The following is a 72,089-nucleotide window of genomic DNA, read 5'->3' as shown; positions in this document are numbered from 1 at the left end:
GGCTTCCAGCTCCTCCTGTTTTTTACCCATGCTGCGTGCATTAGTGCAGATGTATTTCAGCTGGGCCACTGCCTTCTCTCCCATACTTGCCATTGTTATCCCTGACACAGCTCTAACAAGCCTTATTTCAGCCTTGTCCCCCTTTTCACCTAGTTTAAAGCCCTCTCGATGAGCCATTCGTTTCTTCATGTCAGAAGATAGATCGTACTATGTGAATGCTTCAAAATCATTACTTAGCATATTTAGATAGTCTGTGAGCTGAGGAGATAGGTATCTCCATTTCATGCGTGGGAAACAGAAACAAAGAAACTACTTTTTATGAACTCAGAGCTCTCAAGTTTTTGAGGTTGTAAGTTTGCACTGTCCTAACTGGAACTAGCAGCTGTATTAGAAAATATCATGCAAATAACTTCACGTAACTTCCCTAAGGAAACAAGCAAAACCTGAAGCCTGTTAGAGCCCTTTAGTGAGTAACCTAAGAATACAGGTATTCAGAGAAAAGTTCATTACCAGTGCTGGAGAAAAGCTTGCAAAACCAATACAAATTTGCAGTAAAATATCTCTGGGGCATAGCTGCAGTTCACATCTACACAAGCAACGATTTTCAAATAAATTTCTAATTTATGGGCATACATGTATACAGCTAATGTTTTCTATTGAAAAAAAAATGTACTAAGTTACTGCAGGTTACTCCTCCTAAACATACCAGTAATATTTACAGAACAGTGTGTTCTGAAGCAGTAGCACTAGTTCATTAGCCAAGTTAATTATACCAAGCATGTGTGAATCTGTTGTAGCATTGCATTGATACATTTTCAATTCTGGCATTTGACCTGACAAGACTTGACAATACATACTGCCTAAGCAGTAGGTAAGGTGTAGACATGAGTATGCCAGAAATACATAACTGAACAGGGAAGCATTTGCTGACCAGGTTAGTGTTGATTCATTCACAGATTGCCATTGGTTTTATAGTCTCCTACAGAGATAGGTGAGAAGCAGTGGGAAATAATGCTGAGTCTTGGGATGAAGGAAAGACATGATAAAACAAGCCCGCATTTTTATCTGTCTTAGGCAATAGAACAGCAACACCATGTTCCCAGGCTTATTCATACATCTATGCAAAAAACATTTTTCTTGTAAACATGCAGTTCCCTTTGTAGGTACAAGAGAGGAAAGACAACACAAAGGAAGAGCGACACACTGAAGACTAGGCCTGTATGATGAAAACTGGAAATAAAAGGCAATTTTATTTCAGAAAAGTGCCCAGAATACAGCAAGACACCTAGGGTTGGAGTGGTAAGAGTAATAGAATAAGTTTTAGAGAAGATACAGAATGATTGTGGTGATCTTCTTTACTGGTTGAACTGCTGAGTAGTCAAGTCTGCCAGAAAGTAGTAAATATAAATTCATTTCTCTCTTCTGCCAGAGGCAATTTAATCTCCCTCAGAACATCTCCAAGAACAACTGTAATTGCTGGCCTACATTTGATGACTGACAATTTTACATATTTCTCATTGTAGGTTCCACTACAATACATTCCACTTTGTCTGGGTTGCTTATATTTTCATTCACTGAGAGGGTATGAAAGAAATACACTTTGTGGTTGGGTGCATAGGACACTTGAAGGAGGTGAACACTTATCTGGGTCACCATGATCTGAACAGTTATACTTAGTCCTTGGATCCAGAGAAACAACAACAAAAAATAAAAATATTACACACCTCCAGCTAATGGATTCTGTCCACCCACGTGGACTTTAAAGCTGGCTGCTGGATGGTTTGGATCATAACCTTAATGATCTAATGCTTGAAGTGTTGTCACTCCCTGCTGTGCAGCACAGAGAAGAGTTTGACCATTTCTATTCTGCAACCTCCTCATGCATTTTGGAAGCCTTCTGTTAGGGACCTTGAAATCTTATCTTCACCAGTTTATTTGTGAATCTATCTTTTAGATTTTTTTTTCACGGTAAATCTTTTAGGCAAATTCACACCAACTTGACTAACTGGAACACAGAAATCTGTTGATGATAAGTCCAGCAGTCACTGGGGGAAAACAAAACAAAGTAAAACAAAACAAAAACACACACACAATTGCCAAACTTCAGTAAACCTCCACTTTGCACAGGAAACATTGCTCCTTCATGAGAAATGCACCTATAGAAAAGCGAGCAAAGAGGTCTATGAGAATATCTACTATAATCATTTTTATTTTTACCATCTATTTTTATGCAAAGCAATCCTTGTGTAGACAGACACCAAATTTTTAAGCTTCTGGGGAGAAAAATCATATGGTCAAGTATATATAAAAATCTCTGAAGATGAATCATTAGTAAAATTATCCGACCTACTTCATTCAGATTTTGAGTATTTATTTATTTATTTTATTTCCACCTCCACTGTTTTTAAGGAGTTGGTGCTATGTACCGTGAATACACATTTTTTCTGCAGAAGCATATTCCTATATGTTGTTGTGCTCTTGTCCATGGCAGGTACACACTCAGGTAATCAGGCCTTACTTCAGCAAGGCAAGGAGTACCCTACGTGTCATACTCTGTAGTAGTGAGGTCTTCAGCTTCAGCATGGTGAGAAATTAAAGAATGAAGCAGTAGCTCTGGGAGAGATTTGACAGCAGTTTTGATTTCATTCAGGCCACTGTATCCCATCATTTCTCAGAATATGCAGACTGCATTGTCATTTTCAAGATTATGTGAAGAGCATGAGTCCCATTTTTCCAAAAGACTTTGGGCAATATTCATCTTACATGTATTTATCACTTCATTCAAGCATTAAGTTAATTGTTATAAACATATGGGCCCCAGGGAATCAGCTAGCAGGTGAATGAAGGTTCCCAGTGTCTAGGTTTTTTAATTTAGTGTTTGCTTACTGCTGCAGTTAGACACTGTAGGCACCAAACTTAACTTGTAAAAAAAAAGTGGCTCAGTCTGTAGAAAAGTGTTTTTCTATCTGAATATGCTACATATTCTCTTTCATATAGACTTCCTTTGGTCAAAAAAAAGTCTGAAAGACAGGAAAATATTGAATTATTTAATAACATACTTCTATTAGGATTAATCTGACACTTAGATTTAATGCAATATCAGGTTTTTCATGCACTTAAAATTACTTCAGAAATACCTTATTGCAGTATTTTGTTTGTTTGTTTGTTTGTTTTCCAGATGCTTCAGATGAGAGAAGCAGGGGAGTTTACCTCCTGTGTTTAGAGGATACAGATTGTCTTTGTACAGAGTATGTCCCCACAGCCGTGAAGCGACATTTTGTTCTCAGAGGAATCTGAAAATCTTGACAGAACCAGTGTTAATTGGATGATGTAGCTGTCTGAGAGGAGGATTAGGTAACAAGAGATCTTGAAATCCCTATGGTTTTAAATCCCTCCTTATGCATATTTAGACAATACAGTAATCCCAGTCACTGCTTAGGAGCAAATTAAACAGGATGGCATATTATAAACACCTGAATAAACCTTCCCCCCTTTTTTCTTGTTGCATTTTTTTAAGGAAATATACTGAAAGACAAAAACCTACTGGGAAAACAGGAGAGGAAATCTATTTCTGTAAGAGTTAATCCTAATCAACTAGTTTATGATTGTTTATTACTTAACTTCTGTCATTATAGTTTCATGAGAGCTGCCTGAAGATGAGAAAGCTGTGTCTTCTACTGTATGGCAGGGAACAGATTGTCGGCACTTGATAGCTAGTCAATAATAGTGATAGACAATTAAGTCTTCAGCAAAGCACACCTGCTAGCCAGTAAACATTTAACTGCCAGGTTAATGACCTTGCATATAGGATGTTAAGATACTTGTTTTCTGGGTCTTTTTTAATCCATTTGTGTGCTAGCTGGTGTCACTGCTCATGGATTTTGTTGGGAAGAATCAGACTTCACGGTGCAGGGTATGGGCTTGCCATTCACATCAGCAAACAATGAATACCAACAGGAAGCTCAGGGACACTGAGAACCTGTTGCAGCTGAAATCAATACCAGTATGAGATTAAAGATGCCTGGAAAAATAATGTTATCCTTTAACAAAATATTTTTCTTGTTTGAAGCCAATGCAAAAGAGCAGACCAGTACATTCAATGAATAATTCACAAAGAGATGGTGAGAGAGAAGCTTACAACTCTCAGTGTGATCTTTTAAGCAATGTGATGTTTCCTAATAATAGAGAAAAAATCTTTTACAAAGCTGCTTGCTGTATTTCAGTCACAGAGCTTTATCCTTCCTTGCTGGCTATAACATACACAGCTGACTTGGGAACAGACAGGTCTGATGTTCAGAAAGCAGCAACAGAGTCACCAATCTGACATGTTAAAAACTATGCTTCCCATAAGCTGTGTAAAAATAGACTTCAATACTTCAATAGCAAATTAAGTATTAACTGCTCTTTTTTTTTTTTTTTTTTTTTATTTTTTTTTATTTACTTATCTGCATGATTTTCAATGCTTATTTGCACTTGTGTGGCCTACTTTGTTGGCTGGATGCATAATATGTCAAGGCTGGGTGTCCTGTGTGTACACCATGGTGCTCACCTGAAGCACCAGAGCCATGTATCTTAACTATTTCCCTTCATGGGATGTAGTGTATGTGGACGTATTTCCTATCCACTTGCCCCCATCTACAGCCAAGAATTACTTGGGAAAGTAATTGAAGAACTGGCTACTCTATCTGTCAAAACAATTTCTTTATGATAAGACCACCTGTTTTCAACAGTGATGCTGCCAAGGGGTCTCATCAAAGACCAAGATCTCCTTAGACTAAGCACCATACAAGCTGGTGACAGCAGCCCTGGTATTCAAGTGTTATAAATTTAATTAAAAATAATAAAAGTGGTTAGAGGAAGTTAAAAAGAAAAAAATTGAGACTTGATTTTCTGCAGGTCATTTGGATAAGCTGCTCCTCATAACATATTGCTGTATTGCATCAAACTTCATTTTAGATTTGCAGGAAGCTCTACAGTATATCCCACTCTGCAGCTCTGTTGTGCCCCACAGAACAAGGCTTTGGTCTAGAGTACAAATTAATTTTGCAGTGAACTGCAGGCCCTAAATACAGCACAAAACGTATGAGTGGCTAATCATGAATCTGATTCACAAAAATGAGGTAGACTCAAAATTCTTGAGTTAAAAGTCATGAAAGTCTCTGGCTTACTCAAATTATATCACTCATTTCCTTCTTCAGATAAGCATAAAGAGTCATTATGCTCTCTTTTGTTCTAAGGTAAATCCTAAGTGTCTTCACTGAGATCATCGCTGTTGCCAAGTTGCCCTCCTAATAAACAAGAACAGAATAACAGGAACAGAATAATCTTTTATTTGTTTATTTATTTTAATTTGTTTATTTATTTTAATTTCAAGGATATTTTCACTCACCCTAGAACATGGTGACAATTATGACAAAACTCACTGAGCTACTTCAAAAAGTTGTATATGCAGAGAATGGAAGATCCTCTAAAGAGCATCTCATAAAGAAAGAATCAGCTCCTGCTTTTGTCAGACCTTCTCTTCTACAAATGCATATGAAGCATGCATAACAGGAGGAGGGAGAGGCTGCATGTTCAAGAAATGTGCAGATGGCCTGTGAATACGTTTCTTTAAAAAGTCACCTTGTGATTCTGTTTTACCAATGCTTTCTCTTCCCCCCTCTCTCCACCCCCCCCCCCCCCCCGAAAAAAAAGCCAATCAAAAACAAAGCATGTATTAGAAGCATTTAAACATCACAAGCTTCTCAGTAATAACATCACGTTAAAAATGACACTCGTTCCAGGGTCTCCTATTGCGTGTTGCTGAGCCTATCTGGTATGTCTGTACTGTGGAACACTGTCCGGGAGAAATGATTTCCAGAGAGCCTTAATCTCTAAATCTAAACTAGGATTTCCTCCCTGAGCAGAGCCAGCTCCATCCGTAACGCCACCCCCGCCAGTATGCCTTTCGGCAGTGATGCAACCACCAGATGGTGGCATTTCCACTACATAAGGTGCTATTACGGCACTCTGAATCGGCATGTAGTTAACGTGATTCACACCGCTGGTAGTGGGTGTGCAATCTTCACTATAAATGGCAGTGGGGTTTCGAAGGACCTATGCTATAAAACAAGGGACAACAGCTTCGAAGGACAGACTCAAACTGTTCACCCACAGTTTTCACAATACCAAGCAATACCAGGAAGGCAGCAATGGCGTATTAAAGAAAACTGGCTTGGAGAATTAGCAATGAGAAGCAGAGAGGAGTATTTTTTCTTCTGGGTTACCTGTTGATATCTCAGTCGTGTTCCCTTTGCAGATGTCTCACTCTTCCTTAGTAACCGGAGTTTATATCCAGCTCAGGAGTACTGCTGCTTAGGATGTGAAAACTACGGTTTTGGGGACAGGCAGGGGCAAAGAACAATATCTATGTCTATATATCTACAGTCTCTGTATGTGTCTCTATATAGTCTACATGTCTATATATACGGTCTCTTTTCTATATATCTATGTTCTCTTTCATTTCTTCTCCCTAAGAAGTCCATCAGTGGATATAGCCCATGAATGGGTTTGATGCATACAGGTTTCCACTTAAAAAATAACATTTAATCTGCTTTATTTCAAGGTAATCTCCTGCACTGGCCTTGTACATCACGAAGGTCTCAACCACTGTAGCCAGGAGTAACAACATGGAGTGGCATTGTTCACTCTGTTGTTCTCTGGAGGTGAAGCTGCTTGCCATTTGGCACCCAGGAGATGGTACTATTGACTTTCTAAATTTGTACAATCTCCTGTTGAAACTCCTAAAATATTAGGATGCCAGAAGGGTCTTCCTGGGTCATCAAGTACATTGGTATCCAGTCTTCTACCGTCAATCCCTGAATACTTTAGGAACATTTCTTGTCCCTACTAGTTCTCTACTGAGAAGCCATTAAAAAAAAAGTTCCTCTAATGGTTAGGAATTTTATTGTTTCCCAGACTAAACTTGTTCCTATCTGGTGCCCATTTGTTCCCATTATTATGTTAATATTTCTGATATCTATGTTTCACTTCTTTTCCCATGTCTTTCCCTCCTAAATTACTCCATAGAATGATCCAATTCCACCTCAGTACAAAAGATTTATTGGCAGTTGTCTACATGAAGCAAACCTCAGATCTGTAAGGACTCTTAAAGGAAAATTTTCATCGCTCTATCATTGCTTCCACTCTTCCAGACCTTTTTCTCACACATGCATTTCCTCATAAACATACATGCTGCACATAGTAATATGGAATATGTATTTTGCATCTTTCAACTCCTTACACCTCTGCCCTAACAGAGCTGCAATATCAGAATTCCCTTATGCCAAAAAGCACTGTTAGAAAATACTCCTACCCTCGCCTCACTTGTAAAGGGTAGCTTTCTACAGTTCTGCTATTGTGGCCTGGAATTGCATGAGAAGTTTTTGCCAGTGGAGTACACCAGTATTCTCATATCAGCAAAGAACTCCTTGTGCAAATACAACCTTGTTCAACATCCTGGCAACCCTGGCACAGAATGAATAGAGCAAACAACCTGCTTCCTCACCCCTGAAAAAGGATCTGAGCACATTAGCTGGTGCTGTTGGGCAGCTGGAACAGATATTTCTTGCCTGATACTTCCTGTATCATTAATAGGTGATTTCAAACTCCAGGGCTATAAACTGGAACAGTGAAAGAATACACAATTAACAATTTAATGCACTTTAACTGAGAACCCACCAACATTACTTCTTCTAATTAATTATCTACATTTGTTGTGCTGTTCCTCCAGTGTCCACTTCCCTTTGTTATGTTTCCACACTAGGAGACTGTGTGAGCAAGGGCCGGGAGCTGCACCTGAAGTTTACCTGCCTGGACATGGAATGGTGTGGGCAGGCAGAGAGACAAACAAAACTTTCCAGAACAACTCTAGTGAATAAGAAAGGCTGTGGAAATTTCAGGACAATAGGGGCAAACAGTATCCAGTGTCTGTTGTTAGGTTAACATGGAAATGTGGTTAGAGAAAACTGCCTCCCATAAGGCTGGAAATCATAAAAACAGGCATTACTTATCCAAGTTTGCAAAACTATTCCTCTCTTTGAGAGCTTTTTCTGACTCACAGGAAATGACTCTGCAAAGTGCAGCTGCTGAACTGTGCAGTAGCTTTTGTGTGGAACAACTACAAGACTGGTCTCCGCTTCTCCATCTCAAGTGAACTTGAGATACAAGAAGAAAATACACCCGGGGGAGTAACCAGCTAACAGTAGATGTTCTCCTGCAGAATTTGTTTTATTGTTTATTTTGTATTGGAACAAAGCACATCCCTCAGAATCTGAAGAATGCTGTTGTATTTTCACACATAAGATCAGAACTTTGGTAAAAGCAAAAAGACCACTCCAGACGAGTTACAGTGCACTGTGACAACAGTGACACTTAGAACAAGGTAAAACTTCCTTCTCCTCCTTCAGCTAATGTAGAATAGAAAAGTGATCTTAGAATACCTTAAAAAAAAAAAAAAGTAAAACTTAACCCTTCTGGAATTAAGATTAAAATGAAATTTTATTGCAGTGCAGCCTTATTTTATTTTACAGTTTATAAAATGTCACTACAGTGTGTCATTACTGTCGAGTACTATTCCAGTTACACCAGGCTTATGTCTGCACTTCAGATTATTTCTGAACCTTCCTCTTTCTGGTCTCACAGACACATGATATACCTTTCCTACCTCAAATGATAATGATTTCCAATCTTTCTATCACTCATGGAAGCCAACTGTCTTTATCTTTTATATTTCACCCCTTGACCCAGCAAACCAGTTTATATATGAAAAAGGTCTTGTTTTGCATTACTTACCCCACCAAACCAGTGGAATGATACATTTGCACCATTCAAAGCACTAGAAATTGTGTCTTTGTCATCAATGGGACAGAATTTCTCTCTAAAATGCTTGGCTTTGGCAGTTATCTAGTCTCCATTTTATTGTAATGAAGTTAGAAATAAGCTGTCCATTAATTCCCTTTGTTTGGGCAGATTATAATAGCAGCTGTCTTATTCCATTTGCTGAAGCCTAAGATGTAAAGTACTCAGGAAAAATGTTTTCTAAAGCAGTCATTGGATTCAGGTTCTGGATCAGATTTCATATCTTTCTGAAATATCATAATCTTCCAGTTATTTACAACTTTCAGAAAAACATAACCTATACCTAACTACAAACAATTATCTCTTAGCTCTTTAAGCAATAAAAATATGTTCAGGACTTAACAAGTCAAACAGCCTGTGACTGCATAGATAAAATTCATGAAAAACATGGAAATCATTAAATCATTAACAGAAGTACCAGGATTATAGAATCTCATTTACATGGACATGTTTACTGACAATATCTGAGTAGTAACTCTGAAAAATGTAGAATTGCAATTTTTTGTCACACCTAAAAGACCAACTTGTTGGTGAAAATGCACTGCAGAATGGGTTAGCTAAAGCTGCAACAACAAAAAAAAGGGGGGGGGAGATGTCACAGAGATACTCAATAAGCATCTCAAGGTGATAGAGGAACATGTTTTTATAGCATAGAAGGTTCAGTTTGGCTATCAGAAATGTACAAACAGGACAGTAGGCAGCAGAAAGAGTGATGCTCCATGGTGTGGTAGAAAGATAAGGAACTTGGACAAAGAAACTGAAGAGCCAAAATTCTGTGGAAAAAAAAAAAAAAAAAAAGATGCAAAAAAACATCTGGGATTTAGCATGTTATTTTTTCCCTCTACATCTGCATGCCTTCCATGCTGGCAAAATTAAAATTAATAATAATTTTAAAAAATAATGTTTAATCTAACATAAAATGTGTGCGTTTGTGCACCTTACATATGGGCATGCTTCTGAGAAGCGATACCCATGCTCTTAAGCCCCCGTGGGGTAGGCTTGTGGGGTGCAAAGCAGTGGGGGTGTCCTCCCTCAGAAGTGAATCCCCACCTCCAGGTTACAGGAAAGAAAGCTGCTTCTCCCTACCTAAGCATGGTGAAGATCATGCAGGTAGGGTGAGGTGACACCTACGTGGCAGGCTGGCAACAGTCCCACTGGGGAGAGCATAAAGGAGATGAAATCCTTACCTAAGGTGATTAGTTCTATTTACTTCAGCAGAGCTATGACATTTCAACGAAGGGAGAATGTGGCCCCGTTTTCGTCTTTGTTCCATGTTCTTATTCACGGTCCACGTGAAGGCTGAGATTGTGATCACATTATGCTTTGTTCAAGACAAGCAGACCCATACACCTGCTATTACTCACTGTACACCTTCCTTTCTAGTTCACTGGGTTTTTAATTGTGTTCTTTTCATTTTATGCTTATGCAGGGACAAACATGTCTCTTTAATTCTACCTATTAACATTGTCCTCTCTAATCCTACCCTGAAAATAGCAGAACAAAGGCAGTAAGTAAAATCTGTTTTGTTTGAATGAATTCAAAATGTATTTTTGTTAAGGAAAAACGCCAGGCTTTCATTAGCAGAGCAGTGAGTCATCCTATCAACTGTACCAAGAATAAATAAGAACAGCATCCATTGAAACTGAAACTGTGCTTTCCCTTAATGGGCAAGTGTCTCTGAGGAGAGCCTGGTGGGATAAAATGATCCAGCTTTTGGGGATGTCATTCCTTCCTGCTCAACCACATTACTCTGAAACTTTCCAAAATCATTTTTGTGCTCCTAGAAACAAGGCACACAAGGTGTAAATCTATACTCTCTGTTCTTAATTCCAACCATAAGAGGTCTCCATCACAAAAATGATCACAAAAATGATCATATAAAGAATATTCCTAAAGTCATTCTTCATATCACTTATTAGCCTTCTTTTTATTGCCAGTATTTGTGTGTTTGTGTGTAGTCCCACTGGACTCATATCTGAGGACTTAAATCTTAAAAGCATATCAGAATTTGGTCTAAATTGATCTCCAGATTAAAATAAGATAAAGATAAAATAGTGGAAGACTGCTCTGTATTGACTGGTCCTTGTTGTTTATCAAGGATGAAGCAACCAACAATCGTGTTATAAAGAGTGTTATTTTATGTAATTACTTTATAACTCTGAGCTTGACAGTTTTTGTACTTGCAAATATCAGGGCCTTATCTTTTTGCTGGCCAGTTAGAATGATTTACCTAAACTCTTGTAAGGTAATTTAAAATTTCCTTCTAGGAAGTCCAGCTGCTTCTGATTTCTACTATTTGTGTATGCTCTTGCTGTCACAAGAAACCTTGCGGGCTGCCAGCTGCTGTATCAATTCCTTGCAGCAGCAGACAGGCAAGACAAGATTGAGCAGTCAGAGGATTGCTCTAATTGAAGATGGGACACTGATTTGGCAAATTAATCTCTTAGCACTCTCTGAGTTTGCCACTGCAAAGGAATGACACCACAGCTGTTAGCAATGGAGGGTCACATAAAAGTCTTTTATTTTAACACAGACTTAATCCTACTTGTATATTTCTAGTGTTTTAGTCAGTGTTATAAGCATTCTGTAATTAAGTTATGGCACCTGTATATATTCTGTAGGAAGGTATCCTACCACCTGATGGGTTTTCATTATTAGAGAAGTCACCTTTATTCATCACTGTGTACAATTTAATCCCCCTCTCTATCTAACAAGACTGCTTAGGAGACTCCAACATTTTGGGATTCCCTTTGTGGTCTGAATGACATAGCTAACATGGACACTTCCGTGGTTTTTATTAAAAAAAAATAAAAAATCCTTAACATTGAAATTTACTTCATTTATAGATAGATAGCACTCCTTTGCTAACAATTATGCACAAATCCAGCTCAGGTATGCTAAAGCCATCCATCCAACTATTTTTAATGCAACCCTAAATAGATGCCTGTAATAGAAAACATGGTTTTGATTTTTGGAATTACACATTATCGAAACCACAACTGAAAAGGTTGGAAGTTCACAAAGTGAGGCAGGGAATATGCATGGATACACTTGAAAATGCAGACTTGCTTCTGTTGTGCTAGCAACAAAATTGCTCTGGCAACCATTTCTTCCTCCATCATTTCCGATTTATTTTATTATTTTTTTTTTTTGCAAATTTAGTGCAATAGTTAAGTCTCAATAGCAACCAAGAATCCCTTCAGGCCACAGGTATGTATGTTCAAACCCCTCTAATAGCCCTATAGGCCTAAAGGGAGTACTTCAAGTGACAGAAGGAGGGAAGCATTCCTGTTTTGTTCCTTGGAGGATGATTACAGTTGTTGTTTGAGGCCTGGAAATTGCAGAGTATACTTTCCCATTTCAAAATAATTATTTCAGATGTTTCATCATAATATAAATTTTGTCAGAAGTGTACTATGGCAGAAGAATTTGATGATGAGATTCATTTTGGGAACTCCATGTGTTGTTTCTAGTTCACAGTCACTTAAGATATTTTTTTAGTGACATTTTGCAACATCTTACCTCACTTGTGACTGCAAGCCAAGACGTGATGTGACTAACAGAGAAGGGAAATCACGCATAATGAGATACAGATAAGTAAGTATAAATACCCACCTTACTTTGAACAAAAAGAGTAGAGAGGAGGGAAAAGAGATTCTCTGTGACATATTTTTAGACAGATTCATGAAAAAGCCATTTTTGGAATGATTTGGATTACTCATCTTAGTCTTTCAGAGCTTCAAGTACATTGTTACAAGCTGTCTCCATCTGTCAAACCAGCTATGGGCTTTCTTAAGTGATACAGAAATCTATGCAGAGAGAAGAAACAAATACCAGATTTAAAAAAAAAATAAAAAATCCCTCTAGGTTGAAAGCTATTAAAAAAAAATAAAGACCTTTCCTTTCCTTTCCTTTCCTTTCCTTTCCTTTCCTTTCCTTTCCTTTCCTTTCCTTTCCTTTCCTTTCCTTTCCTTTCCTTTCCTTTCCTTTCCTTTCCTTTCCTTTCCTTTCCTTTTTCCTTTCCTTTCCTTTCCTTTTTCCTTTCCTCTCCTCTCCTCTCCTCTCCTCTCCTCTCCTCTCCTCTCCTCTCCTCTCCTCTCCTCTCCTCTCCTTTTTATTTTTATTTTATTTTAGTTTATTTTTCTGCTAACCACTGTTAGCACAGTTACATTTTCCTGAATATGTAATACAGAAAGAAAAAAAGTCCTAGAAAACCTTTATATTATAAACAAACCACCCGTGTTTGCTTGCCTTGCCTAACTACCTTATGTTTTCAAAAAATCAGCAGTTCTTTGTTGCTATAAAAAAAAAAATAAAAATGACGGCAGAGGTGATTACTGGGGTCATTCCAGGTTGGAGATGATAAATGTTTTCCATACATAATTTTTTTGTTTCTTTGTTTGTTTTGTTTTGTTTTGTTTGTGTGTGCGTTTGTGTGTGTGTGTGTTTTAAGATCAATAAATCAAAAATTCAGAACTAGGCATATTTTTTCTAAGCATTATTAAATTTTCTCCTTATATCTGCTTTTAAGCATTCTGCTCTGATGTTGATTTCTGACAGTATGCATATGTAAGAGATATATGCACATATCTGAAAAGAGTTAATTGACCAGATAAAGGATTGCCAGAAATGGTGGGATCCCCAACTCCCACCCCCATTCCTATGCAATAGCTGATGAATGCATTTGCAGATTTCTGTTGGATCTCATAACATAACATGATAAGCTAAAAAAAAAAAAACAAAACAAACAAACAAAAAAAAAAAAAAAACATCCTCAACAAGCCACTGCTAAGATTATTTTTTTGCATTCTTTGATTAGCATCAAAAATATTAGTAGAAAAACAGCCTCTAAAAATAGGTGGATGAGGTCATGCTACCGAAATATTTAATTTGAATCTGAAAACATGAAACATACAGTACCATGCGTTGATATTCTTCCCTTACCAAAAGCCCAAGGCTATTACTGCTGCCTGCTGCTGGGTAACTGCTTCCTTCTCCTTTCCTTTTCTGCTTCAAAGTCACAGAAAAATCTCATATTTTTCCCTCCCTGAACTACAACTGCAAGAAATATAAACAGTTGATCCTGATCCATTCAATATCTTCAGTCCTCCAGCACTAACAATGTAAACAATATTTTCCAACCACATAAAACTCAATGGATTTGTTAATGAGATCATCTATTCATTCAAAGAAAATAGTATGAGTATCAATGGAGAAAGCAGAATGAATCTCAGTGGATGAAGTCTATGTAATTCTAACAAGAAGGAAAGTCAAATCCTTTCTACTGGTCCTCTAAGCAGTTTTGTGCCCTTAAATGTCCACTGAAATTTGATACTCAGCAAATGGCAAGAAAAAGTTTTTAAATGATAAATTAGAGAAATATTTTTATATGTATGACAAATATAAAAATATTTTTGTATTCAAAAATATGAAAAATAACAGGCAGGATGTCAAATCATGAAAGACAAATTATTTCTACATATTAGTTATCAAGGTTTTTTACATGAAAGTCTCTTTCATATACCAAGATTAATATCAATTGCATGTCTCTTTCATATACCAAGATTAATATCAATTGCATGTGACTTCCTCTGTCTCAATAAATGGCTTTGAAACTGCTGCTATTCCTCAACTGCATTTAAACCACTTGATAAGAAGCCTTTTGTTATATACCAATATACAATTTATGCAGCTGAAATGTGCCTTAATACAAGTCAGAAGTGAAGAGATCAAACAGATCTCTACTATAATTACAGGGCTTCCAAGTGAGCTACAATAAGATGGATTTGACTCAAGGCTGTATATTTAGCCTGAAAACAGCCAGCTCAGATAGTCTGAATCCGACAGACCCGACACATGTGCGAGCGCTACAGCTGCCACCGGGATGCAGATGCTAATAATTCTGCAGCTTTATACCCTGTGATTATGCATGCGCTGTGTAGTGGTTTGGATTAAAGAGTTAAACAAAGTGCTTCTCCCTCCCCTCTTGGCGGAAAGATAATTCAAACACATCTGATATTCGTAGACAGTTGGACAGCAGCTGAGGTTTCATTAGGAATCCCACGTATGGCCAGAAGCAACATACACCTCGGTGTTTCCGGGAGCTGCAGGCAGCCAGAACAGATGGTAGAAATCATCATCCCCAGACAGTCATCAGGGGAACCTCAGGCCACATGCTTGGATTTTTCTCAATGAACCACACACAAGGCAGGCATTCGATCCATGTGACTGCAGCTGCTGGCTCCTGGGGGAGCGGGAGGCGGTGGATTGGAGGAAGTCTCTCTCAGGTTATTAACAGGTCATGCTGTGACATTAGCAGTCCGGAAACATTGCCTCTCCCAGGGGGCTAAAACAAAAGCAAGAGAGAGGTTCCTCATCATTCGAACACAGTTCAGTGCGGCATGTAATCTGCTTGGCAACAGCACAGCACACAGAGACACTCTGCTATCTGATTCCCTCCTTTCTTCTAGCTGTTTCCATTAGAAATGTCAGAAGGAATCCTTGAAGCAGTAAATGTCCTATGCAAATCTCAGGGGAAGAGGATGACAGCTTCCCTGCAATTTTCAGAATGAGACCTGGCGGCAGGAGTGACTGTGACAGCTGAGCTCCCTCATTCAGACGTCCCCAACCTTTTTGTTCTGTTCGTGACATGTTGGGCGCTGCTTTGCTCATATCCGTCTGTCTGAATCACTCAGCCCCTTCTGTGAGCACAGACGCTGACTGCAACTGTCTGCCTCATTAGATTAAACTTTCATTGGTGATATTCTGCAGGTAGCAAGGTATCTGCAGGAACTGAGTCTGAAAATATTACATCTGACAACATGGATGGTTTTAAAAATCACCACAATGCCCCTACAACTGTCCACCACTTCACTCTCAGTTTTTCAGCTGTTCCAACACTATCCAGGGCTTGCCAGATCCTTGGTTAGCACATCAGAGCTCACTCCACTGTCCTAAGGATCCTTCCCAGTATATCCGTTCTGAGGATTGTACTGGAAAACCACAAGTGCAAACTGTGCAGTGTCTGATCCACCAGGGTTTTCCAGGACCCATTGCATATGAACTTCCAAAATTGCCTTGCCAAGCAGCAAAAACCTGGATTTGTTGTGCAAATGCTGACTTGCAGGAAGGAGCCAGGAAGGCTGGCTAGAGAAGGAGGGAAGAAGTGAAGCTGTGCTTGGTACTGTGAGTTGGTTACAGCAATCAGCAGTCATATTTGCCTGTTAATCTCCTTTGGAAACATTTACTCATGCCTGCAATATGGGATGAAAACCTGGAGCCTGAAATTTACTGTGTGTGTACAGCCTGTCCATCCCCTCTGTGCATTCAGCAGACATCCCAGCAGGTCCCCTCTGGATTCTTCACATCTTCTAGAAATAGGCAGTGTTCCACAATACTCTCTAAATGTGACCAAGAGGCAATTCAAAAAGGGGTATGTGACATCAGGTTTGGTATACTGGACACTTACAGTGAGCTGGTGCCTAAAGGCCAACATCTGTGCTGGTCTAAAGGGAGAAGCAACGTCTTTCATAGGGCAGCTGTCATAACCAGAAAAATGAACTGGCTTTCATGCTTGTAGGACCCTCTTCAGGCCTGAAGCCACAGCAGGAACTTCATGTGTGGAGCAATTAGCTGTTAATAACAGTTCTTAATTTTCACAACAGCTAAGATTTGTGAAATTGGAAATAATGATGCAATGCATCCGCATGCCAAAGTCTCACACCTGACATCCTTTCAAATCCTCTTATTGTCTGTTTGCCTGTAAAACATCGCAGCTCTTATATACTGGAGCTCACGTTTACTTGTCATAGTTCTAAAAACTGCTCTTCCATTAACATTTTTGTAGAATATGTGATAGAAACAATAAGGAGTCTTGTCAGGACAGCAAATTAACAGGAATGAAAGTGAGAAGTACTTTTTTTTTTTTCTTTTTTCCCCTGGGGATGCAAGAAGTGTGCAAAGTTCAACCATCACAAAACATTACTGAAGAAAATGTTCCTTTTTTTGTTAAAGACAGTTCTATTAAAAATACTTTTTTTTTCCTTTTAACACAAAAATTACTTTTATCCTAGCAAGAATTATCTACAGTACTAAGCCTATACACGTTCTTCTTTATTAGAGAATATTTTCATATGAGCCACTTTCAAAAAAAGCCTTTTATGTTCTCCCAGCTGATGAGTACTAATGTCAGTACAAAGAACAAGATTTAAAAAGAAAAAGTTAATGATCTGGGATGAAACTTGCATTTGTGAAAGAAGTCAAGTTGACAGTTCCCCATGAACCTTATGTTCACCTACTGGGATTAAGCCCTAATGGGATGTTACATCCCATCCTTCTCCCAGTCCTAAATGCCATTTGGTGCAGCATGTGTTTTCCAGCCCAAAGTCCCCAGTGACTACCTCAAACAACATTTACCCTTGTCCAGCCACATTCACATTGCAGCTGCAGCTGCTCTGGCCTGGGTAAGCCCAGAGCTTTTACCCACTGACCCATGGACACATCAATTACCCAGTTACTTCAGCTGTGGTACATCAAGTCTGATAGACCATCCAACAGTAATCAATAGTAAAAGTCTCAGAGATGAGTGCAAAATCAACAAATATACAACAGCAAGCATTTAGACATGTCTAAGGTAATTCTAACACAAGGAGGATGTTCTTAATTTATCTTTAAATTTGTATAGACCATGTTGCCTGAAAGGTGTTTTTGTTTGTTTGTTTGTTTGTTTGTTTGTTTTAAGCAAGGGTTATACTAGCCATGCTCAATTTATTCTTGATAAAAATCTCCAGTGCAGTGAAGTTTCACAGTTGGTTTTTGTTTGTTTGTTTTCACACTGTATCTCTATACCAACTTTAAACTTGTTACCTTTAATGTTACAGTTCTTATACTGCTGTGAGTAGGAATGCTATCTGACTTGAGGTCATTCCATCAATGACCTTCAGTTTTTGTTCCACCACCGTGTATCCATTGCCTTCCTAAAATAGTTCTGTGGGTGTGTTTGTGTTGTTCTTCTTCTTATTTATATATATAGAAAGCCTTTAAATGGAATCATCATTTTAGAAAGCATTTCCAGAATCATAAATATTTTGTATTGCTCATTTTCAGACTTTAAGTTTTGCTTTTGTAATGGGGAAAACAGAAATTAACACTCTTTTCAAGGGGAGACCACACCACTTATTTTTTCAAGGTGCGAAGCACTTATAACGCTTTTATTTTTCTATTTCCATTCTCTGATTCAAGCTGACAGCTCAGCTACATGCCCATTCACTTCCTGCAGGCAACCAAGGCACTATTTGTGAAAAACATATCAATCGGAAATGGGCAAGGGTGTTCAGTTCATTTTACCATATGCCACTCAGCCTCCCAGACACAGCATCACAACATCACATCTTTCCTACTAATATCAGATGAATGTCCAAGTTTTATCCTGAGAAAGGCTAATACAAAGTCAATAAATGCATGGGAGAAAACACTCAGCTTTTTAAACAATACCTGCATGAGGAACTGAGCCTCACAGGATGGTATGGAAAACCATAATAATAGGGCTGAGATGCTGGATCACAACAAAAGTTTATGGTTGCCTTTCAAATTTATGTCAGTCCTGTGGAATAAGCACAACATCCTGAGGCAGAGCCACGATTAGCATATTCCCTTGGGTTCATTCTGTTGAAGTAAGAGGACAGTGCTTCACCCAAAATGTATAGGCTCATTTGCAGATAAAGCAGAGAGGATATTAGGGTTTCTGGCAAAGCAATGAACTATGCAAGGCCAAGAAGGAGCAAATGAGATCTCAGGGAATGAACTTATCTCAGAGCAAGCTTAAGCTGTTTTCCTACCCTGACACAGTAGTTCAACAAATCTTCAGAGTGTCAGAAAGAAGCAGGCTGAGAAAGGTGACAGGAGGATACCAGGGATGCATTAATTCAGTGCGATCAGTGACTCAGTCACTGAATTACTGATTGCTAAACATAACCCTGCACCTTCAGAGAATATGAACACAGAGAAAGCTTTAAGAAAAGCAAAGGTACATTAAAAACATGCATGAGAAAGGCAAACATTGAGAAAATAGGAAGGACAGAAAATGGCAAACACAGAAAAGGAAGCAACAGATAAAGGCAAACAGGCACAGAATGAGCAATGGGCAGAAAGAAAGGCAAATACATAAGCAAAAATTAGTGACTAAAAGAAAGGTTATCCTATAAATCTTTGTGGAGATTTTTTTTTTTTAACTTCTGAAGAAAGAAATTGTAACAATAATTTCACAACTCAAAGACAGAATGGAAATTAAAACCTGCTTTAATTAATAGCTTTGCAAAATCTATAATTATAAAATCATAGACTTTTCTTTTTACATTGTTTGTCTTTCACAGTTGCAGGAAAAATAATTCCAAAGATGCAAATGACAAAGGGTCAAAATCTCTGTAGTAAATTAAAAATAAAAAAATAAAAATAAAATAAAAAAGCAGGAAAAGATAAGGTGATTTTTTATGAACTTTGGATATTTGGAAGGGCGAAAATACTATAACATCGCTTAGTTATCACTGTATTAACTAGATCAGCTTTTCAAACATACAAATACTTGTATGTTAGTGACTGACTAAGAAAAGCAAGAAAACTCACTCCTTTAAAGTATACTTCCGGCTCAGAAAGGCTGGACTAAGGTCAAGATGTAGTACAGCATGATTTCTTTTTAGAAAATTTTGAAGTTTTCACCAATCCAATGCTTCTAGTAGCCTTTGGAATACATTTCAGATAGTATAACCTAACAGACAAGAAAAATATGTTTCTGTATTTTTCTACTACAGTGTCAATCTGAAATATTAACAGTGCTGAATGAAAAATCATACTGAATTTCTTCAGAAACCACCAGATGTAGGAATTGTATGTTATAAAAAATCCTGACACCTGCACTGTCCCAAAAAGCTTCTAAGTCATAACCCAAATTAATACTTTAAAAATTATTCTTGACAATAACAAATATATCCAGGTATTTTGTTGCCTCTTTGAGAAGCATAACAAATCATCAGGTGATTAGCTGTCCCATTGAGCAGCTAGCCTGGACAGATTATTTTTCAGGGTCACTGTTAAGTAATTAAAGCTCTCTTTCAAAATTCCTCTGGGATTATTTCTATTGATTTAGAAGGCTGTACGTGGGACCTCTGATTCTTCACCTCCTTGCTCAGTGTTTCATGGGAGGCTAGAATGCCAGTAGAAACGGAGAGGACTTCTCTGGGAAAAAAAAAAAAAAAAAAAAGAGGACTTGTGCTATCTATCAAAAGACTATGTTAGGTAAATGTCTATAATCACACTCTGAGAGACTTCATGAGGTTTAACAACAAAGTATCAAAGAGAACTGTGTGTCTTTTTTAAATAACTAAGCTAGGAACCTACCAGAATGTATAGAACTGACTCAAAATGAAAGCAGGCAAACTGCCCATTTGCTTTGCAACATTAAAGTCTTTGAGAGAATGAACTAAAATCAAATCCAGCTTATGCGCTATATTGAAGTCCTTGATGAACTTAAAATTCAGTTGCTTCCTACTACACACAGACTTGTGTCCCTAGTTCTCCTGTCAAAAACAAACAAACAAACAAACAAACAAAAACAATCTATGATACCACCAAGGTCATCACAGTTGTTCTGAGTCTGTTCTGGTGAAAAGTGCAATGTCTCCGAAAAAATTATGGACTTAAAAAAATTTGCTGTGAACTTGGAAGAACTCCACTGCAGCAACAAAAATCGTGCTCGGTTGGAACCAGAATATACTTTTAGACAAAAACAGCAATTTTCCACCAGCCTGAGCAACACATAGCAAGGTAAGGAACATAATTTCAATAAGGTAGACGTGAAACAAAGGTGAAGCTAAGCTCCGGTAGTGGTGGCTAAGACATACTCTAGCACTTGCAAACAACAGCAGTACTCCACTGCCATTGGCAGTCTGCTAATGGTAAAATGTCCTTCCTTCTTTATTTCCTGCCCTATAAATGGGCAATGTTGACCATTTTCATTCAAAAATTCTAATTGGCATATGCTGTACAGCAGGTGCTCTAGTGAAATCATAAGCATCTGAATAAAAGCTTAAAGGTCTTGGATTATATTTTAACACCAGAACAGGAGACTTTAATCAGGTCTGCTATGTCTGGCACATACTGAGAGTTAATTAGGTTTAGCAGTAGTAAGCATAATGAGAATGCTTGGTTTTGTGGGTTTTGTTTTTCTCTTTTTACGTCATTATCAAGACCTGAGGAGAACTCAGCTTGCTCTTTCAAGGTGATTTTCTCCCTGTGCTAGCTTGGTGCTCTGAGGATTTATCCTTTTCTGGTCTCTCCTGGTGGCCAATTTCCACACTGTAAATATTACCACAGTCCATGGCTCTGCCTTTCAGATAATTACTTAAGTGCATGGGTATGTCATAGCTGGAGAATATCACCAGTTTAAAACTGAAGCACAACACATGCACTGCTGTAAATTAGCATGTAAAACATCCACTTTACTTCAGGGAAAATGAATATAAAAGAAACAGGACATGTCTGAATCAGGCCCTCAGTCATGAACTCTTAATCAACCCAAATAAACTCAGCCCTGAGATGTAAGTTTTATGCTTTCTCATTTATTGCCAGATATGTGGCCTAGTCACAGAGACCTAAATTCCCTTGGTTTAGGAGTGCAGAATTGTTCCCTTGGGTTGCATGCTGTTGACGTAACAAATCATAACAGCTGTTTATGACAGAGGTGCTAATGCAGCTTTTTCACATTTCCAGTGAACCTTTTTGCAAAGTATTAATACAGTAAGCATTTGACCTCAAGTCAAATAACTTCATTTGTCTTCTTAGCTAAAACAACTGTTATTGTCCTTCTGCACTGAAGAGTCACAACTCACAGACTTCCTTATTACAAACAAATGTGTGCTTCCACACAGTAACAACAAAAACAAACAAACAAATAAAAGAGGAAAGAGAAGAGAAAAATCATAGAGGCCAGAAAATATGAATGCAGGGGGAATGAGCAAAAGGGGTTAAGCTACTTCCACACTAAGAGTCTGGCCTCCCAGAAGAGACATTGAGTACTTGCATGATTAGGCCAATGAAAGTGATTTCACTTTGGAATGAATTTATGACCCACTTTCAAATCCCTGAAGAAAACAGGGATTTAAAATGGGAAAGCTGAAAAGCCACAACAGTGGCAATGAAAACGTCTGCTCTTTTTCTCAGTCTTATAATAGTGTCATGGCCCTGATGTTGGAAAAAAAAACAAAAACAAAAAAAAAAAAAAAAAAAAAAACAGCATGTCAGCAATGTGCTAGAAGCAATGGAAGTTATCAATCAGTAATGTGAAGTGGATTTAAGCAGCTTAATAGAGGGCAAAATTCAATTGATTAATGGCTAGGGAAGTACTCACTGAGGTGGAGATTTCAAGGAATTACAATCTGATTAAAATTCCATTTTAGAAATGAAGAATGAAGGGATATAGGATGCTAATCAGTCTAAACCACAGATTATTAGTGCTAGCTATTTGTAACAGCTGGGGCCATTGTGATAAAAACAAAACATGACTCAGTTTTGATGAAAGGAGGGGGTCATTTATTTATTTTGAGACCTAGAGCATATCAAAGAAAACTGCACCTACTCAACAAGCTTCCTGATTACTGTCTGCCATTTGACGCTTGAAAGCCTAGTTGTTTTTTGATCAACTTTGGCAGGAAGGGGAACACCCGGAGTTCTTCATATCACCTACATCACAATAAGGATCTGCTTGTTCAGCAGGGCCACCTCAGGAGGCTCCAGAGACCTTTACAGCACTTCAGACTAGGATGAATTGGGAACAATGTATTTAGAAGTCTTGTCAACAAGACAAGCCATAAGAAGAAATGTCCCTTTTAGAGATATTAGATAAAATAAAACCAGTTTCTACAGCCCTAAAAAGACTCCTTTCTTTCTCCCTGTTTTAGGATGAATATTTATTTGGGCTAAGTATTCATTTCAAAAATCCAAGAAAATCTTTCAATTAGAGTAGCTGAGATATGCCTCATTGCACTTCAGTCTCCATAAAGTAGCACTCTGATGGGCTGGCCTGAAAAAGAAGGAGATTTAAGGCAGACTTCTCAACACCTATTAAAATAAGCAGACCGTTGTTGCACTGCAGTATTTATATTACAGATTTAGTAGCCTTAAATTTGAGTTTTTCCAAACTACTTTGGTATAGTTCCTGGAAAGTTGTACCTTGTACTTTGTGTGTTTTCTCTCAGCTCTGTTACTGACTGTATTGGTTTGCTCTGGCATGGCTTCTAGATATGAGAACAAAGAGCTGTGACATTTCAGAAGGAGATGTGTAAAGTCATAGTTAAGATTTAAATCCTTTAATAGGAGCCAAACATCTGTTGTCAATTGAAGTTGTGAGCACTGATCCAAATTTGGAGTTATTCTGGCAAATTATACAATTTCGAAAGATTTATTGGTGCTACTTCTAACTAAGGAGATTTTCTTTGGTAAGAAACATGCAGAATAAGTGAATAACTCCTCTTTACCATGTATTTGATTCCCTGGAAAGAGTAGCATTTGGTCCTGGAAAAAAAAAAAAAAATCTAAATTATTTCTAAGTACCTATGTACCTATCTATATATGGCATTAAAATAGAAAAATATATTACTATTTTATGTACTTTTAACATTAATAATAATTAATAATAATAATAATAATAATAATAATAATAGTAGTAGTAGTAGTAGTAGTAGTAGTAGTAGAACTAGTACTAGTAATAAAGAAACAAAACTGTTCCCTGAGCTTGATGACAGGATGTTCATTTCTGGAAGGATATCAAACACACAAAGGAAGAATTAAAAACAAAACAAAGAAAGGGAAACACAAAAACAATAAAACAGAATCACAGATTCCAGTCTGTCCCCTACATCTACTGGAGACCACTAGTGTTCAGACCTCTATGGTCTAATTTAGGCAATATTTAGCTTCTGTAGCCAAGTGCTCATTATGAAGCAGAAAATACCCATGGCAAAACAAGCATCCTGAATGATAGACTTGAAAGACTGAATTTACCTGGCAATATCGAAACACTCCTGTGTAAAATAAAGAATCTGTTACACGGTCCCCACAGAACAAATGGGAACTAATATTTGGAGAATCTTAGTAGTTCTTCTGATGTGCCTAGCTTTGCAGCTTGCATTACCAGGTAAATAATAGTTCTTTTATGTCAGGGGTAATGTATATTCACTGAATTGCCATGGGAAAGATTCCAAATGGAGTCTAATCTTGACTTATACTACTCCCTATCACCCACTGACAGGCACATACCAGACCTTAAAGACCTGCTAGAAAGAAAAGCACATTGCAGAGGTGTTTCAGCCTTGATCATGGAAGTTGGGTTTCAGGCATGCATTATTCAATAACACTAGATGGCAGAGCAGCTGTGTTTTGAATTAGTTAAAATGGCATCTTCTGGAGCGGTTTGCTGTCATTCTGTTTTATAACATTAAAGTTTGAAATGATATCGACTTGCACATCTATGCTTGCTTTTGATTTTAATGAATTTCTTGGGTCATTTAAAAAGAATGAAAGACAAAAGTTTAAAAGGATAAAAAAGAATTTCTTAATCTAGTCCAAGGGTGACAGAAGACAAAGAAAGAAGAACAGAAAGGACCCTCCATCAGACATTTGGCCACACCAGCTGAATCTCTGTTCTTTTGACAAAGGAGGATATAAAAATCTTGGGTCTAAGAGAAACTGTTGAATTGAGGAAGTGGAATATTTTGGACAGGGCTCTGAGAGAAAGTTCAAAGCACTACAGAAGCATGTAAAAACTCTTGGATTATAAATGAGCGGCGCTGGGTCTGGTCTGTGAGATGCTGGAAGAAGTTCCTCCTGTTTCCAGGGACCAGCTTCAGATATGCGCTCACACATGTCCATGGAGGATATTTTTTCGGTCACATCTGTTGCAAGGAGGCCTGTGAACCCTGTTGGGCCCTCGTCTCAGAGCTACTTGCATTGGCTTCTGTGGAGATTTTGCTTGCAACACCTTCCCACCATCATCTCTGCCAACAGGCTGGGTTTAACCTCATGGTTATCACCTTGCAGAATAATTGCTCCTTGCACAAATCCATATCAAGCCTAAGGCACAATTCCACTGTGGCTTGTCCTTAGAATAGATGGATGTGGCTGTCTTCATATCCCAGAGAAGCATGGTAATGTGACTAATTCCTCCCACAACATTGTTTATGACTGTTTACCTGTAAACACAGAAGTTTTATGGGTATCCTATCAGGGATAAGATCAGTATTAATGCTTGATTATTTTCCAGGAATACCAACACAAGTTCTAAAATAATATCTTTTTTTTTTTTTTTTCTGGAAAAAAAAAGTAATTTAGAAAGCAATAAAGTCTTTCTTTATACAACACTTTTCAGTTAACACCCTGTTACTAACTTACAAAGAAAGAGCTCTATGGTATCACTGCTGCCATCAGACACAAGGCAGAAAGACACAGCTGCAAGGAACTGGAGGCATGATGAGGAGCAGACTCGCACAGAGCCCAGTCCTACCCACTGGCCAGTGAATAACTCAAACCATTTCCCTTCAAGACCATTTAAACAACAACAACAACAAAGTCTGTTCAGATAGCCTTGCATCCCTTTCCTGTCTCCTTCCCTTCAAGAGGATCTAAGTGAGGGTGCTGTACTGAAGCAAACATTTGCAAGCATAAATTTCAGAACTGAACTACTATGTCACAGAAGAAATAGAGATAACGTGAGTGAGACTTCTTCTAGAACACTGAAGCATGAGGTTAGGGCTACCAGGGCCTGATTTCTGATGTTTTGAGGTCAACTGGAGCGTGAGCCAGAGTGTAAAGGATAAAGCACTTTGCAGATGGTAATTGCTGTTCTTTGGCTCTGCATGTAAGGATAAGGCCATCACCCTTCCCTGAGCAAGTGTGGCTGCCAGCAGGGAAGAGGATGTACCCTGCTGCCAGAACAGACTGCAGGCACACATCTATAAACATCACTTTACACCTCTGCAAACTGGACAAAGCTCACAAGGAGGGCTGAAAGAATGAATTAATGAATTCAAAGAGATGCTGGCATGGGAGTTGCTATGGAAGCAAGAAGGAATATTTTTAGATTGTTCTTGCATCACATACTCTCCCACACAGAAACTCTGGTTCCCTCAAATTACCTTTAGCGAGGAGTGAAAGATGAGCATCTCTTCACTTCATCATCCATTCTGCCTGTTTCCTGAGCTGGTAGTGAGCCATGTTGGACTCACATTGCAGTCCCCCAAGAACCTGAAAATCGTTAAAAGACAGGAATATATATGTGGCTGTTATACAGAGAAGGGATCATTTTTATATATATATATATTTTTTTATTTGTAATTTGAAATCCATGGCCGACTTCTGTGCATTTGTGTAATGAACACTCATTTGTTTCTTTCTTCTGCAAGTTCTGGAAGTGCAATTGAAATAATATTAACTCATATACACAACCCTCTTGTGCAAGAAAAAGAAATGCGCTAGTTAAGTTATATGCATTATGCAGAAGACATAAACAGACACATGTTTGTGCATAACTGGATGATTCCCTAGGGAGTAATTAGCATTTTGGCAGAGCAGCTAGCAACTATTTCTGCTTTTCTGCCAGATAAATTTGATGGGGAGAGGACTGTTTTGGTTACTAAAAACCAATGGATTGTATAACATTTTAGTACAACTACAGGATATATTTCAAGGCAGATAAGCTAGTCAGCTTTGATATTATCTATCTACCAGTGACCTCCTCCCTCATGTTCTCTTGCCAGTTTCTAATGACAGTTTTATGACAGAATGTGACCAGAAAGAACTGCTGCTAATGGAGGTTCTTTCTGAAGTATTGCTCCATTCTTCAAAATATACATTTTTAAGCAAGCATGCAATTTTCTACTCAATTTTGTCACATAGTAAGATTGGTTCAAAGTAACATTAGGCAAAACACTTTTGGGACTGGCCAATGCCTTACTCAGAGTAAAGGCCTGCTGCAATATCTACAAGCCAGCGGGCTGTGGGGTTTACAAAGCTCTACAGGCAGTTGCCAGGTTGCAGATAAGGATCACTTTCACACAGCCTCTTCAGCAAGTGGCGGGATGGTGGGGAGAGAGCCCGTGTCTTCCGGTTTGCACAAGTTCCTCTTTATAGTCACGCTAAGAAACATCACTTCCCAGATAAGGCTTCCCACAGCAGCCATTTCTTTCCTGGATCCAGTACAGCATGCCGAGAGGGTGCCACCGAGCACCCCGCTGCAGCTGGGGGCAGGCTCTCTCAAAGCCTCAATGTTTGTTTTTACAACGGACTGCTTTAGCCAAAGAGTAGAATAATGAAATAAATGTCATATGCCATGAAACGAATGGGAGATTCCACACTTGTTCCTTTCATCCCACTGCTGTATGTCAGAGCCAGCCTTTTTTCCCCGTCCTGCAGGAGAAACAGAAGATGCTGAAACAGAACATAGGCGCATGCAATATCTGTGTTTGCTAAGAACTTGGGAAGGCTCCTGACTGCCCATTTATAGTGGCAGAAGTACCACTGCCCACCCCACCAGTGGCACTAAGAAAGACCAGAGCAGCAGGCTTGAAATGGGGATTCACTGCAGCAGCACACAGGCTGCCCTGGAAGGAAATCTCCTGGGAGGAGGAAGGCACCCTGTGATGAGGTGGTAAGCAAGGTTCAAGAAGAGAATTGCTGATAGATATCCAGTGGGACTAGTCCTATCCATTCATCTTCGGCAGTCTCCTTTTATTTACCATGGCCTCATCCCCATTGTGTCAACCAATGTGCTTTATTAATAGGGTGAATTAGCTTGAAGCTCTAAATAAATTACTGGATAACATTATGTTTTGGCTGCTCTTGATTTGATATAAGGAGGGAAACGCAACAGTAATCACTGGAAGGAGTGAATATCACCATCCATCACATGTCAATGTGATTAATGGCACTGCTTTGACCTCTGCCACTTAGCCCTAGCCAAGAAATGGAAAAGTAGCTTCTCTCTGCAGCCCTGCCTGGGGCACACCTTCTCTAGAGCTGCCTCCATGAATATTGAAAAGGAGACCTGGTGTTACCTCTGTTGCTGGGAGAAGGGGGAGTGAGTGGGCTCCACTTTAAGATTAAAGATGCAGGAGGGAGCAGGAGTCTGAAAAAATTCCTTACACGTTTGTAGGAAGGAGAAATGCTTACAAGGGGTGTTTCATACCTGGCACCCCTAACACTTTCCAGCTCTCAAGTGTTATAAGCAAATGACTTCAGGTTTAAGGTTACCAACAGAGTAGAAGCTGCCTATCCAGGGACAATTTGCTGAAACATGAAAATCAGAACACACAGAAAGCTTGGAACAGCTAGTTTCCTGAAGATTACTGAAAGCTTGTTCTTCTGCTCAAGCCCTGTTTTTCAGTGAGCTAATTTCTTCTTTGATATCTAATGGTTAAATCATTCCTTGCTGTTATATGAATCTTAAACAATATTTTCTCTTCTGACTTTTTAAAGCAGAGTCACTATTTCAGGACAGGCAGGTACTGCTTTGCAGAGTTCCCACCAGGCTGAGCCACGTCTGATGAAAATATCTAACAGACATTCTCTGTTCACTCATGATGGAAAGCATAAAACATAGGTGGACCAAATCAATTGTACTGTAGCAACTGTGTCATTGGAGAGAACAATTGTCAGCCCAAAACCAAGAGAGGGCAATGGGTGAGGTAATTCCAGGCTAGTTGGTAGGACAGTGAGAGGGTGAACTGCAACAAATGAAAGCCAGAGGAGACAGTTCTGAAGCACAGCAAGCTTGGTTTGGATGCTGAGATCTGCAGCAGTGAGACTGTCAAAATCAAACAGATTAAAATAAGTGGTTCAGCAGTGACTGGGAAGGGAGAACCCAGCAAAAAAAAGGATTTAATCAAAACTCTCAAAAACTTTACAGCATCAAAGATTATCAGTGACTGCAGTAAGGGATGATATTTTATTCTTCGGAGACACACAGGTTGAGGGCCACTGGAGTGATTAATCAGATGAGAAACTTAATCTACATACTTAGGTCACAGAAGCTGGGAACACCGTAGTACTGCCAAAGATAGTGTTGCTGGGTAAAGTGTTTGTTCAACTCAGAAAAAGGCTGCATTGTTCCAGAAATAAAGAGCACGTTGTCCAGCTCTCTACTGTAGTACTCTGATATACCTTTCTCACAACCACATCATGGAAGTAAGAAGGGACATTGCCTGGCAGGTACTTCTCCCACAAACACCCCAGAAAGAAAAGGAGGAACCCCTCCAGACATGGGATGTATGAGAGCAGAAAACTGCTTAACAGTATCCACTCCTGAGGCTGAGCCCTTGCCTCCCTGGGAAGATGTTTTTCCTGGCAAGAGGTAAGAATATCATCACAGATAAGAAAGAATGCAGTTCCTTCTGCATTCCTCACCTAATACAAACCTGGCAAAGCCCCAGCAAAACTGTCCTGATTGGAGGAGCATAGCAGGGAGGAAGCCAAAGTGGGCATAGATCGTCCTTTGTTATCCACGCCTCCAGGGCAGGCCTCGCAGCTCTGAGAGAATAGGGTGATGTGGGAGGCACACCCGCCGGTACACAGTTACCCAGTGACAGCATGCCCTGGGCACCCATGGCAATAGGGTCAAGGCAGCAGACCAAGGGTTCGTCTTCCATATTGTAATGTGGAGCAAACAATTCTACTTTTGTTACATGTTTTTTAAAGAATGCTGTGCTTCAGTGTCTTTTAAAGATGTCTGGAGAATGTTGGTAAAAGAAATAGGACTGGGATACACATTGTAGATAGCATATTAGCAGAGCAGGATCATCCGTGCCAGTGCAGGCAGAAAAGAAAGGAATAAAATAACAAGACGTAAGAAATGTGGATTTTCTGGCTTAAAATGGTGGCCATTGTTGTTAGTTTGGTGGGTTTTTGTTTGTTTGGTTGGTTGTATTTTTCCCTTTCTTACTGCTAACTCTCTTCCCAGCTGGCTCTGTGATAATTGCTTTCTCTACTCATCCCATCAGTCACTGTGTAGTAGGTATTATATCAAATAAAACCATCCTCAGTGGAAGACCCAGACTTTTCTGTTTTTATTGTTGTGAGGAAGTTAGTGTCAGTAATGGTTCATTACACAGTTTATCTGCCTCAGTGATCTTTCCTTGACTGAAGTGAAAACTTTTGTTATAAACTTTCAATTCTTTTCCTTCACCTTAGTATCATGTGCTGACAAAGACTCTAACTTCTACAGCCATCCAGAAGTAGATCTCATTAGAGATACTTTTAACCATTTTTAAGAATAGGACGGTGATTAAGAACCTTTGCTTCACCTAACAGGCTTTTAAAAATTTCTTTTCCTTATTAAAGTTAGGAATGGATTTCTTCACAGCAGAAATGATGGTTTAAATATTTTCTTCTCTATTGTACTTATATTTCTATCTAAGCTAAAGCAAACATAAATTTGATGTAACATTGAATTGATAAATAAGGCATTTAGGTGCAAATTCAGAACATCCAAGCTGGGACTGAAGCACAGGTTAGGCATATTTATCCTAAATAACATATCTGGAAAGTCTTGCTTCTGGCACTGTTTTACATCAGTCATGTTTACAACTCATAGGGGAAGACCAGGCTTAGCCTTGGAGCTCTTGGGACCCTAAGATTTAGCTGCTTGGGTGTAATTACCTACACATGATGAGTCTGGCACTCAGTCTCGTATTTAGGTAAGATCTGTGATTCATGAGGAGGTACAATGTAGATAGGCTTAAACTTAGGTGATCACACAGAGCACCAGAGTTACGATTAGCCTGCGTAGGTGTCAGCTTCACATTAAGACTCTTAAATGTGGGTGTCTGCATGTGTGCAAGGTATCTAAACTCCCATCATACTTAGCAGACACCTAACCATATAGGTGGGAGTAATGAAACCAAAATTTGACACAGAAGGAGGGACTGAGCTAACCAAGTGTAGAGGTCTATTACCATTTTGGAACATCCTCCCAGGCCTCCAGCTGCCACTCTAAGAGATGAGACTCTCCTGTATGTCAAAGGTCTTTCTTACCAGCACTCTGCAGACATTTTAGATGCTCAGAGGATCCTAAACGGCTTTAGATGCCTATGTGCAGGCAACTCAATTACAACTCTAATGACTAACTAGCTGAATATGTCTCTAAGTTCCAGTAGTACTGTACTGATTTGATCTCCTCTGATTGTAATGGGACCATGGACATAGGTGTCGTAATCTGAAATTATAACCAACTACAAATTTATCTTTAACAAATACAACTGCTGATGGCAATATATACTTCTGCACTTCTGCATAATTTTGTAGTGGTCAACACAGTCATTCAGGAAAAAGAAGTCTTGGTTTGAAGCTTTGCCAAACTTGGGAGTTGGACTCATGTTCTATCTTAAGAACACATCGAGATTACTGCAGTATGCACTACCCCAGGGCATGAATGACGTTTCCCTTTCTTTATGTTGAAGAGCCCTGTGCAGCTAGAAAAGCAAAACTTGGGGAAATACTTGGAAAGTGTGTAAAAAGGAACCTGTCTGTGAGGTCTAGCAACTAGGGCCTACAACAAGGTAGAATCTGTCTCCTGCATTCCTCTCCTCAGGACTTCTTAACGTAAAACACACAGACAAGAACGGAGACAAGTCTGTCTCCCAAAGGCAGCTAGAGGTCCCAAACAGAAGGTTACACAGCCAAGTTCCTGTCCCAGTTATTCATTCATTGGTGCTGTGAACACTTCATGTAATCATGGACTCACACAGTTTTTATTCGTGTATTTTACTGCTAGACAGAAACTCAGGGTCATACAATTAAACTCCGCATATATCACCACCCACTATATTTCACCTCTACTAGGGCCAATAATTTGGGCTTGATTAAAACTTAACCTTTCAGAAAGATATCCAGGGTAGATAACTTATTGCTTTGCCTGGAAGCTTCCTTCTCTGTTTAACATCGTAATCATTGTTAGGAAATATGTGCTCTCTCTTTTTTTATTTGAATTCATCCAGCGTGGGCTTCAAAACATCAGTTCTTGTTATGTCTTTCTCTAGTAGATTCAATTATCTTTTAGCAACAAATATTTCCATGCTGCTTCTAATAGCCAGTAACTAAGACATCTCTTAATGTGTTTGTTTTTTTTTTTTTTTTAATAAATTGATTTGTCCCTTTTCAATGCTCACTGAAAATCAGCCTGAGTGGTCTCTGCATCCTCTACCAGTGTTATTAACTCGTTTTTAAACTGTCATCATCAGACCTGCATCTGCTCTCATATACCACCTGCTTTCATAAACCAAGGGTGTATGAAAACTTTAAATCATGACAGCACATTTATATATCTTATGCTAGCTCCTTTGGCCAGAGAGTTGTACATTTGCAGTAGTTTGTTGCTCTCTGTTTTGACTCTCCAGTGCCTGTTCCCTTGCCCAGGAGTGGAGATTTCTGATCCTGTGCCTAAAATGGTAGAAAAGAGAAGGAAAAGGAGGGAGAAACCCCCTGCTACAGATGGCAAGAGTTGGCAATGGTGGGCATTGAGGGGTTGCAGCAAAGGCAAGCAGATAGCCCAGCTAGGCTGTCTAGGAACTGACAGTAACTTAAGTTTTGTCTGAACTGAATATTTTCTGATAATGCTTTCCCTCCTTGTTCCTCTGGTTTTAAAATAAAAAACAAGGAGGTTTACAGAGCCTCATACTAGGGCTTCTAACAGTGAGTTAGCTGATGAAGTGTATTTGCTGTACCTGATGAAGTGGCAGCACAGGCTAATGAAACCATTGTTCACACAGGCATGTGAAAATTTTGACTACAATTCCAGCCCTGCCAGTTCTTTTCCAAAAGTAAATCAATGTACTTCAGTTTCCCCAATATCCCTTTTCCCCTCTTTTATCTAACTCTAAAGTCAGGATTTAGAGTTAACACAACATATTTTAATAGAGAACCCTAGAGTCACTTATAATCTCCAGGCATTACTTTCACCTTTTTCCTGTTCTCCTAGATTAGCAGTGACAATGAAATTAGGTGTAATGTTTCTGCTTAATTCCTGTGGCTAATATCTCATCCAATACACAGATTTCCTCATGGTCTCACATTCAAGTATAGGACAGACCCATAATTGCCTTCTTTCCAGCTACACATCCTTGGGAATAGCTCTAGTTAGTAAATATTGTGTTCACCCTGACATCCAAAGTGCCACCAGCTTCTTTGATGTGCTACTGTGGGGACAAAAAATGGCAGGAATGCAAGAATCATTAGAATGTAAGTTAACTGCTGTGCTTTCTAGAACAGGCACTTCATGCAGCTGCTGAAATAGCTCTGCTGAAAAGCAGACTAGCATACCAATTTCCAGATTTTCAGATCTTACACTGTACGTACCAATGCATTTGTAAATTCTTCATCACTTATGCAGACATATTCTTATACATGTAAAATTTATTTCCAAAAAAATACACTTAAAGTGACTTTTTAAATAATCCAACCATGCAACCCTGCAGGAAGGTTACACAGGGTACTGATTTTAACTTTTCCTAGTGAGACACAGAATACAGGTTTGCTACTTCTCACCATACACTATGAGAAAATAATTTTCCTTGGGAATATAATTTATCAGAGTTGAGCTTCATGTCTTAATATGTCATTGGACTCTCAGAGCAAGTTTTTTTTTATTGTTTGTTTGTTTGTATTTGTTTGTAAGTTACGGAAATGTCTTAGTTATTTTATTGAATATATATGTGTGTGTATATATATATATATATATATACATAAAGAGAGAGAGAGAATAAGGCTACTTTCAGTTCACTCACTTGATCTAATGCCAGCATCCACAATAACTCTTTGGATAGGAATGGACCTTAAAGCATTACACTTGCCAAATTTTTGTCATAAAAATACAGCCAGTATTAATAGCTATGAGCATTTCCGGTGTCACTCTTGACTTGTGGAAGGGGATCCCCTGCCACATTCCAGACTGACGTCTGCTGGGGACAGCCACCTTTGCAAGTGCCAGCTGAGGTCCTGCAGGGAAGGGCCCACTTCCAACTATCACCCAGAAAACAGAATTATCAGTAGGGTAGAGAAGATACATAAGAAAATCTTGAAATCAGCATGGCATTCTAGTAATGAAAGAGAAGCAAGGTATGAAAAGAAGAAAAGAAAACATTATAATAAACTCTTGGCTGGTAGAACTTCTTACCCTTTCAATACATGCAAACATTAATTTTGTAGTTTTATAGTTCCATAAACATTTTAAATGAAGAGCCTAAAGATTTTAAATTGAAGGAAAGAAAAAAATATGTAAATTTAAATACATTTTAAATGTGCTCTGCCACAGAAGTAATTCTCCTTGTTTCTTCTTAAGTCTTGTATGTTTACATTTTTACATATCTATTTATGGTTAGAGCAGTCTAACATAACATTAAAAGAATTAATCTTATCACCACTGAGGAAGCCCTGGAAGATAAAATCAGGATTGCTCTTTGATCATTAAATGGCTTTAGAATTCAGCACACAAACAGAACTCTCTCTTATCAAATGTCAGAGACACAGCTATGTCTGCTTGTGAAAGACATCCTTTTTTCCTTCTCAAGCATGTATACACAGATCTTCACATGCAACACATACCTTTTTATTTTAATTTTTTTCCTCATCTAGTTCTATTGGTTGTACTTGTACAGTGTGAGAGGAAATTTTTTGGTTTTGATTTCTGTAGGGGAGGGGATAAAGAAGAGTTGAATAAAGTAGATTAAAAAAGAAGGATCTCTGTCCTTCCAAAAATTCATGTGGCCAAACCCAATTAGAGTGTCCTGAGGGTACTTGTAATCTTGAAACACAATTACCTACCTGCATCAAAGTACTCTCACATCCACAGTATACAGCATGTTCAAAATATGTGTAAAAATACTAAAGCATTACCATAATGATTTGCAAGTAAATTCATAAACAAACATGGAAATATTTGGGGTGATGTTGATATGCATAATGAATATACTAGTTAGGATGCATTTTGGGACATATTACACTTATTCACAATATATGTATAAATAAGTAAAATATCTTTATGATTCAATATTCCAGCCCCAGGTTGGGGCTGAACCATGGTGTCTGCAGTGCATGGTGACAGGTTGGCTGGAAGTGCAGAGGCAGAGCAGGAAGGATGATGTCAGGGGGCTGTGGAGGCTGGAAATGAGGGTGGAAGCCAAGGATGAGAATCTCAAATTGGTAAAAGCATTGACATAGCCATTCTCCTCCCCCCCACTCCCCCCGCCCCTTTGTTGTTTTTTTTTTTCTCCACTCAATTATCAGCAACAAGTATGAACTGACATTAATAGTCAGTAGAAATCTCAAAGATTGGCATGGATTGAATCATGGAAGGTCAGATAGAAAAGGGTCAGGAGGACTGGCAGCTGATCTATTTCTCATCAGCCCCTGGTGATGATTCAAGCTTGTGGCTTACTACTGCTAACTGCCAGGCATGGTAACTCAGAGAAAAACTTGATTCAATTAAATCCTTGGGTTGCAATGCAATTATTAAAAAAAAAAAAAAAAAAGGTTTACTGCCTTTCTATTTCTATCAATTTGTACTTTTCCCATAGCCTGGCATCTCCCTCACCTCCTCTCAGGCTCTCAATCACATTTCTTGTGTCTCTTTTCACACAGAAATCACACAGAATTGTCTAGGTTGGAAGAGACCTCAAGATCATCGAGTCCAACCTCTGACCTAACACTAACAAGTCCTCCACTAAACCATATCACTGAGTTCGACATCTAAACGTCTTTTAAAGACCTCCAGGGATGGTGACTCCACCACTTCCCTGAGCAGCCCATTCCAATGCCTCACAACCCTCTCAGTAAAGAAGTTCATCCTAATATCCAACCTAAAACACCCCTGGCGCAACTTTAGCCCATTCCCCCTCATCCTGTCACCAGGCACGTGGGAGAATAGACCAACCTCTACCTTGCTACAGCCTCCTTTAATGTACTTATAAAGAGCAATAAGGTCACCCCTGAGCCTCCTTTTCTCCAGGCTGAACAAACCCAGCTCCCTCAGCGACTCCTCATAGGACTTGTTCTCCAGACCCTTCACCAGCTTCATCGCCCTTCTCTGGACTCTTTTGAGCACCTCCATGTCCCTCTTCTAGTGAGGGGCCCAAAACTGAACACAGTACTAGAGGTGCAGCCTCAGCAGAGCCAAGTACAGGGGGACGATCATTTCCCTAGACCTGCTGGCCACACTGCTTCTTATGCAAGCCAGGATGCTGTTGGCTTTCTTGGCCACCTGAGCACACTGCCAGCTCATATTCAGTCGACTGTCCACCAATACTTCCAGGTCTTTCTCTGACTGGCAGCTTTCCAACCACTCATCTCCCAGCCTGTAGCTCTGCTTGGGGTTATTGCGCCCCAGGTGCAGGACCCAGCACTTGGCCTTGTTGAACTTCATACAGTTGACCTCAGCCCATCGGTGCAGCCTATCCAGATCCTCCTGCAGAGCCTTCCTACCCTCGAGCAGATCGACACACGCACCTAACTTCGTGTCATCTGCAAACTTACTGAGGGTGCACTCGATCCCCTCATCTAGATCATCGATAAAGATATTAAAGAGGACCAGCCCTAGCACCGAGCCCTGGGGAATGCCACTAGTGACCGGCCTCCAACTGGATTTGACTCCATTCACCATGACTCTTTGGGCCTGGCTATCCAGCCAGTTTCTAACCCAACGAAGCGTGCGCCAGTCCAAGCCAAGAGCAGCCAGTTTCTTGAGGAGAATGCTGTGGGAAATGGTGTCAAAAGCCTTACTGAAGTCAAGGTAGACCACATCCACAGCCTTTCCCTCATCCACCAAGCACATCACTTTGTCATAGAAGGAAATCAGGTTCGTCAAGCACCCATTTTATAATGGGGTATTTCACAACTTGATCACAAACTCCATGGTGTTCTGAGCAATATTCAGCCCTAATGTGTCCTAATAGAATGATGCAAAAACAAGTAAATTGTTACTTCTCCCTCAAGACTGACTAAAAAATATGAATTTAAGTTTTTAGATATTTGTTTTAAATTCAGCTTTTTTTTTTTCAACAAACTATTTTGTTTCTATTCAGTCTGTTTTATTAAACTAGAGCAAATATTCAAATATAATGGAGTAGAGCACTAGAGTCAATAAATTAATTGATGGAAGGAAGTACTTTCACAGTTGGTGTCTATATATGACTTCATATGCATGTACAAACACGTGCACACACGGCTGTTTCTTAGCAGAGGTTCCAAGAAACCCAATGAGACTGCAAAACACCCTGGTAAAATTTTCTCCATTTTCTGACAACTGGACAATAGCACCTCTTTATTTTACTGGGGAAGAATGCACACCCTAAACTGAACTGATCTTAATGAAATTTGCAGAAATGACAGCAGAATCAAGCTCAGCACAGAGCTCAGGAGTGGGTGATGGCAGAGCAGGTCAGCTTAAAAGTGTCACTTCCCAGTGTGTGCACACTGCACTGAGGTGCTTATTCTAAATCTCCACAAAGAATGAAGACAGCAGAATTACACCAGGGTTGAATTTAGCCTCATAACTTTACTGATCTATTTTCTACAATTCTCTTAAGTATTCAGTTGCTTCCTGCTAATTATTTTTGCATTATTTTATAGAAGGCTAGTGTGTGCCACATGGGCCTTTTGTACAATGTTCTTTAATCATTGTCACTCAAAGTAATTTAAGTTCCTGAATGAGTTTATACAGTAGTAAAGAAACTGTTAGAGAAAAGGCTATGGCCCTCGCCTTATGGGTTATTAAAGTGAAACTAGTATTTTCCACACAAATCTCTTTAGCAAAATTTTGTAAATGTTCATTTCAGGCCAAATTTGTACTTTCATGAATTTAACGAAGATCCCCAGGCATGCACAAGACTCTGGTCTGGATGGGTGTTAGTATACAACTGAGCAGAACAAAAGTGTTCACATCACAAACTAAGCTTAAAAAAAGACAGCTTAAATTTAAAACCTGACCTCCAGAAGTCTCTTTTTATATCTTATATCATAGATTTCTTGCTGGTAGACAAAATGAAGCAATCATCTTGTTTTCGGGACGCTTCTACTTTTAATCAGTTTCATAACAATGAAGGGTAGGAGTGGGACATTGTAAAAATATGCAGAAGTGTAAAGATAGTTGGAAAGCTCAAAAAGACCAGCTTCCATTGGGACAAAACAGTTTGCTGCAGGCTGCACGTTGTACACAGACCAGCTCCTGTAATGTTAATATTAGGTAAGATATGAAAACAATGACTCAGACACTAAGTGCAAGACCCATTTACTTAAAATATCCTGCATGAGGTATAACAAGCTTCAGCAAATGCCTGAAAAATGTGAACAATCTCAAGTTCTCTGCTTTCAGTTACATGCAGTCTGCCTCAGAGTAAAATGCTCTTTTCTCAGAGACATTTTCTGTATGATTTAATACTAGAGTTTTATAGATTCCTTGCAAGTCACTCTAAATACTGTATTTACTTAAACAAGCAAACACATAAACAAACATAGAATGGAAGCTTCATTGTAGTTTTCAAGCATGGTCAAACCAGACTCGGGATGCCATGAAAACATACTACTCCAATTCTTGTTCCAGGACTTTTTCAACATATCCGTCTTTCTGAAAGATGTTGAGCTATGGTCCACAGTGCTGGGGAGATGGTTTTGCCAGTTTATTCAACCAGGCCATCAGACACTAGCTCTGAAACAAGTTAAATGAGTATGGGAAAAAGAAACAGATTGTGTTTATCTTGCTAGTGCCTTCCTCATAAATCAACCAAAAGATACCTTAGTTCTATATGACTACTCTGCTTAAATCTGAGTAACCACTTATGTAAAGTTTGTATTTTGTTAAAAGTCTACTAAGTTTTCCTTGGCCAGAGAAACTGCCCCTTGTCATTACAATTAAGGGTTGTTTTTCATATGGGTTCCAGCAAAGGTCTTGCAGACACAGTGACTGTTGCAATTGCACAAGACATTTTGGCAGCCAAGCTGTACACTGAATATAGGCAAGATGATCTCCTAGCTTGTTCTGCAAAGGTTGCATTGCTCTTATGCAAAGTCAAACAGCCTCTCTCCATGCGTTATCTGCCATCAATTTATAATTCACCCCACTCAACATTAACCCCTTAGGTATTGTTTCAAAATCAGATAATTACTCCTTTCAGCTCCTTTAAAATATTCTCTACAGTTTTGAAATAAGAGAGGATGGGGTGCCTAGCACATAGTCTTTAAGTTCTGTTCATGCAATTGAGTGAAATGACTCATACTGCCGATGTGGATTTACTCATTAGGTTTGTTGTGCTAGTAGATGCTCTGGGGAAACTGATGGTGACCAAATATTTCCTTTTTATCAGTGCAGCTATTTCTCTCTCATCTTGATACAGAGCAGCTCTCGTTGTCACTGGTATGCACTGCAGTCTTATCAGATCTCCCTTCTCTTTCTTTCCTCCTTTCCTCATAAAAAATTTCTCTACTGACCTTCTCAAAGTACATTATCAGTGCTATTTTGCAACCCCATCACTTTAGTTGCCAAATACATAAAAAACGTTTTGGTCTGTAAGGAGATAAAAAATATTCAGAGGTGAAATGTGTAACACCCACATGTTTTCAAAGACCTTACTGTACAGAGAACCTTCATTTTGTCCTTTGATATGGCTTTTAAAATTATTTCTAATTCTGATCTCTCAATTCATTTGCTGAGTAAGATTCATAAAACTTCAGAATAATTGGTGAATTTAACAACTTTTCAAATCATATAATTATGCATGTGTATAGATGAAAAAGCTTTACTACATCTTTCACCCCTTTTTGTCTTCATCTCATAGCAATAAAGAGTAAACCTTCCCAGGGAAGAAGTCAAGGACTGCCTTCGTGATAGGCTCCATATTCACCAGAATAATCTGTTGTCATTAGAGACCTAAAGCAAGCATGGTCTTGTACAGGGGGCCTGACTTAGCACTCCTCATAGTCTGTGTAGTCTCAGACACCTTGATGCAAACATTAAAGTGCTCTTGTGTTATTTCTCTCAGAAACTGCATGTGTCTGTATTCAGTTCATCAAATTACAGGAGATGATTAGATCAAAAGCATTCTCTCGTGAGTAATACCTCATGAGTTAATAGTCAATGAGTAATAAGTGATCATCAATGAATTTGTTTTTTGCAGGCTAAGTGGGGAACCATTTTAAAAAGCAAATTAACACTGCTCTGGAAGTAAAGGTATAAGGACCTCAGTAGCAGCATGCCCCCTGTAGATAGTGAGTTTAAAAAGCAAGGTTGTCTGTGGGTAAGGAGAGAATTGGCAGAGTGTTAACATGTTGTCTAATTACTTCAGATATCTTCTGGTACTAAGATTTCATATACCATATAAGCAAGCAGTTCAGTTACATCAAAATGAAGGGGTTGTAGCATGAGGAAGGATTGAATCTACAATTTAATAAAAGTGTATCTATGCCTTTGTACAGCAATTCAAATATTTACCTTTACAGAAGGCAATATGCTCTACAGTAAATCTTCCAAAAGATGAACAGAAACCTGGTTGTTTATTTAACTCTAGAGCAGCGAAAAATGCTACATAAAATAATTTATATTTAATGAACTGTTTTTAATTTTCTTTCTATTTCTTTTTGTTAAGATCAATCTGGCATGCATAAGTATTGGGAGCTCCCCAGTACTCTCTTTCCCATTCTTCTTTATTTCTTTTAAATGATCCCAATGTTCCACAGTGCTTAATCTAGAGATTAAGTACTTAATCAAGAAATCTCCAGCATTTATGCAACTAGACTCTGTTTCTTTCCTCTATTGCTCAATTATTGTATCTTGTTTGTAATTTGTAGACAAAAGTTTTTCTGTGTAAAGAAAATGTGTACATTATTTACATGTGTGTTTTTTACTTTTCCACTATGCCTTTTTGCCAATATTATGAAGAACTTGGGTGATGATTTTCAGTTGAACTATTTGGCTTCACTCTCGTTGTCAGATATGGGATGTAGCTCTTGTGATATACACCAGGGAGATATGTAGGCATCAATATTGTAAGTTGCCATATCATCATTTTTTGATAAACACTTTTTAGTATCTTTGGGACACTAATTTTGCACTCCTTCACATGTAAGAAAAGCTATATTTGTGATCTGAGATTGTCCTTCTGGACTCTATGGTAGAGTCCAGACTATTATATAGACAACAAGTATTGTTGTACCTAGATTGCTTTAAATCCTTCTTTCATTTTTGTCATTGTATTGAACCAAGCCAGTAGAACAGAGGAGCTTAAAACCCTTAAAATCTTGTCAACCAAAAGTTTGGAATTATTTTTATCTCCGACAATGGAGGTCCCTTAATGAAATGCTTGACACCCCCCACTTCCCACCCCGCTCTCCTTAGCACATATTCATTGAAAGAGGATATTTATTCTAACAAGCCTATCCAGCTACTTTTAGCTACTAAGTACAACAAATGATCACTTTCATAGGATCATGGAAAAGAGGGCTGTAATGGTCTTTGAGCCTATGTCTTCAGTGCTAAGAAACAGAGAGTCAGGGAGGAAGCTTGAACAGTGGAGCCCTGATTGTCCACACTGTTTTTTTGTTCACTTGCAGTAGCTAGTTTTCTTCAAGACAAATCTGCTATAGAAGGGGAAGGACATGAGCCAGTCCATGTGACTTGGTCTCAGGGCCAGGAATCAACCCTGAGGCCTATTAGACATAGCCTGAAAGGTTATAGAGCCATCTCTTCTTCTCAAAATAGAAAAACATCATCAAGCAGTAATTTGTTCTTTTTCAATATGAACTGAATCCAATCAATGAGCTTTGTTGACTGAACACTCTAGGGCTGTGCTCGACCCAAAAGCTTTTACTATTTCTGATTTTTGCTCTGCTCCCATGGACATCAACAATTCCTTACTGTCACAAGACAGCATAAATAACTTGCTGACATCCCTCCTAAATCTCAACTTGTAGTATTCCAGTAAATTAAAATATGCTTTTGCACCAGTGAGTATGCTAGTGTTAGATGGTATACAGTTTTTTTCTGCTGAGAATAACTGACACTTTCTCAAGCCTCAGGATAGAAAACCAATGCTTTATTATCAACATAAACCTAATTGTTAGGGGCCATAACACCAGTTCCATGTATAGTCAGGAACCCACATAACTCCACTGGAGTTAGGAAACAGTTAGGAAAAGTCACCTCAAAATTCCTCCTGGGCTGTGCTCCTAGTAAGCACTCTGGGAATGAAGGAGCTAACCCCTAACATGAGTCTTTGCAAAGTTTGTGGCCTATGAAGTATAGAATAATAAACCTGTCTTATATGATGCTGTGTATTATCTGTACTGCAAGGCATCAGTGACATTAATTTCTCAGTTAGACCACAGTGCCACTGAACCTATACAATCAGGCTTTATGAAATTAAATAAGGGCAGAACATGGCCTTGTAATTCTATCCCCTAAGCTGAAGAAGAAGCTCCAATTACGACCAGTACTATTAATATTTCTATCCTCATTCAAGACATCCAACCACTAAGGAACAAAGCAATTACAATTATTGCTAAGGTGATAGAGATGTCTTCATGTAACGACTTACAAAAGCAAATATATTTTGAACTCTGTAATGTGTTGTTTTTGACTTTTGCCACTTCTTGACTATTAGCCGAGTAGAACAAAATTCTGGAAAAGTCCAAACCCCGATAATCACAATTTTTATTCTTCTAAAATTAATAGGGAATTATACAATACTTTATGGATTCTGGGCCTGGTTTTCAGAAGTGTTAAGTTATCATAGCTCCTATACTAGTCAGTGTAAGCCTTCTCTGCTTAATGTATGTTGAAAGTAGGTCTTCAGTCAAATTTATGCTATACCAATCTTCTGAATATTTGGGAAGACATTCCATTATAAAGAAAATAACGTAAATTTTATGTGCATATATGGATTATTCATTTCAGATGTTCTGGTTTTCTACTTCCCTATTTTATTTTATTTTTCCTAATGCATATCATTTACACAAATAAAACATGAGGACAAAGCATATGGAACAAGGTAACTTTTGGACTATGATAAATGTGACCTAGCAAAATGAGGGAAAATTTCATGTCTGTCTTCACAGAGACAGAAATTCCCAGAGCAAGCAAGATGCCCACACAGGAATCCTAACTGCAAATCCAGATCCAAATCACTGCTTTTTCCCAGGCCTGGGAGATAACAGGAGGAAGAGAGATGCTGGCAGAGTAAAACTCAGGAGCAGAAAAAGACTCAGTTCCCTGTATCCAGCACTCTCATAACATCTGTTCCCAGACTCCAGAGAATATTATTGTTTTCATCAGGTTAGTCTAAGCACAAAAACATGCATTGCTACCTTTGTCTTCTTTCTGCTTGCCTTCTTTCTGTAAACCATGAGATAGTCTTCAACACCCTCCTCCTCCTCTATATTTACCCACAGAAGTCTCGTGGATGTCCCAGGACACTTTTCAGCCAGTTTTGCAACACTTAAAGCCGCTGTTGTTACAAAAGAGCTTCTTTCAGTTCCTCTCAGCAGGCTGTTGTGCTATGGGCCTTCAAATCAAGAACAGACTCCTCTTGGGTTCCTCTTAGACTTTTTAATGTGCCTTTTCCCTAGAGATGCCTCCTCTCCCCACATTTAAATTTCCTTTCCTCTTTTGCCAATGTTAATGTTATACATTAGATATTTGGCACAGCTGTGCTGATATGTATTTCCTCTCAGCTGACTTCAGCCTGTCTCTTGTTTCTGAATGAAAGCAGACTTCAGAGCATTCATCCCAAGGGGCTGATCTCTCTGTGCTACACCTGCTTTCACCTCACCTGGAACCATGAAGGAAATGTCACCAAAACACCAGTGTGTAAATTAAAAATAAATTAATGGGTTACCCAAGAAAGCATGGTAATGTAGCACTGCTAAGGGGCTCCAGCTTCTTCCTGCTCATAGGAAAGCAAAAGAAGTACCCACAATGTGAGTATACAGGAATGGAATACTGGTATTGTAATGTATTTTTTTTGAGGGGTGCCATATATTTCTGTTTTACAAACTATTCTTTAAGCTATTCTGACATTTTTTCTTTCATCTTTGTTAGCTTGCAGAGCATGGACAACATGACTTCCTAATCATCTTCTTCCAGTCTCCTATCTCTATCTAATCATTATTTACAAAACACTGTGTTTAAGATTCTGCCCCCAACCCCCACCTTCTTGCTCTATCTGTGGAAGGCTGAAGGAAAAAAAGTGTAGGAGTTTTGGAGGCAACGTCAGGCTCAGACAAGAGCCTGAGGCAATGGTGGCAGCCACTGTATCATATCTCACTGTGATGTCATTGTTGGTCTGATACGTACAACACCTTCACCATATTTACCATAACTGAGCACGTCAGGATCATTACAGACAAATGCTAAAAATACTTTCTCAAAACCTAAATTTCAAGATTTCTTAACCATAACACATTGTTTTTCTTATCCTCCTGCCTTCATCAATTTGCAGAAAACCAACATATAATACCTGCTTTTGTGAATCTACAAAGGTGTTTACATCTTTTCTGAGGTTAATATGGTGATTTTCTTTGAAAATGTGATCTGTATCATTACTGACACTTACTATTTGCTTTGGAGGTTTCCAATGCCCTTCTGTGAAGCAGGGCACCACAATGTTGTCTATTGCTAGCATATAAATTCAGCATTTAAAATATAAATTGACAGAGATATCAATGTATAAGAGAAAGAGAGCAGGCCCCATTTTTTTCTGGGGAATTGAGGCATGATAAAATTGACTTAGCCAACATGGAGTTGAAGCTCTACCATATTTTTCTTAAGTAGTGAGAGAAACACAGTGGTTTCACTATTGTTGCATAGACAGGATACATTAGTTTGACATATGCATTGTGCACTTTGTTGAGGTTGTAGAAGGCATTAAGGTGCCTTGGGGATTCTACCACCAAAGCCCTACTTTTGGAGCTTAAAACTGCAGCAGACTGATTTCCCTTAGATTACAGAGCCCCAGTAAGACCACATGTCCACAAGTGCTGCAGAAGCAGGGCCCTGGAGGGAGAGCCTAGCTATAGGTCAATGGGAAAACAGGGTCAGTGGCTAATGAGTCTGCAGCACTGTATGGGGATGTGGTAAATAATTTGCAGTAGCTCCAAACTGGAAACTGGAAAGAAATAGCGTAAATAGTACTTTTTCAGAGAAGAAGTATTTTAGGTGGAATCTTTTGAGAGGAAGAAAAGCAGTTTTATTTCCACCTTCTCATGTACCTAGGAGCAGATGAGCAGCACAGCTGGCTAGAAGGCTTTTCTCGATGTTTATAATGTAATAAAGATTCATTGGGTGTGTTTAATCTTTCCTGTTAGTGTTTTGGTGTTTGCATTGGAGATATTCAAATCTTGCAAGTCTGGAGCCAAATATTATCTGTATGAATCTTTGTCTGAGCACTACATCCTCCCTTGCAACATTATTCACATGTAGCTGTTCTGTTGCCAAATTCTTCAAAATTCTAAGTAACATCCCTTTTACTGACTCTCAGCCAAATCAAGTAACTGAATGCTTGCAGTGTTTCTTAGATTCAGGTTATAAACTGCTGTACAATGCTACTGATTGCATTTAATTCAGTTCTCCCACTTCCCCTTTCCCTCCCATATGGGACCAAACTTCCCCTCCTTCTCTGATACCTTCCCTTTCACCTCAGGGTGAACAACAACACACATCTTGCCAAAACACAAACACACCTGTTTTTAAGCACTGTTCATTGTACCTCCTCCCCCAAGCTCAATGTCACAAAGTCCACATGTTCTATGTTGTAAGGTATAATCTGGTATTGATTTTGAGTAGCTAGTCAAGGATCTAGGCTGAGTTGTGTTTTTTTTTCCAGTGGGAGAAAAAGAGGTTCATTATGAGTGAGCTGACTGGCATAAAAACAAATCTATATTCTCAAAATAATAAGAATAACAATAATAAAGAAAAGAGCTAAAAGGATAAAATTGAGGAACTCCAGTGGTACAGGAGGTGAAGAGATATGAAGACTAAGTCAAATCGCACTGTAGTAAATGACAAGTTTTCCATTGACTAAGAACTTGATCAAACTAAAAGTTCAGAACAAGATCCATTTTTAGAAAAGAAAAAGTGAGGTTGTCTTAATTAGAATAGAAATTTAGAAAATCTCCAGAGCCAAAAGAGAAATTAAACAGTCTAGTTTTGTTTTGTTTTATTTTTCCTTGTGTGGACACAGCAGAGCAGCGTTAGTTCAAGAGACAAGCTCACCAGCACCATTTATTCAGATGGCTGAATCTTGGTTAATTACTGTGTTAAAACTGACTCTGAAATATCAGGATTATTAGTGATAACAATGTCTGTTCTAAGAGACATCCATTTCTAAGATCTTTTCACAAGGAACTACCAGTGGTAGAGACCTCTACAAAAAGATCCAAATAAAGAGAAGGCTCTTCCTGTTAATTGTTTAAGGGTACTTAGAAAGTACCAAAACTGCAGTTGCAGAGGTAAAGAGAGGAAGGAACAAGTTTTGGAACATTATAGCAAAAATTTCTATTTTAGAAAAGAAAGTACAAGTCAAGCTTGGAAGTTTTCCTCTGCAGATATGCCTGAAACAGTCACCAGTGCTAACATCAGCACAGATCCCTTTGGTTTTGAATACAGTGAAATAAAATGGTATATTTCTTTCATCTGAAATATTGTTACTATAGATTTGCAAATCAGTGTAGGAATTATACTGCTGACAAATGCAAAAAAATAGAAGCTTGTAAAATATTGGTGCCAGAGAAAAGAAAACACATTTTTAGAAATCTCTTCAATTAGAAGGTAGAATTTTGGATTAGATATATTCAGACATACTCTGAATCTTCTAGGTTTATAAATGCCCCAGCACTCAATCCCCCAAGATCAACATGTTTTACATGCAGAACAAGAACATATCACTGAGATTAGGCCTTTAAGTCCTCATTTTTGGAGCAATGATAATATATGGAATGGTTAGGACATGATAAGGTGATATTTCAATCATATTTTTCAATCACACAATCATAGTGTAAATGACTATAAGATGTCTAAAGTGGTGGCAAACGTGGCTAAGGTGAGTTAAGCCTGAGCAGACATATGAGAAAACCATCTGTATAGGGAATTTATTTTGAATGTAGTGAGCTGAATGTGTTATCATCCATGGTCTAACCTTCAAAGGTACACATACATAAAACCCAGCCTACAAATACAGATTTTAATGGTGTCTATGGCTTTCTAGATAACTTTAAATGTACCTTGAAAGATTCAGCTTCAAACATGTTAAATGCAATCTCTTTTAAAATTCTGTTTGATCCAACTGTATCTGTAGTCTGCTGCAGAGCTGTTAGACCTGAATTATCCTGACAACCTTAATGCTTCAAAAACGTAACTATTTTATGAGGAATGAGGGCTGAGTTTTCTTACATCTAGAAAATAAGTGTGCAGAGGAAGAAGCTGAAAATATCACATAATTTATCAATAATCATTCTCTCAATGACTGTCAGGGATTTTTTGCCTGTTTGACAGTCATTCATGAGCTCTCCCTGTCTGTCTGTAGTCATAGGGATTCACTTGCATGGTTCAGATGGACACATTCCACTCTGCAGACTGTCCGCCAGAGGAGCGTTTAAGTGTTATTCACTATGTACTATTAGTGGTAAGTAACATGGAATTTAGGTTCTATGGTTTTGTTTGTGCTATCTGGTTGTGCAACTGCAATGCTGAAGCAATGCATGATGAACTTGCTTCCCAGATGAAGTTTCAGACGAATGACTATTCATGGTACTACCATAAGACATTCAAAACTTACTTATGTTTTCCATGAACATGTTTATAGTCACCCAAACAATAAATTTAATAAGCAGAAGAACAAACTTGTTCTGTAGATTCTTAGAAACAAATTCAGGCCAAGAGATCCCTGAGCTCTAAGCCATTTTCAATATGCTGATGGGAATTTAATCATTTTCAAACCCTGATAAATACATTCCTCCCTTTTCTGTCTCCAGCAGCAAAAGTTGAGTAAAACTATTGTTTGTTTTCATGCAGTCACCATAGGAAAGGAAGTTTTTAAACAAAGTACTGGAGGACAAGAGCTCCTGAGTTTAAAAGCCAGCTCTAGCAATGATGGTTTCTGTGACTTGGTCAGTTATGTGTTGCAATTCAGCTTCCCTGTCAATGTAATGACAGCGTGTGTTTGCTTCATGCAAATGACAGGGGGAAAAATGTGATAAAGCTGGCTTTTTGCTAGTAGACTAGGACTATCTGTGATCTGTTTGCAGTTTACTTATACTATTAACCACATACCTATTTTTTTTGTGATTTTTTTTTTTTTTTTCCTTAACTGTGGAATGAGCACAACACAGCCCTTAGAGTACTTTGTGGTCAAAGGTGTTGTATAACCACAAGTTTATTTATTATGAAATGAATGCACTCTTGTTCAAGTGAACTCCAGCATGAATATCATATGACAGGACTGATGGGAAGCTTGTTTATTCTATAGACGAAAGTAGTATTTGTCTTAATAAAATAATAACATTTTTCATTTATCTTTAGAGAACAGATCTGATATGTCTCTTGGTTAAGCTTTAGGGATAGATTTTTCAACCGTGATTCACCTTGCCGACTATTTATTCATGTGAACAGTTCTACAAAATGTTCAGATCATGATATGTGTGAAAGAAAAGAAGAAACAGTTTATGTGTTAACCTCTGTTCAGGGCAGTCCTGAGTCTAGCAATGACATTGACTGGGAATATAACTGAAATAATCCAGGATGTTATGGTCTTACATTGGAAATAATGTAACATTAACCAAAAGAAAAAACAATTAGATTATATTAAAATAAGATGAGAAAGGATAAAGACAATGGGGGTTCTTCCTGTTGAAAATAAAATGCTTCATGATACCCCTAGCAGAATTTTGCATAGCAACACCTTGAAGAAAAGGGTAGGTGAGTTATTAAAATAATTTTCTTAATATTTAGAAAACTAGAATAAATTTAATAACATTAGACTAGGTCTGCAGTGAGACTGAGCAATGGCAGCTTCTTTGTTGCTCGAGCATCGTTTCTCTTTTGGACAAGAAAATATCAGGTAGCATATGTATTGTGAAATGCACTTTTGTTAATGAAAATGTTCTTTGACCTGCCACTATTGCTTGTGCTAAAAGATCTTTGTGGAATATTATATCCATAGTGCCTAAATTAATGAGTTTTGCTCAGCAAATATTGAGTATGGGCCTGCACAATCACCACAGCAGACATTGTGTCATTCCTCACAAAACCATGGCATGCAAGTCACAAAGATGTGGTATACAGGACATTCAAAATGGGTGTTTTCACCTTCCTCTGAGTGTCTCCATCCTGGTCAGTGCTCAGGAGAAAATATGAGATGAGCTACACAAGCAAGGTCTAGGTCATGTGGCCAATCCACAATAGATTTAAAGAGTTTCTTCCATCTATAACCTGCGAACAAGATCATCACTTTTAGCACGGTTTGTTAGTCAATTTGCAATAATAACCACAGCTGCCAGGTGTTCCTACCCTCAAAGCATCACATTCAAATAAGATATAAAAGAAACATTAAACAGAAAGCAAGGCAATCAGGAAGAAAACTTGCATGTTCTTAAGTAGGGCCATGTTTATTTTTGGATTTTAAAGTTTGGTACATGAAAGCCTCAAACCCTTCTGTCTCTTACACCCACATGTAACATATAGTTTTAGTTTCATGTTATGAAAACACCACTCTGATAGTCTGCAGGCCAGTCCACACACTATTTTAAAGCCTTTGAACTAACCCCTACCCCCAACAAAACAATTATTTTGAGTTCCAATTATTTTTACTTGAAATTATTTTGACTTAATTTGCCCCACAGGGGTTCTACTAGTACAGCCATATTTTATTTTATTTTAGTTATTTTATTTTATTTAAACATTGCAAGCATAGACAACATTTCTCTACCCCCTTATTTTGGCACAAAGTGCTTACCAAACAGTCACTATGGCAGCAATAAGTATTACTTCTGAAGGATTTCAAAGAATAGCTTGGGTTGAAAGGGATCTTAAAGATCATCTAGTTCCAACTCCCCTGCCATGGATTTATAACAGTCTTGCAACTCGTCTTTGAGGAATGGCTGTGTGCTGCTGCAACCCTTGCATGAAACACTTAATCCACAGAGGTAAGATGCACTTCCAGTATCTATAGCTCTTTAGGGCTGTAGGTTTTGATGGCTTATGATTTTGGTTCTGGAGGTCTCAGCTTCTGTTCTGTGTGGTTTGGCCAACAGGTGACTGCTGTGTTGTAAATTCACTTAGAAAGTTATGACCGTGTAGTGACACGGTCACGGCTGTGACTATAACTCTAAGCCTGAATGTTGTTAGCAAGCTTTGCTTCCTTCACTGCTGCATTTTTAATGCCTGAGCAAACTAAGATTATTCGAATTGCTTCAACCATTTAAAATATTTATGCTGCTACGGAAGTCTTAAGGTCATAAAGAAATTGCTACTAATAGAAGCAATGTATTATGAGAGTCAGTGTTTATGATTCTTAACTTTTTCCTGCTACATGACTCACCCTACTCAGTTATTTAGAAGTGGATATTTTTTTAAAAGGACTGACTTCCTCTGAAAGAACTCTTCACTTAGTTACTGCCAGAGAAAAACAGAACCAAGAAATTGAATTGAGGGAATTAAACAAAAATGAAAATACAAAACCTGATTCCTGTATTATTTTTAGGCATTCGGTTTCGCTCTATGTGATCTGTCAGAGAAAGCAAGAGGAAAAGCAGCAAATTCAAAACCATACGCTCAAACAACATTCAAGACCTGACCTGGAAACTTGGTTTCTAAAATAATCAAGGCCAGAAACATCTCCACACTGAGAATCAGGAGCATCTGTGCAGAAGCTGCCTGTCACTCTGCTGTGTTGGTTTGAAGGGAAAGGGGGTGAAGGTCAGCCTGGTGATGCAGAGTCGTGTTTCCCAATGTTACCACAGCTTGGGAAGTGGATCAAACCTAAAGCCCAGACCCTAGAAGCACACAGGAATGTGGAAGTGTGTAGATCTGGATTTCTCATTTGCATTTTGTACAGGTTTTTAACCTGAGGGAAGAACAGGAGAGTGAGATTACCTTTAGATCTGAATAACACAGCAGGTTACATTACAGCAACAACTTTTCTGATGCATTTCAGGGTGCTTGATCTCAGATCCCTACCGCAGCTCTCTCCTTACAGGCACCCAGTTCTGCAAGTGGGCAGGACATTGTCACCCTTCTACACCCCATTGGCAGGTACTACAACCCCAAGAGAATAGGAGGAGGAGGATGAACATCTTGCCATCAGAGGGGACATAATTCAGCAGAATCCTAAAAGCTGCATGTGGGCTGAAGCAGCTGCTGTGAAGGGAAGGCGGGTCAGGAGAGCAATGCAACTTGCAAAGGGGTCAGGGAAACAGGAGGTGCTGGCAGTTCAGATGTTGCCCCAACAGGAGGTTTTGCAAGTGCAGCCAACCATCAAGTCATATCTGTGCAAGGAGTTCATGCACTGGAGGCCTCCTTTGCAGAGCTGTCTTTAAGCATCTGCACTAGATGCTACCATTACATTTTGTGCTTGCATTTCCACAGATCTTTTAAGGTAGTTCAGTGTTCATGAGCTGAAGGATATTCTGAAACCCTGTGCAGGTCTCTAGCCTTGTGCCTAGAGGAAAGCGTGACCAGCTGCAGAAGGGAGGGTTGCAATAGAATGAAATTTCTACATCCAGAGCTAACAGAGAAAGAGAGAATGGACAACAACAAAGGGATCTCTGCAGCTTTTTAGCATTTAACTCTTGAATTGTTGCACTATAACAAGCCCTGTGATGGGGCTGCACTGCACAACTGGCAGTGACACAATAGTGCTGCCACTGGCACTGTGGTCCCCCATCTGTGGGAGAAGTTAATTATCAAGAACTACCAAGGCCAGCATATTCTGTGAAATGCATCTGCAAAGGCACACTGAGAAGCTGTTGCTGCCTCCCATCTGTGAGCATTTCTCTGTCCTCTGGGGTTCTGAAATAAGCAGCATGTGGCTCACAACCTCTCCTGTTCTGCAAAAGCAGTCCTGCCTGATTACAAGAAGCAAATGTCAGATGTTGTGTCCAGGGAAATGCCAACCTGTATTACTAACAAGATACTCAAAATCCATGCTAGATGTTAACAGCTGTGTGCCTAGAGGACTAATGAGGAGCCTTGGCCATGGCTGTATAGAAAATACTGTGGTGAATACCTGTGTATTTAGTGACTGATCCCTCTGTCCTACAGGTAAACAGGATCATGCAGAAGGTGTCCTAGCATGGGAGTAACTTATCTCTAGAAGGAAGATGTATAACCAGACCCATCCTGCAACACAAACCCTAGCTGGTCGACAGAGAGGGTCAGTATAAGCAGAGGTGGCATTCAAGGGGAGGGACTTCTTTGACCTGAATGCTGCCTCTGACCTGTCCGAGTCCTGTTCGTAGCAGCACTGCACAAGGTCTTCTGCAAGAATTTGTAAGGCTGTGACCAATTTGGTGTCCATCTGTGCATCATTGGTGTGTGGCAGCACTGCTTGTGGCCTCAGCAGTGATCTCCTGCAAAGTCTGTCCACATGAATTTAGATGTCCCTGGGCTTGAAAAATAACTGAGCTACTGTTGATCCCACTACAAAGTTCTTTAATGGCAATTTTTCAGAGCATGCTGAGTAGTTGCACAAGAGGATCTACAGTATGCCTGCCTGCCTGCCTGCCTGCTTTCCCTGTTACCCATACATTCTTTCATCTCACCTTAAGCCTCTGTTTATTTTGTTTGGAGCAGAATACTTCCATCTTAAACACTTACTGAAAAATAAAATAAAATAATAAAATAAAATGTTAGCTGGATTGTTTTTGTGAATGTAACTTTCACTATTAACCTTAAAAGTTCATTCTAATTTTGTTTGCCAGAATCTGTACACTGTTTCCTGCAATTCATGTTATATGTTTTGTACTGTTCTATCATTCGATTTCAGAATACAGTCTGTGTGTGACATGCTTCACAAAACACAGCTGTATTATATCTAACTCTCTCGTTGGGCTCAAAGCCCAAAGAACTATAGTGTTTCTTAGTTAACTATCATCTGACTTACACAGCAGTGATATTTTTGTAGTCTCTTTTAATTTGATTTCTATGTTTGTTTTTACAGTGGTATCCTGAAATAAAATATCTTCATTTCTCTGTACATCAAAGCTCATCAGTACGAATCAATTTCCACTCACAAAGCTGGAAATCAAACTGAAAATCCTAAAAGATTTTGGAGCATTTAGAATTTTCAAAGTATTTGAATGGACTTTCAGCATAGTGTGCTGCTAATGCAAGCTTCTTTTTACTGGAGAAATAGGATGACTTTTGATCATCATGGTGTAGTAAGCTGTGCCAATTTGAAAAAGCAGCAAAACCACTTTTCAAGCAGAGACTAAAGAGTGCAAAGTATGATGTTTGTTGATACTTTTCCAAAATCAAAATCAAATCGTGAAAATTTTGGTTCTGCAAAATGGAATTTGCATTTATGGAGTTAAACTAGTCAGGGCATAGACACTGTCCCTCAGAGCAGAAAATATTTCATCATTTGAAAGCTTTCCTAGGAAATTTTCCAAGACTCCAAGTGGAACATCAACTGATATTGTCAATATTGGCAATGTTTCAGATAGTCTGACATGAGATGTTTGCCATGCTAGAAAAACCTTACAAATGTTGGCCTGTTAGGGTCTGCTGAGTTTTGTTTAAAAATGGAAGCCAACATAGAAATATTTAAATGATTAGAAATATCCCTGGATTTCAAAAGGTTGTACTATAAGAGAGAGTTTGTAGTATAGTATTTCCTCAATGGCACTGCTATTTCTGATAAATGTGTATGTGAAGCAGCCCATCAGCTCAGCGAATCCTAGCCTGGCTTGAAATGCTTGCGCTGCTGGAAGGACTGTGTGCCCACAAGTGATCTCACAGGGCACTGCAATGAGGCAAAGCACTCAGCCCTGGGGAAAAAAAAAAAAAAAAAAAAAAGAAAAAAAAAAACTAATAATAATAAAAAAATACATTAACCAGGTCTGACTGTGCTTCCTTCCTTGCCTTGTAGAATATACAATATTTATGAATAAGCTTTATAAATTAGTATCTGAGAGGTTTCTGTGCTAGTTAGAGCTTCACAGCCTTATTCTGGATGATTCATTCATTGAGTCAGGCAGCCATGCATGCAGTCATTCATAAGTAATGCCGTACTTCCCTTCAGCATGCAACAATGCTTTACCTCCCCAGTGCCTTTCAGTGTTTGTTCAGCAAACACGTTAAGCTAAAGAGTTCCTATTTCAAGCTTTACCATTATTTTTAAAGAAACAGTGTTACCTGTATGTGTACAGGGTGCTGTACAGAGAGCCAAACAGCAATATCAGTAGCAAATGGTTGCAACATTTTGTTTGACCCGGAGTATACCCCAGAAATTTTCTGACTTCATCCATCCATAAGAGGAGGCTTGTACTGACAAGCAAGACTTCAGCTCCTTTTACATTCATGCTACTTTAACAACATTCCCATTTTAACATTCACCTGGACTCCTTGAGGAGGGCTGTCAGCTCCTCCTAGCCTCATAAAACCTGAAGCACCAGGATTCAGTCTTTTGTTATCAGCATTTTTCATTTTTTAATTTTATTTTTTATTATTATTATTTTTTTGCTAATTTCAGCAGTGGACAGGGAAAAAAAAATACAGAAAATCACAGACCAAGGAAGAACATTTGACCTGTGTGTTTTTAAGGAGCTATGAAATATTAAGATCTGGCCAGAGCTGCAGATTAGGCAATAACATTTGTTTGATTTCTGTAAAATCATAGAATATTGGATTGGCCTCATCCAACTTTACACAAATAAAAGGAAGGCACTTAGTCTAAACTAACCATTTTATTACACACACACACGCACACACACACGCAGAGGGGAGAGACAGAATAAGTTTACATGAAATGAAAACACTGTGTGACACTGCATAGAAGATTGTTTAGTCTTCTGGTAACAGGTAATTTCTGCCTATAGTGGAATAACAAGATCAGCATAAGTAAATATCAATAAATACACAGCTCATTGCAACTGACACAACTAACAAAATCTAGAGTACAGACACACTTGTGAAGAAAATGATTATGCAGCATGGGTGCCTACTCCTCATTTTGGGAGGAGAAAATATTTTTTTTCCTCATTTCTAAATAGACTTCTGAGCTGAACAAGTTCCAGTTGAGAAAGTTGGCCTTAAACATTGTTCTATTTCATGTAAATCCACAGGAAAAAAGGAACTGAAAGTTAAAAATATTGCTGGGTGTGACATGTTTGTACATCCCAGACATCTGGGGTATCACAATTAGAAACTCTTTGTGGACATATTTTCATTAGTCATAAAAAGACAAGTCATTTTTTCCTGTTTTTTCAAGATTTCAAAGCTCTGCATTGTATCCCTAAACATAAGTCATTAAATTATGTTTCAAGCTTAAGGAATTTCATGCTTTGAAATTCTTTTGAAGTTGGCAGATGATTTTATTTTTCTGCTTTGCCTTTTTTTTTTTTTTAATTTTTGTTCTTACAGAAGGAGCTTCAGTTTATCTTCCATTATTGTTCTCTTTCATAGCTCATCAAAGGACACCCTTATGAAAAGGTACATAATCTTGTTAAAGAATAATGTTTTGAAACACTCTGCTGTATTTTGAAAGCCTTGGTAATGGCAATATTTTAAAAATAGCTGTTAAATGGTTTTTCTTCTTTTTAAACAGATTTTCAAGGAAAATAAAATTATTTTCTTTGAATTTTTGTTTCTTTACTTTTGATGTATATAAGATATTGCACCAGAAAAGCAGTTGTATTTCCCACTTTTTTCTTTTTTTGTTTGTTTGTTTTGCTTTGTTTTTGTTTGTTGGTGTTTTTTGTTTTTTTTTTTTTTTTTCTGTTTGTTTGTTTGTTTGTCATTTTCTGTTGTCATTTAAGTTCCGAAGTGTTTTAATTTTAAAAATTTACCATGTTCAGGACACCATATGGTCAATTTTCCAGTTAGCTATCTTAGGAGTTTGCATGAAAGAAAAGTACATTTGCAGACAGGGTACTACCAAGTTATGGATTTACTCGTATATTGCTGAGAATTATTTTTAAGGAAAAGTAAATTTTCCACTAAATGATAAATTTTCTGAAGTGTCTGGAAAATGCAGAAAAGGATAAAACACCCCAAAACCTGAAATATTTTTTTCTGTTGTGGTACTTTGTTTCTCTGTTCTTACAAGTTTTGAGTCAAATTTCTACCAAATAAATGAAATATGCATGCTAGTGTTGTAAATGTTTCATTTTCACTTTACACATGACATGGGATTCTGATAGACTCATTTGGACTAAAGATCTATAACTTGACATACTTTCTATAAATTTCTCTGCACTCTGGTTGCTCATGTAGACAACGCATCATACTCTATCATTACAGCCATTAAAATCTATTATGCTTGATCATTAAGTGCTTGTCCAAAACTCAGAGGAAGATTCTGATGCACGCCATATCTAGTTATATGTTTAATTCAGTAATAATATTATGTTATTCATAGTGATAAATTAACATTCCAGTAAAAACAATAACTCCTTTTCTGTCCAATCCTTGCATCCAACCTGGCCACTTCTCTACATAGTTGGCTACAGAACAACAATTAGAGGATGGATTATGACTTCTTCATTATTAAACAATATTTGTAAGATAAATATTAACCTAAATTTGTTTTGTTGTACTGTTTTTACATACCTACCTAATCAAGGAGTTTTAATGCTAATGTGCTCTCTGTGCTCAGGGCAGAACAATGGAAACAGTGGAGACACAATCAACTCTCAGTGTTACTTAACACTAAGACAATTATTATCATCAATATAAACAAAATAATCATCTCTGTTGTTCAGTGCAGAACCTTAAGTGAGTCTGGATTGCCTGGGGTAGGCAGTCCAGCTTCTTGTCTTGTCTGGACAAGGTTTAGGTCCTCCTAAAAGACCTCAGAACTATAGATGAGAAATAATTTTAAATGTTATGATTATCTTAATTTTTCAGATGAGGAAATGAGTCAAAGGAGCATTTGCCTGCATCAGCACTAGGGACCAAACCTACAGCCTATGATTTCACTAACTCTGTTTGGCAGGTAGTGTTTGGCCAGTGCAGTGACCTCTGCCATCACCATGTCTTTTTCTGCTTCATATTTACTTGCCTTTTCTCACCTTCCTGAAATCCCAGCAGTGCCCTACTCTGTCTGTTCAGGCTTTGTGTTCTTTGTAACATGGATGGCTGAGGAGGAGTTGCAGACAAGTTAAATTCATGCAAATCTGGATTTTTACAGAAGTTGGAAGGAGCCTGTCATAACTGAAACATATTCAGTTATTTTCTTCTTCACAAAGGGCTGCTCTTGTCCTTTCTGAAGCAACTTAGGCTGTGTACACAACTCATGTGGAAGAAAATCTCTGCTTTCAATATACAGCATAAAGTTGAGTCTTAGAAACATCAAACTCATCTACAAGAAATCAGTTTTTAGTAGGATTGTGCTGGTGTGGACTACTGGCTATAGAAACCACACTAACCTGTTACTTTGTACTGCACTGAGTAACTTGTTATTAATTTGTTGCATGCTATCTAAACCTCAGTTTGCGAATCTTGTGGAACAGATGTTGTTTTAGGATTATAAGTCTGGACAGCACAGTGGGAGTCATATCCTCCTTGGAAGCCTGACCACAACAAAGAGGGTGAATAATCACTCATATGAATCTACAGAATGAGCACGTTTCATACACTAGCCCACTTAAAGCACAAATAGCTCAGTCATCAATGAGCTGTTCAACAAGACATTTCCAAATACGTGCATTAACAACTCCTATAAGAACCAGGATATTATGGGTTGAATGACATTTCTTCTCTACTTCTCTCTTCCACTTTGAACCCATTCAGGCACTGTGAAGCCACATGTAGAAGCTGCAGTGACACTTACTGGAGAAGGCTGAGCTGATTACTTTCTGCTTCATGGGCTGCTGAGATTCCAGGCAACAGGTTCTTTAATGTACTGATTACCCTTGCATTATAGTCTATTAAACATTGCAAATCTGCTGAGCTATCCAACTTTTATTCAGAAACCTAAAAACTTGTGCCATCATCAAGCACTCCACAGATGCCCCAGATATTACGGCAGCACAATCACTCTACTGTTTAGAGTACTTTGTTTCTGTCTCTGTGAATTATGGGGTGTCACATCATGGCATGTGTTGTTAAAATGGGAGGTAACCCAACATGACATGGCATAATGGGATACAGCCTGTGGGTATAGGGAGAAGGGTGGGAAGGGAAATACAGCTAGACCTATATCTGATGAAAAATCGGTGACCAAAAATTTAGCCAAGTAGTCACTTGTATCTTACCAGGTTATTCAAAAAATGAGTCAAATTGTTGTACAGTGACTTGAAAGCAAAGTAATCTGATTCCATAGCTGTAATAATTAAATTCAATATCTTTATTTCTATTTCAAATAGATCTTCTGCTGATCCGAAAGATGCCACAATTTGTCAACATTAGCAGCTTCTGTTAAACCGAAATGTTCTGTAGAGTATGTCCAGTTTCATCAAAGTTTGGAACAGAACAGAGATGGATTTCAAAACACATAGGTTTCCATCAAGAATGTGTATGGTTTTCTACTCCTTCCAGTCTCGCAGCTCCTTGGCAGCAAAAAGCTCCTAAGATCCACCAGTCTGTTATGGGACTGGAGCTCCTCTTGCCATCAGAAATGATTTTGGCACTTTGTAGTCCCCATTCCACAGCAGATAAGAAACAAGAGTCAAAGTGCTGAAATTGTTTGTGCAATGACTTTAACTTTTTCCACACAGCTCTAGACAAATACTATATGGGTAACTATATTAACTGCAGAACTGCTGTTCCAGTGGCCCATAAAATCAATTCCATGCAACATATTCAAGTTTTAGCCACATACCAGACTCCTCTCTCTTTTTCTCTCTTCATCTATACCTAAGTACTCTCAGCAGCAGGCAGCAAGGAGTCTCTCAATAGAGGCATACGTTAGCCTGCGGCCTGACTGTCCTCGAGGGAGAAGTACTTTCCCCATCCTAGAGTAATTGTTTTTAATTGCAAAACATCCTCTGCCTAAATAAAAATAAGACTCCCCTTAGCAGACTCAGACAGGCCAAAGATTATTTATTTTTTGCAACACCATTACACATAGGAACTCAGTCATGAATCAGAATCCCAAGGGCCATCTTGCTACTTATAAATGAATCTAAATATACTGTTTTGTATCCTTCCATTTCTGCTTAATTTTTTTTAATTAGTGGGTCATTGAATTAGAGAAATGGGTGCAGACTGCAAAGAGCACTGGAAAGCCATTTCTTGCAAAGTGCTTGTCTTCTATTAATGTGGTACTTGTCCCATTGAGTGTGTTTGAGCAATATGCACAGCATTAGTTTCTGAAAGCAGAAAAAAATGAATAGAAGAAACATTTCAAATGGCTGAGAAGCTTTCAGAGGGCAGAGGGGAATAAATTAATAAATAAATAAATAAAGAATATGTCACCTGGAAATTACAAAATGTATTATACTGTGTAACCTTTCTGAATGCAAAAGTTTATGTTCTTGCCGGGCCCAATTCTTATTTTGGCTTTGTTTTCGGTATCTCTGATAAACTTTCAGAACAAATGTTGAGAGTATATTTTGTGATGTATCAGATCACAGTGACCCAACCTTTTCTTGCAGCTCTTTGCATATTTCTGAAAGGTAACTCAGAACAAAATAGCAACAAGGCAATGTGTCCCTGCAAATATAATGAAGACTTTTTCTCCTCAGTTCCAAATCTACCATCTCTGTCAGGTGCACACCAGAAAGTTTCTTCCACATTCTGTTTAATGGTATACCTACCCCAACAGAAAAATCTCATTCCAAACAGTCATTACCTCCAGAAAAAGGCATTGGTCACTGTATATTTTCCTTGCAATCTAAATGCTTATAAAATCAGTCCAGTAGGTCTCTAAAGTCCGTCTGTAAGGGCACCATCTGATGACTCACACTCATGTTACAGATGAGAACTAAGATGGAACAGAATCAGCAACTCACTGCATCTTTGCTGAGTTGGCAGAAATCTCAGAAACCATAGCTCTGGATATGAGAAAACAAAAGAAAGAAAAGGCAGAGTAAATCTCCCTATTTGCCAGAGAACCAAGTCCACTTAGCTTTGAGGAGTTACTTGCTGTATGCCTTCTTAAACAGGAGTTTAAAATGTATTTTAAAGAATAAAGGGTAAACTCAGTGGTGTTGTCTGCTTCCTGGACTAACAACAGCCCCCTTAACTTTGCTGTTCTGTGAATGTTTATAAAAGGCATCAGCTCTGTTTTTCTATATTTTCCCATTTATTTGCCAGTTGCTATGTGAAACTTTGCTGTGTTTTGAAAAGATGATTTAACAGGATCAAACAGATGTTCCTTCTGCATGGAATCTTCAGCCTGGGCAAGCAGAGGATGAACATTTTCATGTGGCTTTGAATACATTTCCACTTACATGCAATCCTTCCAATGGTGGGAAAGAATTTTCTCCTTCCAACAGGCTTCTGAGACTGGATGTAAAATGAGTAGGGGAAACAATTATTTTTTTTCAGGTGCTCAGCTGGCAAACACAGCCCCCCAAATTCAGAGTTGGGAAATGAGTTCTTCACGTTTGAGGTTATTTGGATCTTTAAGGGAAAAGTAAATTAATTTGCCTTTTTATGTAGCATGGTTCACCAGCTTCCATGATCTGGGAAATTTTTAAATGATTCCTTTTTTAGGCATTTTGTTCCCTTGTGTCTTCAGACCATGGCAAATATGATAGGTTGGTTTGTTCAGTTGGGTTTTGAGAACTGGGTTTGACTAATGCTTTTATAGGAATGAAGAGCACTGTGACATCAGGTCACAATGGTACTGATTGAAAGACAAGTAACTGGTTCCCATCAATGGCCCATAGTGGATGTGCAGTTGAGAATATAAGAACAAATTACTTGTGTGCAGAGGTATTACCCCACAATACTTTCCTAACCTGAGGAAATCTACTGTGCAGAGACTTCATTAAATAAAAATCCAACAAGACCGGTTTGTTACTAAATGTAGATTTTTCTGGCTCATGAAGTGGATGTATCCAATCACTTCTTGAATTCACATAGGTTTCTAATGCCCCCAGCGTATCCACAAGTGCCAAGAAAGTCTGATGAATAGTTAGATAATCTTAGATAATCTTTAGTAGTTTCCTGAATTTAAAAGTTGTGACACTTTTTCATATTACTCTTAATAAACATCTTATGTCACCCTGCAAATCCAGGACAAAAATTTAGTGCCAGTAAAATTCATTACATTTCATTTTTCCTATAATAAATAAAGAATTCTTTTGTATCTGCATTGTCTTTGTTAAGCGGTACGGAGAAGCAAAATCTACAAGCTTTGTAAGCTTACACACATGCTGTATTTGTTGTTTTTTTTTCATTGTTATTACAACATAACATAATCAAATCATTCCCCTACTCTTTTTTTTTGGTCACATGCAGATTCTGAATGGACTCTTCTTGGATCACTTGGAGGAAATTCTTATTAAACAGGATGTGCCTCTTCCTTAGGGTGACAGGTTATATACAGAGATTTTTCATCACAGTGAAAAATGCTTCGTTTTCTGCCAACCATATGTAAAGCAAGGAGAAAAGTCTGGCCTTACTGACTCCTGGGGACTGAAAGTGGAGACAAAAAGGAAACACATACATTATAAATGTTCCTTTTAAAACGTAGTTTTACAAGACTCAAAATACGTGCAATTGAAAAATACATGTAAAAACAAAATAGTTAGGAATGCAAGCATATGCTGTTGTGAAGATGATGTTTTGAAGATGGATTGGTGTATTTTAAGCCTAGAAGTCTTATATTTTGCATATTACAAATGGACAGGCTTTTATGAATCCACTCGTGCCTTAAGCCCAAATAGATTTAGTGACAACAACAGATCCCGTAGACCCAATGACCTTAAGATTAGGCTGGTTTGGGGAAAAAAAAAAAAAAAAGTAAATTCTTATAGCAGTTTTTAGACAGGTGTTTCCAGCATCCCGAGTGTCTAAAATAACAATTTTTTCCCCAAAAAAAGTCCAACCTGATCTCAAACATTTATGAGAATGTTGTTTTTTAAATGCACACATTTGATATATTTATGACTTATCGTTGTTAGTGATGGGGCCATTAGAGGGTTGAGACTTTCATTTCTGAGTATAACCTTTTTGTTGTGGTATATAAGGATTAATTTTATTATACAGTACCACCAATGATAGAGGCCTCTAATTGTCTATCTTGAGATTTTTTATCTGGGGTTTAAAGGCTTGCTATAAACTTATCCTGCAGTGTGGAGGAAACACATGGCAAAGGATAAAAAGCAGATCATGTACTTGGGCTTGAGAGTGTTGTGTGATCTTCCTTTTTTTTTTTTTTTTTTAACCGGATATTATTTGTTTGGTTGGATGTGAAATGTGAAGTGTGGCAATCTTGAAAAATGAAGTAAATCTTGCCTTGAGGCAGAAAAAAAATACTAAAGAAGCTTTTAGGTCAAACTATCAGTTTTACAGCAATAGTTTTGTATACTTGTATATACTCTGGAATATTCTTATGTACTCTTCTATTACTTTTTTTTTTTTTTAATAAGAAATAAAAATACATATAAGCTTGTGCAGATTCTGATGCAAAATCACCTTGTTTCCTAGTTTTTAGACTTTTTCTTCTTTAAGGAAGTGCACTGGGCAAGATTCATACAAACCTGAAAGATCTAATACTGACCACCAGAGGAGCTGGCTGCATGAAACTTATTTTATTAAACTCTGTGGTGAATTTTTGTGCTTATGCCATACTATTGATGTGCAGCATTATTTACTCTGTGCTGTTTAAATCTTTCATGACACTGCTAATGCCTATAAGAACAATTCTTGCAGTGACATTACATCTCAGCAAGACTCAGGGAGGCTAAGAGATCTGTCTCCTGAATAGTCATTTGCAGCTTAGCCTGGGTGCATACCAGATCCTATGACAAGAGGGCTACTTCATCCTATAAGGAGGGCTTCTACAGAATAATGCCACTGGCAGGTCCCCTTTCATGACTCTCAAGATCCCCTGTGCTGCTTCATCTGTGATCCTTCTGAGTCCCACAGAGTCTCCATATATTGTACATGCAACAACTTTGCTCTGTTTATTCGTTCTGTTAGACAAAAAGTGATTTTTTGTTTGTTTGTTTGTTTGTTTTCATTGGTTCAGTTTCAAAAAAAGTGGAAAAGAGTAAAGTGGCATTCTGGGCAGCACAACCCGATCTCCCCATCTTTGATGGAGATACCGTACGGAAGCAGGGACGCTGTGGGACTAAGGGTGCGGCTCAGGATCAGGCAATACTAAACAGCAAACACTCTTTCAAAGTCAGTCCTGCAACACTGGTATTTTGGGTTATGCATGTATTGCAGATGATCTAGTACTTGCTGTATCTTGCTACTCTCTATCCCACCTTCCAGTTCTGAAAAGTGAAACCCTTTGTACTCCATATACAAGGGATTCTACATATATGTTACAAGTCACCCTGCAAAACTAATACATTTCCTTCTTTGCCATAATTTGGTACTAACCTTGTCATCCAGGTCAAAAAGCTGCCTATCTTTCTCACAAGATTAATACAAGCCACTGGGATGGAGATCCTACACATCAAAGAAGGTAAACCCTGCAACAAACTCTCAGCTTCACATGAAGTAATGGGTGTGTACAATAAACTTGTATACAAGCACATCTGCACTTGCAATAGCACAAAGATCTCACTTCACAGAATAGCTCAACAAATGAGGAGTAAAGGCCTTTTCAGAGGCTAACTTCACTGGGAGATGGCACTTGCCTACATCACACACAAAAAAAAAATAAAAAAAAAATGTGGGGGTGGATTTGAATGTGAGCTAGCAAGTGGTTTAAGTTACCTCTGTTTATTTCACTCTTACAGCACTCTTCTCCTATGATCTGTACCTAAGATAAATTGTTCTTCTGTGGGTTTGTTACTTATCTTAACAGTATTTCTCAAAACAAGTAAAGGTCACTTAGGAGACAATAAAATGTATCAATTCAAATCACATTAGCTGTTCAGAAAGTCTAAGAGATGGACATCTGTGGGGTAATTTGAGGAGGCAGGAGGGAACACCACATTTGAGGTTAACAGCTAAACTTTCAGCCTTTGTCAAAATTATGTTCAAAATCCTTTTGCTGGCTGCGTGTCCTGAAGCAGCAATCACAATTTAAGAAAAATACACTAAAAGGCCAAAAACCTAAAAGTTATTGTAACTGTAACTCATGCTCAATGGGAAGCTAACTAGCTATTTTAAAAGCACCTTTTTTTCTGCTCTCTATCAGTATGCAAATGTTAGTCTTACAGTTCTGGAAAGCTGTAATTCTTAACAGAAAGAGATTTTCCCAACACGAGAAATTGCCCAAATTATATTCCAAGTGCATTATGAATAGGAACCATGATAATTTTGCCATTGTAATCTACAGGCAGTCAAACTGAATTAATTTATTTTTATTTCTTTAATGTAAGGCTCCAGCCTGAAGTACTTTATGTTACTTTTTTATTTTTTTTTTTTTGGGGGGGGGGGATGGGTGTAGGGAGAGAATGTAGATCCACTGACCTACTTAAAGACATAAGAAAGAATAGTTGTTGTAAAGTGTTTTGAACTTTTTTTTGAAACCAGCACCCAGGTCTATGCTCAGGGAGTGTGACTAACACAAGAAGGTGCCATTCCACAGATGGAGAAACATTTCTCAGAGGCAGGCTCCTACTGCCCGAGTTGCCTTCAACAAGCAGGAGGCCACCCACTGCATATGCCAGGAGAGGCAGATCAGCTTCAGGGGATGTGGTGTATGGCAGGGCATCACTTGCCTTTTGAGTAGTATCTATGTACATGTTCACATCTGAATGCATTCTTCAGTTCAACCCCAACAAGACATTTCTCTTCCTTTTTCTTCACTTGGGTGAAACAGACTCTTGTTTATTCTCCCCAGCTCTACCCAGGAGATCTTCTTCACACCTTAAAAACTCCTCTATCATGGAAACAGTATCAGGCCATTGGCATTACAGTAACACCAGTTACATATACAGTATTAAGTATTTGTTCAGTCAGAGCTAATTTACAACTGAAATGTGCCTATACTGAGATTTAATGGTTTTATTGACTTGCATCCTAATTTTATTGATATCTAAAATAGGAATAAAGCTTAGTATGCCAGGGCAGTTTTGCTCTTGAGGTCCAACACACACTGTGGTGCTAACAGCTGTTCATATCTTCTCTCAGGACTCAAACGACTTGATTTTGTGTTTGGATGTGAAACCTTTGCCTTTGCCTTCAGTGCTAAGGAAATCCATGCTTGTAGGTGGCTACCACATGACAGCAAATGTTTGGCTATCTCAAAGCATGATCTATATTGTAGTTTTCTACCCTGAAGTAAACTAGGCCCAGCCAACCACAGGGCCCACTGTTAATAATCTCGTGATGAAAGAGAGTTTCTGTTATCATCAGTGACAAAGTCACACAAGTTTGACGCTTTTGCTATTTGTGGAGCCAGAGCAACCAAACAGTTTTGGGTAGACAAACACATGCACTAGCACATTCAGGCTCTTATTTTATTTTCAAGTCTTTGGGAAGAAAATCATTAGGAAATAACTGCAATTTCCATGTTACATTTTTCCAGAATGCTTTCTCCTAACTCATTCCTATGCCAGAGTTACTCTGGCTGCAGCTAGTGGAAGTTACATTGACAGCCTCTGGAGCAAATTACCAGCCTGTTTCACACCCCACACATTGATTTCTGTGTCTTTTATCAACCTTGCCTCTACTATAATTGTACCACGATTTTTTCCCAACTGAAGCCTCGGTGTACCCATTTTTGACATGGAAGTATATCTGTAGCACAGCATCCTGCTGCCTGGACTGTGCCTTTAGCAGGGAGAAAAAACAATGGTTCTGTCAGCAACAGCAAAGCACATGGAGACAAGGAGAATTATGCTGGGACTAGGGGAATTATGCTGAAAAAAATGAACAAACTTATACAAAAGTAGCGTTTTCATAAAATGTACCGTAACAAGGATGTTTGAGCCAAACAGGAAAAAGGCTTTCTGGCCTTAAAATGTGTTTTACCTCATAATTAAAGTATTTGAATATTTTGTACAGTTTTCTATGAGAAATACTAGTGCATAAGCATAAGGGAAGATATAAATTGGTAAAATAGCTCTGTTTATGATAGAAATAACATATTATTATAAAGTGGTTATTTACTTATTTATTTATTAGGAACTGGGTAAATAACCCAAAACATTTCCAGAATAAGTCTTCTTCAGTCACCCAAACTCCTCAAATTGGATGAGCACTATTCTGATAAAAGCTCACTATCTCCCTTTGAAAATCACCCTCGAGTCAATGGATTCCAATGAGCTGCATCAACTCCCTGTACAAGGATAGAATTGCACAGGCATTTTATTCTTTTGTCTGCAGGTTCTTTTGATTAAAATTTACTCAGGGTCTTTTGGTCATTTGGCGAAAGGCATTGGATTTAAAAATTATATAGCAGTCTCCCTGCCACACAAGCAAATGTTTGATTATTGGCCCATGCCTAAACAGAGATGTTAACCTAAAGCCCGTGTTCTTTTCTCTTCATGCATGATTCTTGCTCACAGAGCTTCATGCAGAGGAGCTGAAAAGAGGATTTCCAGTGAAAAAAGCCTTCCAGAGGCAAACAAGCCCAGAGCCTTTAATATCTGAGCTGTCATTATAAAAGAATAAAACAAATGAAATCAGAAATATTCTACACAATTTACAGTGTTTCAGTTAACCTCCTAAGAATGACTAGCCACTGTTGCATATAATGGAGATACTTGACAGGTCCCAATTTACATTAATTATTTGTATCCTAGGCCATGGCTAAATGTACAATGAATCACAAATTAAACACGTAAGAAGCAATGTGATCTACCAGATAAGGCATAAGACCAGGATCCAGAAGACCTGGATTCTGTTCCTGGCTGACTCCAGTGTATTTAGCTCTCCTATCTGTGCATCAGATCCCTGGCTAGTACTGCAAGAGAACAACTTTCTCAGAACAATGCTTCTTAATGCTACAAAATCCTGTTACTGCAACTTGTAAAACCTTTAAAGTGTACCTGCCTTAGGATGTACCTTAGAGAATGGTAATGGGAAGTCTCTGTCTGAGGAGTGGTTAGCATTAAAAGCAAATGCTGGGCATGAACGACATTGAGTTACCAAAAGGTTTATGTTGCAGTATAACTTTCTTCTTTTGTTTTTGTCAGCAATGCAGCCCTTTCCTTATGCCAGGGACCCTTGTTTCAAGAAGCCTGAACCCTTGTTTCAGGAAAAGCCTCTCTTCCTGCTGTGACTGTAAAGATCTCTAGCAGAACCAGTGAGTATTTCAGTGTTCAAGGCATGGGGAACACAAGAGGGAGAAAAATTTTAGTTGTATTCTCCTAGATGAAAATACAAATGTTTAGGCAAACGGGCAAACATTTTATACAAATTTTTACCCAATATGCAGAAACTGGTGGTTAGGTGCAACTTTGTGCAGTATGGTCCTACTGACAAGTGAAGCCTACAAACAAGGGTTTGTAGGGTTTTACTGATCACTCCTATATTTCCTTCAACTAGTGATAATAGTCACAGAGTATACCTTCATCTTATAGGATGTCTGCAGATTACTTTAGTCTTGCTGTCCCCTGTACTGAGAAAGAGAGGAACACTTTCAGCTTTGAGGAAGGATGAGATTCAGTGCCCCACTTTAAGTGCAGTGAAGCGCTTTATCTGTGTCATTCCTCTTGGTACATTCCTCCATGTTTTCCTCTTTCTTTATAATCTAAAATCATTCTGTTTCACTTCTTTGGCCCTGTATGGCTCTTATCCCTATTTCATTTTACTTACTCTAGTCAAACCATAATACCAGGACATATCATGCAATATTTTTGAATAACTACTTATGACTTTTCCTCTGTCCACTGTGTTCCACAGGGTGGAGCTCCTTTAAAGGATCCTTTTTCCAAGCAAATTCATTGTCCACCCTCAAACTTCCCTTTTCTGCCTATAAAAAAATGTTACAACACTTGTGCCGTTTCACCACCATCTTGAGCCTGCAATAAAGAGCACTGACAGTAAAAAGGGCGCTTCCCTCTCACCCATACAGATCACTCCGTTTGCCCCTTTTCAGTCCCCGACTTGTGCCAGCAGAAGCAGTTGTGTGGCAGCACAGTGAGGAGTCAGGAAACTGACATGGGTAAAAATATTTTGCTCGGTTAGCTGTTTTCTGCATCAACACTTGTTCTGGGCTAGAGTAGCCAGTACAGGGACATGGCACAAGGAATGAAGGAATAAGAATAACCAGCAGGAGGAGACGACAGGGCAGGACTGACGCTTTGCATTGCTGCTGTTTTCTGTTGGCTTTAACAGGCCATAAAGCCATGGTACCAAGCCCCTCACCATACTCTTTTTATGCAAAGATGTATCCATTCATTGCTTCCTTGTACCACTTTGTCTCTGTTTCTGTCCTTCTTGCCTTGGCAAGTTTTCATAAATGAAGGGAACTGCTGCTGTTCAACCCACCATATCCCATACCCCCATCCAGGGAAAAATTTAAAACAAGTGAAACGCTACACTCCATCACAGTCAGAGCAGCATCTGGCCTGGGCATGTTTAACACCAGCTTTAAGGCACAGACTGTATTTTTGTCTGACATTTGGTACAGTAGGTTTTTAGAACATGTTAGATTTTGTATGGTGATTAAAACAAACAAACAAACAAACAACAAAAAAAAAAACACTAAGAGTTACAGTAATAGCAGTAAGTATGTGTAGTAAGAGAAAAAAAAAAAAAGTGTTTCAACCAGTACAAAATTATTTTTTTTAAGTTGTAGTATTTACTCATAAAATAAAAATTCTGGTTCTTTTGGTTCTTTTAAGCAGAGAGAGAGAGATATTTACTGAGATTTTGCCTCTCTCTGCTCAGGACACCTAAATCTAAAATGCACTTTTTCTCTCTGAGCTTCCAGGCAGTAGTCCATATGTCTTTCATATGTCTCTTGCAAAACTTCCTTTTCTTTTTTTTTTTTTTTTCTTTTTTATTTAAGAGCTACCAGTAATTATCCTTTTGAGAAAAAATGTTATCCTTTCAAGAAAAAGAGGCAAGTTTTGCTGCCTTGACAAGTCATTTCCCACAGCTACAGAATCCACTGGTCGGAAATGTTCCTAACAGGGTTTTAGAAAAGCGATTTCTTTTCTCGCTTCCCCTCAGCTGTTGTCTCTCAGCCGCCTGCAGCTTTGAAGACCCAGGAGGTGAAACAGTATCTAGAAGCACTTCCACATGGCAGTGGCAGGAGCAAAGGACTTTCGGAGGCTGAAATAGCAGCAAAGGAGGTATTTAGATCTAATGGAAATCCTTAGGAATGTGAGGCATCTTCAGCATCTTCAATATTTTTTACTCTCTTCCTCTCCTATGACAGGAACAGAGCCTCTCCAGGTCCTGCAGTCCCCTGGGGTGGAAAGTGGGAAGTAAAATCAGCAGGGATAGGCTTATCAGCAGAATTTCCTCCTTCCCTCTAGATGATGCTTTGGTGAGACATCCACTCCTTGGCTCATCTCCCTTCCTTCACCTACATCCTGTCTTCCTGCAAACTTGCCTTTTTGCCAAGTCAGTGCAGAAGTGGTGGCAGCACATGAAATCAAGAAATGGCCATGAAACCCTCAAAGGTGTGCAGAGATCTCTCTCCTCTTTGTCTGCAGGGGACAGGAGAGCACAAGACAGTTTCTTTGGATTTGTGTAGGGGCCATGGTGTTGCTTCACCTCAGGTTTAGAATGCTGTACCAAGGCAAGGCTAGGCTTGTACTAACACACATTTCTGTGCCTATGCTGGTTCTTTGACTTTGGGGTGTTAGAACAGTGTTGAAAACAATTCCATGAATGTCTACACTTACCACACAGTGGTTTGGATCCAGAGTGGTTTTGGTGTACCTTGTCCATGGTCTTCCTGGGGAAGGTGAAATTCATGCCCTTCCATTTGCTTCAAGCCCTAAATAAGGAAAAAGGGTCAAAGCCAAAACCCATTTCTTATACAGTTTTGAGCCACATGTCCTGGAGGTGCATGATCCAGAGACAAGAAAAAAATCCAGCCCCAAGTAAACCCCTGAGCCACATAACACAAGGTGTAAAGGGTCTCAGTGTCACCTGTTTCTTTATAGTAAACCAATCCTCTTAATACAAATCACTTGCAAATGGTGACATAGCTACTGTTGTGTAGCTATATCCTCGCAAGTATTCATCATCCAGGCATGAATGTCTTGCATTTCCTTCTGTTCTCCTTGCCAAGAGCTCCGATTCCAGAAAAAAAAAAAAAAAAAAAAAAAAAAAGACACGAAAAATCTGCTTTAATACTGTCAATTTGGTGTGCACTTTGAACTGAATTTTGTAATATATTTGTCAATTTATTATTAAAAAAATTGATATTCTCATTTTTATCTTTCACAGATTGCTGCCATTCAACAAAAATAAGTCCTCCTCCCTTTTAAATGTATTTTGAAGATTTAATAACATATTCTTGTTTTGTTAACAACCACATGAAAACTTCACAGGGCAGATTTGAGTACTGACTATGCACATCTGGGTATGTAACCAGGGTCACTGGAGACCTAGAACTAACTTCCCCTGGGGTTTTCCCCTTCATTTTCACAAAGCAGCCAACTCATTTCTTACTTTGCTAGGTTTTATATCAACATCTGATCTAGGTTAGAAAACCCTCTCATTTCTGCTCTTGCCTGAATGTCAGACCACTTTCTTTCCCCCCTCAACAACTTATCACAAGAAACAGTCAGAGTACCAGGAGCAATAATAATATTTGTCTAATGACTCCCTCTCAGTGGCATCAGAGTGGTAAACCATCAAGGAGAGAGCACTCCAGCAAAAAGCTTGTCTTTGAAGGTATATGATATCACATCAAAAACAGCAAAAGAATATCTATTGGTGGCTCAGAAATATTTCTCACCTCTATCTAAACATAGAAATTTTGAAGCGAGAAAAGGGAGACTACCTTACAGATATGAAACATTTAATATTTAATTACTCTTTTTTTTTTTTTTTTTTTTGGAACAACTCGTACAGCCCTGAGCTTCTTATAATGTATAAAATAGAGTTCACCTGTCATACCTTGAATGAACATGAAACTGGGGCTCGCAAAACTAAATACATCTGCAACAAATTGTCTCAGTTTCAAATTATATTTGTAGTAGGTAGTCATGCAGTAGGATGTGTAGCTTATGTATGTGTGTGTTTTTAGTAGGTGGATTTCAGTTTCTGTCTTCCATCTCAGAGGCAGCAGTAGTATTTTGGTATAGGGTTTATACTGGAGGTAGGAGAATTGATATTTCTGAAACTAAAATATTGCGGTGGCCCTAATAGGTTGGTAGACAGGTAAATTTTTATACAACAGATAGAAACTAATTTTGTCCTAAAGGTCACAGGACTGTGTCAGTGATGTTTGGCTCTAGTTCTAGCTTTGCTCCACTGAAATATTGGTCAAAATGAAATCAACATGTTTACAGTGTCTGAATCTGTTTCTGCTTCCCACCCTGAACAAGGTACACCTTGAGTGACCTAAGGTCAGGTACCAGAAACTTAACTGATATAAAATGGGTCTTTGCCTACACTCATCTGCTGAGCTGAGAAGGCATACGTGGGCATAGCTTCCAGCATCCATGTTAGGTTAACAAGAGCTTGCTTTGGTATCTTGACACTAGACTGAGCGTCATTGTGTACGCAGAATAGTTCTGTCATGCACATGCCATAGAGCTGATCTGTACATGCCCTAAGGTAATTTGTTAGGGTTTTCATGATTTCCCACAGCCTAGTCAAAGCTGTAGCTTTGTCTGGGCTAGCAGACATCTAAACAAGCATCAACACTTGTTGATAACATGCAAAAGCAGGGAAAGGAGACACAGAGTTATCAAAGAATTGAAACAGATTTTGATGACTGCTGCTAGAGTAAACCTGGCAATGTTGTTTAAGA

At 38.5% G+C, this 72,089-nt stretch overlaps 2 long non-coding RNA genes across 4 annotated transcripts; one reads left to right on the top strand and one right to left on the bottom strand.

Moving 5' to 3' along the window:
- Window positions 1-13,020: 13,020 nt before the first annotated feature.
- On the bottom strand, window positions 13,021-43,629 carry LOC106018809 (uncharacterized). 2 transcript variants are annotated; one of them, XR_005262577.2, is made up of 4 exons: window positions 43,279-43,629; window positions 26,079-26,187; window positions 23,424-23,460; window positions 13,021-15,244 (listed from the first exon to the last, which is right to left on the bottom strand). It is a non-coding gene; the product is annotated as an uncharacterized lncRNA (long non-coding RNA). The 2 variants fall into 2 exon arrangements; XR_003495506.3 differs by lacking the exon at window positions 13,021-15,244 and adding an exon at window positions 20,998-22,969.
- A 30-nt stretch (window positions 43,630-43,659) lies between these two features.
- Window positions 43,660-60,271, top strand: LOC106018810 (uncharacterized). 2 transcript variants are annotated; one of them, XR_005262575.2, is made up of 6 exons: window positions 43,660-43,890; window positions 47,493-47,591; window positions 52,226-52,337; window positions 53,124-55,615; window positions 57,917-58,025; window positions 58,492-60,271. It is a non-coding gene; the product is annotated as an uncharacterized lncRNA (long non-coding RNA). The 2 variants fall into 2 exon arrangements; XR_001193187.5 differs by having other exon boundaries at window positions 43,661-43,890; window positions 57,917-58,015.
- Window positions 60,272-72,089: the final 11,818 nt, after the last annotated feature.

Source organism: Anas platyrhynchos, chromosome 1 (genome assembly GCF_047663525.1).
Source record: "Anas platyrhynchos isolate ZD024472 breed Pekin duck chromosome 1, IASCAAS_PekinDuck_T2T, whole genome shotgun sequence".
In the NCBI taxonomy this organism is placed as follows: Eukaryota; Metazoa; Chordata; class Aves; order Anseriformes; family Anatidae; genus Anas; species Anas platyrhynchos.
This window is presented reverse-complemented; position numbering and strand designations above follow the sequence as displayed.